General features: G+C 35.9%; 1 protein-coding gene and 1 non-coding gene across 2 annotated transcripts; both read right to left on the minus strand.

Annotated features, from left to right (window-relative positions):
- Positions 1-27801: 27801 nt before the first annotated feature.
- LOC113000807 (small nucleolar RNA R71) lies at positions 27802-27908 on the minus strand. The gene has a single exon (XR_003266128.1). It is a non-coding gene; the product is annotated as a small nucleolar RNA R71 (small nucleolar RNA).
- Positions 27909-38285: 10377 nt separating this feature from the next.
- LOC100805792 (probable leucine-rich repeat receptor-like protein kinase At2g33170) lies at positions 38286-43680 on the minus strand. Its single transcript, XM_006605672.4, has 3 exons — positions 42972-43680; positions 39601-42552; positions 38286-38987 (listed from the first exon to the last, which is right to left on the minus strand). Exons 1-3 carry the CDS (start codon positions 42976-42978, stop codon positions 38602-38604), a joined length of 3345 nt encoding a protein of 1114 aa, XP_006605735.1. The 5' UTR covers positions 42979-43680; the 3' UTR covers positions 38286-38601.
- Positions 43681-72089: the final 28409 nt, after the last annotated feature.

Here is a 72089-nt window from a genome sequence, read left to right on the forward strand (position 1 = left end):
TTGCTCTTCTCTGTGCGAAACAAGCAGGGAATGTCGTTGCAAGGCAGCTCCGTATCCTTTGTATTTTGCAGCTTCCTTTTACTATTTGTTTGTTTTAAAAAAAAAAAAGTGCAGGTTAGCTCGCCTGGGCGAGCTGGGCTCGCCTGGGCGAGCCACCTCTGCACCAAAATATAAGAATAACGAAAGGGGGGACGTTTTTGCATTCAAAAACTTCCCTTCCCCCCTTTCAAAAGCCATACCCACGGGATTGACGAGTTTGCAGCCCTAGGGTCATCCTTTTTCGCATTTTTTGATTCCATTTTGCGTTTTTGTTCATCACCAACAAGTAAGTATTCCATCCCTAAGCTTTCTAGCTTTTCATTGGTGTATTTTGATCTCCTTTTGGTGCTCTAAATTGTGGGAATGTGCTCAAATATATGGGGCAATTTTGGTTTGTTTTCTTGCTTGATTAAGTTGAGTTAGAGGTTTGTATGAGATGGCCCTAGGCCTATAATGCATTTTGAAGCAATGGGACATGCCACATTGTCCCCGTTCTCTTGCTTTTGATGCCTAAACGCGCGCCCACCAAGTGTTCGGTGAAATGCCTCAATGGCATTAGCGCGTGATTTTTGTAAGGAAACAACCCATGGGGCATTTTGGTTTGCACATATTTTCTATTTTTTTGGGATATGCATTCAGTTTCGAAAGAGCTAGAGTAATTGCCCCATATATCCTAGGCCTAGAAACTAAAATTTTATGCAAAAAGAATACAAAAGGAGGTGCATATTGGGTAAGGTTGCCCTTTTTTGGCCAGCAATCAGCTATGGGCCACACTATAATTTTTTCCCTACGCCTAGTTGTTTAGGAATTGTGCTCGTCATGAATGTGTAGGTTTAGAATAGGTAGCAAGATACCTTTGGCAATTTGCACTTTGGGTATGAATAGCAAAATACTTGAATGTATGTATATATAATTTTTGGTAGTCAAAAATGTCTCACAAAAAACATATATAAGTATGTTGCATGTTATGTGAAGAAAACATATTACAAAAATATACCTTTTAAATTTGAATGCAATTTTAGTCAGCAAAGGAAAATATGCTTGAATTTGCATGCGGCTTTAGGTAGCAAAAACTTGAAAAGAGCATGAAATGTAGCACCTTATTGTGTAGATAGTCAAGATTCATCATGAAGTTTGCGTATGTAGGTATTAGAAATGCCAAGATGTGCACATGTGCAATTTTTGGTGCCCCAAAATGCTTGAGTATGCATGTATGTGAGTTTAGCCAAGGAGATGTGTGTGATGTAAGTAACAAATACACCTTGGAGGTACGTGTAAATAATCTAGGTAACGAAGCTGCCTTGATTGTATATGGGTGCATTTTTCGGTTAATAGAATGTCTTGTGCAAGAGAACATTTGTAAGGAAGTATGCGCATAAGCTTACTCTAAATTTACATTGATGTTTGTATTTATGGGAGGAGGTTATATGCCATTTTTGCTTTAAAGAGTAACGTCCCACTGGTAAAACTAACTTTCCAAATGTTTGCCTTCGCAGGAATGGCCCCGAGGAAGCTTGCCTCAAAGAGGTCCAGGAAGGACAAGGCGGCCGAAGGAACTAGTTCCGCCCCGGAGTACGACAGTCACCGCTTTAGGAGCGTTGTACACCAGCAGCGCTTCGAAGCCATCAAGGGATGGTCGTTTCTCCGGGAGCGACGCGTCCAGCTCAGGGACGACGAGTATACTGATTTTCAGGAGGAAATAGGGCGCCGGCGGTGGGCACCACTGGTTACTCCTATGGCCAAGTTTGATCCAGAAATAGTCTTTGAATTTTATGCCAATGCTTGGCCAACAGAGGAGGGCGTGCGTGATATGAGATCCTGGGTTAGGGGTCAGTGGATCCCGTTCGATGCCGACGCTATCAGCCAGCTCCTGGGATATCCGATGGTGTTGGAAGAGGGCCAGGAATGCGAGTATGGCCAGAGGAGGAACCGGTCTGATGGGTTCGATGAGGAGTCCATCGCCCAGCTGCTATGTATACCGGGGCAGGATTTTGCCCGGACTGCTGCAGGGAGGCGAGTGCGAATCATGCGCACCAATATGACCACCTTGACCCAGATATGGATGACGTTGCTCCTCAGCAACATCCTGCCCACCGATCATAATTCCGACCTCCCCATGCCTAAGTGCCAGCTGGTGTACGCCATCCTGACACGGATGAGCATCCATGTGGCTCAGTTGATCGCTGATGCCATCTATATTTTTGCAGGTATGGCGCCCACTAGGCACCCTTTGGACCCAGATAAGTCCAACAGGGCCCTGGGATTCCCCGCACTGATCACGGGACTCTGCCAGTCGTTCGGAGTCCCCGTTGCACCTACCAAGGTGATTCGGCCGCCCATCACCCGGGCTTTTATTGAGAAGTACTGTACCCAGAGACAGGCTCAGGGTGATGCTCCACAGGCCGCAGGCGCGTCACCACCACCTCATCAGGCTGGCCAGGCTGGGGCATTTGACATGGAGCAGTATTTACGGCATTTGGTTCGCCAGCAGGCGGCCAACCACCGAGCACATGTACGGACCCATGATTGTCTGTACCAGATGAGCCTTAGCATGCAGAGTCAGGGCTTCGCTCCTTTTTCATGCCCTACTCCAGACCAGTTCAGGACAGAGGTTGCATGGCCCGGAGATTGGCCCGAGGCCCAAGCAGGAGAGGCACCCCCAGAAGCTCCCGGCGATGGAGAAGAAGCCCACGAGGATGAGGAGATGGCCGATTTGCTTGACTTCTTGGGAGGGAGTGGAGATACGTGACTAGGAGATCCCCAGATTCATGTTTTCTTTCATATTTCTTTTGTCATTTTTATTCTATGTTATTATTTTGACTTGAGAGACTAACGTTTGTTTTTGCTGTTTCGATTGTCATTTGTACAGCGCATACATTTTTGTTTAGATTGTTGCGTTAGTATTTATATATCATTACTATCAATGATGTTTGAAATTCTGGAACTGTGTAGAGTTTTTCGTTTAGGAACATCGTTCGAAAGCATATATGTAAAATAAACAAAAAATCATCATAAAAATAAAAATAGAAAAGAAAAGAAAATGAAATGGAAAAGAGAACAAAAGAAAAGAAAATGAAATGAAAAAGAGAGCAAATAAGAAAAAAGGAAGAAGGCAAGTAAGGAAAAAGGTGGAAAAAGAGAAAATAAGTTGTCTAGCTAAAAATGACATGCTTTTGAAAAGAGACGATTTCCAACTTTTCTTTGAAAAAATTCATTGATCATAACCAATTTTTGGAAAATGTGTATACACCTGAAGGGTGAACGCTGTGAAGATTTTCCCAGACGCCCGAAATGGACTCGGATGAATGCACAAATTGATAGAAGAACATATTTTGGAAACATTGGGTTGATTTAAAATAGAGGAAATGAATCCTGAGCCCTAGCATCACATGACCATAAAAATTTGACACTTGAGTGTCCACATAGGTGCATGCATGACCAGTTTTGCATAAAATTTCCAAATCATCATTTTTGCATTTGTGTCATGGAAATAATGTGGGGCATCCCTTTTTATCCTTGAACCAAACCAAACCCCGACATGTATCATGTCTAGCCATTCTACAAACCTTGAGCCAAGATCCTGACTCACCATGAACCTTGACCTAGGGTGAGAATGTCAATCCTTACCCTCGGGAGAAAAAAAGAAAGGAAGGAAAATTCCCCAATCAAAGAGTGGGAGAAAGCAAAAAAAGAAAAGAAGGAAAATTTCCAATCAAAGAGAAAGTCAAAAAGAAAAGAAAGAAAATTCCTAACCAAAGAATAGGAGAAAGTAAAAAAAGGAAGGAAAGAAAGTTCTTGATCAAAGAACTAGAAGAAATGTGCAGAAAGGTCTTTTGACCAGACAATATCTGAACAATACAGAATTGTCACCAAATGAACGAAAAAAGAAGGAAAGAGAACCACAACCTAAAATAGTCTTCTCCCTTTGATTACCAACCAGAATCCCGTGCGCTAGCGACTTTTTTTTTCTCTCGCCCCGCACTAAACAAAAACAGAAAAAGAAAAAGCCAGAAAAATCAAAAGCCAAAAACACACAAAAGCCGAAAGAAGAAACCACCAAAAGAACCCATTCCCAAGGGAAGCCCTATTGATCCATGATCACGCGTGTAATTTTTGATTTGATAGGAAATAATTTGCAAAGTCAAGTCATGACATATCTATGGTTCGGAATTAGGATGAAACACTTACCTGTGCGAGATTGATACACTTTGAGTAGATTTCTTCTATTTTTGTCGAACCCAGTGTTTCCTCGAAATGATCATTTAGAAACGAAATGCTAACATCCAAAATCTCATTTATGGTTATGGGAGATTTCAGCAGCAGACTCTCCTTCCCCGGTAGACGCATTGTTTTTCACTCAAAAAAGCATATGCTGCTCTAAATCAGTTGGAATATTTGTCTCTTTGCTAAAGCATGTTTGCATTTTAGTGGAGAAAACAACGAGACTTTTTCAAGTCTCGCAAGTTATCCAGAACTACGTAGGTCTGAATTCCTCATGGGAGGATACCTAGGAGCAAGAGCCTCGCTTTTGTCGACCACACCGCCTTTTGTTGCCATGACTCAAGAGCTGGTAGCCCGCGGAGATACCTTATGGTTATCCGCACCCTTTTGTCATCCAGAGGCGGCGGGCCCGATGACAAGCAGAGACCAAGTTTGGTCATTCTGCACCCATGATACGCGGAGATACCTTATGGTTATTCGCACCCTTTTGTCATCCAGAGGCGGCGGGCCCGATGACAAGCAGAGACCAAGTTTGGTCATTCTGCACCCATGATACGCGGAGATGCCTTATGGTTATTCGCACCCTTTTGTCATCCAGAGGCGGCGGGCCCGATGACAAGCAGAGACCAAGTTTGGTCATTCTGCACCCATGATACGCGGAGATGCCTTACGATTATCCGCACCTTTTTGTCATCCAGAGGCGGCGGGCCCGATGACAAGCAGAGACCAAGTTTGGTCATTCTGCACCCATGATACGCGGAGATGCCTTATGGTTATTCGCACCCTTTTGTCATCCAGAGGCGGCGGGCCCGATGACAAGCAGAGACCAAGTTTGGTCATTCTGCACCCATGATACGCGGAGATACCTTATGGTTATTCGCACCCTTTTGTCATCCAGAGGCGGCGGGCCCGATGACAAGCAGAGACCAAGTTTGGTCATTCTGCACCCATGATACGCGGAGATACCTTATGGTTATTCGCACCCTTTTGTCATCCAGAGGCGGCGGGCCCGATGACAAGCAGAGACCAAGTTTGGTCATTCTGCACCCTTGTATCATCCAGAGGCGGCGGGCCCGATGATACGCGGAAATACCCGAGTGGTTATCCGTATAAACATTCTTTTGCTATCTGTAAGACAGAACGCTTGATAGCATGCAGAGACTGACATAGTCTTCTGCACCTTTTGTTCCTCCGGGAACAACAAGTCATTTACATGCGGAAGTTTCATGGTCGCCCGCGACTCTCGTCAACCGAGAGGAACGAAATTAGTGTCATACACTGATTTTCGGGGACCTTTGCTTGATGACAAGCGACCATTCTTTGGTCCTTGTGAGGTGCTTGGCACCCATCATTAGGCAATTTGTGAAATTTTGAGAACAACAAGTCATTTGCATGTGGAAATTTTATGGTCACGAGAGGAGCCAAATTAGTGTCATACACTAATTTTCGGGGACCTTTGCTTGATGACATGCGACCATTCTTTGGTCCTTGTAAAGAGGGGCAACTGTCATACCCTAATTTCGTCCGGGGACCTTTGCTCGATGACGTGCGACCATTCTTTGGTCCTCGTGAGGTGCTTGGCACCCATCATTAGGCAATTTGTGAAATTCCAGGACATGCCGGAAAACCAAAAAAATATTGATGCACAATCTGTAAGTTTCCGTGACACACCGGAAACCAAATGGAAGCATCGTTGCATAATTAAGTGAGGTTCCGTAACATTCCGTAAGTCAAAAAGGGGATGATTATGTAATCCGCAAGGTTCCGTAACATTACGGAAAGAAAACAAGTATCGTTACGAAATTCGTAAGTTTCCGTAACTTTACGAAAAAAGAATCACCAAAAAACAGCAGAGGGGGGTGTACTTAGTAAAAATGGGGGTGCAAATAGCACCCAGGCCCACTTGGGCCCTCTGGAATATTCCTCCAGAAGGCGGTTGCTTCTGGAGGAAGCAACCCTGCTCGCCTGGGCGAGCTGAGCTCGCCTGGGCGAGCTGGGCGGCAACCACCTCCCCTATTTTGCTATAAATAGGGGAGGAATGCAAGAAGAAAGGGGTCCAGCCCCTTAGGCACTTCTCTCTCTTTCGAATTTGCTTGGAAAAATTGTTTCCGTAAAGAAAATCTAAGCCGAGGCGCTTCCGAAACGTTTCCGTAACGTTTTCCGTGAAGAATCTCGCAAAGCTTTCAACCGTTCTTCGACGTTCTTCATTCGTTCTTCATCGTTCTTCGATCTTCAACGGGTAAGTACCTCGAACCAAGCTTTTCGATTCATTCTATGTACCCGTAGTGGTCCACATTGTGTTTCGTGCATTTTTATTCTCGTTTTGTTTACTTTTTATACCCCCTGTTGACGTGCTTAAGCCATTTTACTTAAGTCATTTCTCGCTTAACTTAAAAATAAAATAAATTTCCACCGAACGTTTGAATTGTATTATCCGTTAACTTCGGTTAAAATAAATTCCGACCGTTCGGTCGTGTCGTAACCACGTTGGAAACCAAAAAGAGGTAAAAAAAAAAAAAAAAATAATATAATAATCAAAAAGACATCTTTTAGTAAAATAAAGCGGAAAATCAATCGGACGTTTTCTCTTTGGGATTTCTCATTCTTAAACCGAATTGATTAATAACTAAAGTGAAACTAAGGCTAAAATCAACTCGCCTAGTCAAGCTCGTCCACAAAAATAGGCTTTTGAAGTTCGTCATTTCAATTCCTCACTAAGTAAAATGGATCATTTTTAAGGTCCAACGCCTTAAAATGATCACCACTTAAGTAAAGAATCACTTTGTTCCGAAAGAACTACGTAGGTCTGAGTTCCTCATTAAGGATACGTAGGAGCAAAAGCCCCGCTTTTGTCGACCACCCCAAGAGATCGTTAATGGTCCAATGCCTTAACGTTTCTCTTCTTTAAAAAAAAAAACAAGAAATCGTTAATGGTCCAAATGCCTTAACGTTTCTCTCCTTTCAAAAACAAGAGATCGTTAATGGTCCAACGCCTTAACGTTTCTCCTCTTTCAAAATCAAAAGACCGTTTAATGGTTCAACACCTTAAATGACCTTTTGTTCAATAAAAACATATTTTGCAAAAAAAGACAAAAACAACTTAACAAAACACTTTGTTCCGAAAGAACCACGTAGGTCTGATTTTCTCATCCCAAATTGAGGAATACGTAGGAGCAAAGGGAAACACCCTTGTCAACCACAAAAAAAAAAAGGAAAAATATAAAAAGGGTATAAAGGATATAAGAACATAAAAGGGAACATAAAAATCAAAGTCATGTTTGCACATTCGATTAAAGGCTGCCGTCCCGTGGGACGGACGTGTGGGGTGCTAATACCTTCCCCGTGCGTAAATACAACTCCCGAACCTTTCACTAAAAAGTTCGTAGATCGGGTCTTTTCCGGTTTTTCCGACGTTTTCCTCAAATAAACGTTGGTGGCGACTCCGCGCGTATTCCTTTCGTGGAACACGCATCCCGCGAGTCACGCGTCGCCCTCCCACCGAAGGGTAGGTTGCGACACACGTGGTCATCCAAAAACAACCCGCATACACATTGAGATGGATATGAGAGATAGGGGTCATCCAAAAAGATTGAGTATATGTTGAACCATCGACAATTCCAAAAACAAGTGTCTTAACAGACCAGGAGGAGGTTAAAGCTAACCACAATAAATTCTCTTGTGATGTTGCATTTTATGCTTTTATTTTTGTATTGTATGTTTTTTCCTCTCTTTTATTTTATGGATTATCATTTAAGTTCAATGACAATGTATTTCTATTAATAGTAGCAATTTTGGTTTACATTAAGTTTTATTATTTAATATGATATATTAACTCATAATTAACTAATTATATTATAAAAGGAGTTTACTAAATCTAAAAACTAATTTTTACAATTTTTCGGACACGGTTTTAAAGCCTTTCTAAATCGATTCAAGTCCAAACCATTGCATTCATCAACATGAAAACAATGCAAATGATGCATTATTCATACCAAATAACCTCATATTGACATGTAAAAGTATGCAACAAAATATCATCATAAAACTATTAAAGTGCAAAACATGATTTTGTGTTTCAGGCACCTTTTTCAAGGCTCTTTAAACCAAGTCGATATGTGAAACTTATACCATTAGATTCATTTACATGACAACTATTGAATTTAACTTTTTTTCAAACCAAAAAACATTATCAACATTTAAAAAAAAAAGGCACGAAAGTCATCCCCATGAATCAAATTTAAACTAAAATTTTAAAATTAATTTACTAAGTCAAATTTCACAATTAAAAAACCAAAATGAATGTTTTCAAATATATAAAAAAATCATTACAAAAAAATATTATCCTAATTAATTTTTTAAATATTTTTAAAAAAAAATTAAGAATTCGGTTTTCAGCAAACCGAATTCTTAATTGTTTTTTATTGCAATTTTAAAAAAGCATAGTAAACATTTGTATGCTTTCTTAAATGATATATTGTTTATCGGGATATCAAATGAAATAGTATGCAGAAATTTCCCCAAATACATTGAGGAGAGAAACTACTAGCTTGTTTTGGTCTCTTTTCCAAAATTCAGTATACAGTTGGGGCAATCATACTCAAGCTGAATAGAACCACTATGGATGGTAAAGTTTTCCATATAAATATTTAACACAATTGCATTTCAAGGACTCAAACATAAGATATCTAATTAAGTTAAAATATCTTGTATCATTGATCCACGCGTTCAATGGTTGTTATAGCAAAATTTTCAAACAAAAGTCAAACAAACTACACTCTAGAGACCAAATTAAAAGACAAATACAAGATCTAAATAGCCAAGGGACCTACAACAAAATTTAACACCAAAATATCAAAGGAACAAACTCTTAGCTAGTTATGATCTCTTCTCTAGGGGTTAGTATGCATGAGAGAATCTTGTTTCTCAATTTCTTTATTTGATTGATAGAGTAAAGTTTCTCAAAAATAAAATTTCTTTTATTTCAGAGTTAAAATTTATCACCTATTCTGAAGGAATTTTGTTTTTTTTTTCTTTTTCTATGCATTGATTAATTATACCACCTAAATTAACTTTTGATTGAAAATATTTAGACTCTAATTAGTTTCTTTTTTCTTTTTATTGATTCAATAATGATATCACATCAATTAGATACTAGGTAAGGTTTGAGTGTTATTCGCCTTACATGGATGCTAAATTATTTTTTGGTCTTAAATCTCCCATTCATCAGGAAAAAAATCTTGATTAATCTGGAGTTTAATAGGAAGGTAAGTAAAGTTTGAATAAGAATTATTTTTGTTAAAGATCAAACTTAGATATTACCGGAATGATTCATCACATTATCTACTTGTGTCCACATGCGAATGCTATATGATATCATTGTTAGGAATTTTATAATTCCTAATTAATTAATATGGGCTACATATTATATTATAACATTTATATTAGTTATTTACATTTAAATGGGTTCAATATAAAGTGATCTATTTAAGTGAGCCCATTAGACTGCCAATAGAAAATTGATATGGGCTTAATGAGCGGAAACCATTTTGGCCCATTAGGGGATAATGGGAACCCTAATAGGTTTAAAACATAAGGCATGGTTATGGTTCCCAACACATAAAATCAATAAACAGTTTCTCCTCTCCCCATCTGAACAGAAAACGAAGGTCCCATAAGGAAGAAGGTGATTTGGTGGAGGAAAGTCATTAAACCAATTGTTTGTGACCATTGTCAGATTCCACTACGTGTTGATCAAGCTCTCTATGGATCTAGGTATTCCTCAAAACCTCTTGATAATCTGATGTAATGTGTTTTGGTGCTCATTTGGTATTTTATAAGGCTTATTGAAAATTTCCAACAAGTGGTATCAGAGCCACCATTATTGTTAGATTATTGGTATTTAAAGCTCTATTTGATATGTATTATATCTGGATCCTTTTAGTTATATGAACCTTAATTTTATTTTGGGGAGAAACTATTTTGATCAATAAAATTGTAAAACCCCTAAATTTATGTGTTATGGCCATAAAGTTTTTCTCCCCTTTAGAATTAATAAAAGGCCTCTGCATTTGATTTACGGGGTTGTACAATTTTTTTTTGTATTGCATTTGCTGACATATTATTCTATTTGGGATAAAGGTTCTTCCTATTTGGTGTTGGCATTTAGTATGTGGCACAATTTCATAAATATATATATTTTTGTTTATATGAATCAGTAATAAGGCAATTCTTATATGAATAATTTATTGTTTATTTGCCAACTGTTTTTTTATGAAATGACGATAAACTGATAATTTATGATATTCATGTGGTTAGTGTAAATTTGTGATGGTGTCGTGATATGTTTGTTTCAGGTGCATAATTAGTTTACCATGATGTTGTTTTTCAAACATTTATTGCTATCACAATTAGGTGCAAATTTAACCATTATAGATCCTTTCCATTTAATTGTGTGTCCAGTAATTTTAATTAAATTGGTTGAACCATTATGTTGCCAAAGTAACCTCTTTTGTGTAAATTGATTTAATTAAATTGCATAGATGTTAGTATGGAATTATTTATGCGAATTGTACTCGGCCCAAAGGAAGACACAATTTGGCCAAATAATAACATACCTGCGATGATAAATATGTGACAATTATTAAGTATTTTTTCATGAGAATAATAGTGGGTCCAAAGAAAAGGCTATTATTTGTCAGAACTAATTATCAATACTTGATCATTGCATTGAGAGTACCAATTACAAATTAATTTCTCTGTCCAAAGACTAGAATTAATGTTATGCTAGGTATCTTGTGATGGATCTGTTACGAGAAATATTTGCATGTCTTGTTATATATACTTTATATGACTTGCTTGATTATTTGTGAACATGTTATTTTTGTTCTTTGTTTAGTTAATATTACCAGTGTTGCAAATGTTACTGCCCAAGTGAATTCTATCCCAATGCTGAGTGAGACAAATTTTAAGGTCTGGAAGGAAGCCGTAGAAATTGTTCTTGGCTGTATGGATTTGGACTTGGCACTGAGGACGGAACGACCCATTTCCACTCCAGAAACCTCTAATGAGGTAAAAAAAATTGAGAAGTGGGATCGGTCCAACCGAATGTGCCTTATGATCATGAAGCGCTCTTTTCCAGAGGCGTTTCGGGGCTCTATTTCTGAGGGTCAAAGTGCAAAGAAATTCCTTGAGGAAATTGAGTAATACTTTGCCAAAAATGGAAAGGCGGAGACAAGTAACCTTTTGACTAAACTCATCTCCATGAAGTATAAAGGCAAAGGGAACATAAGGGAGTACATTATGGAGATGTCCAATCTCGCATCAAAACTCAAGTCACTTAAGTTAGAGCTTGGTGAAGACCTACTCGTGCACTTGGTTTTGATCTCGCTTCCTACACACTTTAGGCAATTCAAAGTGAGCTATAACACTCAAAAGGACAAATGGTCCCTCAATGAGCTTATATCTCACTATGTGCAAAAGGAGAAGAGACTGCAGAGAGATAGGACTGAAAGTGCTCACTTTACTTCGACCTCTCAGAATAAGAAAAGGAAGAAGACTAAGGGTGTTGCAGAAAGGACTTCTCAACAAAAGAAGCAAAATAAGGATGAGGAATTTACCTGTTACTTCTGCAAGAAGTCGGGACACATGAAGAAAGAGTGTCCCAAGTATGCTGCATGGCGTGTGAAGAAAGGTAAATTTCTTACTCTAGTTTGTTTAGAACTTAATTTGGCTTTTGTACCTAAAGATACTTGGTGGGTAGATTCTAATGCTACTACTCACATAAGTATGACTATGCAGGGTTACCTGTGGGGCTGATTGCAAAGTGATGATGAAAGATTCATCTTTGTGGGTGATGGCAAGAAGGTTGCAGTGGAAGCTATAGGAACTTTTAGATTACAGTTAAAAAACTAGATTTTATTTGGATTTATTTGAGACTTTTGTTGTACCGTCTTTTAGACGAAATTTGATTACTATTTCTAGTTTGGACAAATTTGGATTTTCTTGTTCATTTGGAAATAATAAAGTTAGTCTCTACCAAAATTCAAATATGGTTGGTTCTGGTTCTTTAATTGATAATCTTTACATGTTGGATGTTGTTAGTCCCTATAATGAAATACTGCAAATAAGTTCACATGGTACAAAATGAAAATTGAATGAGAATTCAGCCATCTTATGGCATAAGCGTTTAGGCCATATCTCTAAACAAAGAATTCATAGACTTGTTTTGGATGAAATTCTTGACCCTTTGGATTTATCAGACTTTAAGGTTTGTATTGAATGCATAAAGGGAAAACGAACAAACATAATAAAATTAGGTGTCGAAAGAGCTAAAGACGTCTTAGAACTAGTGCATACAGACATTTGTGGTCCTTTTCCTACAACTTCTTGGAATGGATAACAATATTTCATTACGTTCATAGATGACTACTCTAGATACAGTTACCTGTATTTGATACATGAGAAATCCCAATCCCTAGACGTTTTTAAGACTTTCAAGGCTGAGGTTGAACTTCAACTTGGAAAGAAGATTAAGGCTATCAAATCTGACCGTGGTGGTGAGTACTATCGCAGATATGATGGATCGGGAGAACAACGTCCAGGACCTTTTGTGCTTTTCCTCAAAAAGTATGGAACTTTTCCACAATACACTATGCCGGGCAAACCTAGCATGAATGATGTAGCAGAACGAAGAAACCAAACTCTTAAGGATATGGTGAGAAGTATGATTAGTCATTCCTCTTTGCCAGAGTCACTTTAGGGAGAAGCCTTAAAGACCACAGTTTACATCCTTAATAGGGTGCCAAGTAAAGCAGTTAATAAAACCCCTTATGAACTTTGAACTGGTAAAAGGCCAAGCATTAAACATTTGCATATTTGGGGTTGTCCAGCTGAGGCACGACCCTATAGGCCATATGAAAGAAAACTTGACTCAAGAACAATTAGTTGCTATTTTGTAGGCTATACTGAACGTCTCGGGGCTATAAATTTTACAATCCCACCTTAAGATCCCTTTTCGAGACGGGAAATGCGAGATTTCTTGAGGAAGTTGAGTTTGGGAAGGAAGAGAACGTAAGGAATGTTGTCTTTGAGGAAGAACCTGCTATTTACAGTGATCAAGTCCTCGTACCTATTGTAGAAGCAAGCTTCATGATGATGAACCAAGCAATTTTGATGATGCCAAAAGCCCAAGTGATTGATTCAAGATTGATTCAAGACTTCAAGATCAAGCATCAAGAATCCAATCCAAGATTCAAGATTCAAGGGAAGAAATCAAGAAGCAACAAGTCAAGATTTCATATAGGATAAGTATTAAAAGATTTTTTTCAAAAACCAAATAGCACATTTTTGTTTTTCAAAAGAATTTTCTCAAATTTTCTAAATTTACCAGAGTGATTACACTCTGGTAATCGATTACTAGTTGGCAGTAATCGATTACCAGTGACCAGATTGGTTTTCAAAATTTTTTCAAATGATTTGAAACATTCCAAAATGATTTTCAAATAGTTTAATCGATTACACTATATTAGTAATCGATTACAAGTGAATCTAAACGTTGGAATTCAAATCCAATTGTGAAGAGTCACAACTTTTCATAAAATACATTGTGTAATCGATTACACCATTGTGGTAATCGATTACCAGTGAATGGTTTTGAAGAAAAAGTTAAGAGTTATAACTCTTAACATGATTTTCTCAAAAGTCATAACTCTTCCAATGGTTTTTTGACCAGACATGAAGAGTCTATAAAAGTAAGACCTTGGCACGCATTTTACAAGCATCCAAAAAAACACATATCTCTTTCAAATCTTTTCTGACCATTGCCCATTGTTTTTCTTTGCAAAAAATCTTTCCATAAAGCTTTCAAATTTCGGTTTCAAAACTTTGTTTTTCTACAAGTGGAAATTCTGCAGAAAACAAAAGTGTGCTATCTTTTCTTCCTTCTCTCTCTTGCCAAAAGAATTCAAAGGACTAACCACCTAAGAATTCTTTTGATTCTTCCTTCTCCCTCTTGCCAAAAGAATTCAAAGGACTAACCGCCTGAGAATTCTTTTGATTCTTCCTCCACCCTCTGAACAAAAGAACTCAAAGGATTAATCGCCTGAGATATCTTTTTTTCCCCTTACAAAGATTCAAGGGACTAACCGCCTAAGAATTCTTTGTCTTAACACATTGGAGCGTACATCCTTTGTGGTACAAGTAGAGCGTACATCTACTTAGGTTGTAATACTGAGAACAAGAGAGGGTACATCTCTTGTGGATCAGTTCAAATGGAGCATACATCCACTTGGTGTTTCAAAGAGAACAACGGAGGGTACATCCTTTGTGGCTCTTTGCTTGTAAAGGATTTTACAAGGTTAAAGGAAATCTTAAGAATCGATGGTTGCTTGGGGACTGGATGTAGGCACGGGTTGTTGCCGAACCACTATAAAAACTTGTGTTTGTTTCCTTCTTCCCTACACTCTTTAATTTTCGTTGTGCGCTTTTTATTTCTGCTTTACTTTTGTCTAAAGTTATTGTTTCTATTCTTTACTTTCTCATAACTTAGTAGTAAAGCATAATTGAATCTAGTAACATTAAGAAGGATAATTTTTAATTAGTCAAAACACGTTCTTAATTAATTCAACCCCCCTTCTTAATTAATCCGAGGCCACTTGATCCAACAAGTGGTATCAGAGCAGGTATCTTGAGAAAAGTTTAACAACTTCAAGATTCATGGTCTCCTCAAATTCTCTGTTTCCCGAACAAAACTCCATCCATAGGCCACCTATCTTTAATGGTGAACCACTACTGGAAAACCCGAATGCAAATCTTTATTGAAGCCATAGACTACAATATTTGGGAAGCCATAGAAATAGGACCTTATGTTCCCTCTATAGTAGATGGAAGCACATCAACAGGCACAACTGTTAGTGTTTAGCTCTACTGAGCTTTAAAAGATTGGCTAAGATTTTGTTAAAACATGAACACTTAGACAATGAAGGAAAGCTGGAGTTGCTGCACATGATGTCCAACGTTATGTCAAGGAATAAGATCGGGCTGCACAATGCACAAGGCAAGATAAAGTGTCAAGTGATGAATTGAAGTTGAAGGATCCACGATGTCGGATACAATGTCCTGACATCCTGCTCGAGAATACTGGAATTGCTGTACAATGCAAGATAAAAGTCAAGTGAAGCATTGAAGCTGCAGGATCCAAGATGTCGGATACGATGTCCCGACATCTGGCCCGAAAATACTGGACATATAAATCTGTTATATCTTTAACAGATTATTGTGCAGTTAGCAAGAGATAAGAAGATCTATCTTTAGGAACGAATTAAAAGATCATTATAGTTCGAATTTCAAAGTAGAAGAGTTCGTTCAGGGATTAAAGATTAAAGATTAAAGATTCAAACTAAAAGATCAAAAGTTATCTTTTAGTTCTTTAACTGCAGATTTTCAGGAAGAAGATAGATCTCCTCCAGCATCAAGAACTTGCAGCCCAGAATCGTACACGGCTATATAATCATGGAGGCTGCACGAGTTCTGTACCAAGTCCGGGGATTGAAAGAGTTATTTTGTGAGTTTTGGGACTTGAGTGTTTTTGTGAGCCACCTTGATGGTATACTAACATCAAGTGTTGGACCTGACTTGTGTCTAGAGTTGATCTCTATTGTGTAGGGTTGATCCCTTTTGTACAGAGTTGATCTCTGATGTGTCTTTGAATTAATTGTAAACACGCGAGTGTGAGTGAGAGGGAGTGAGCAGAGGTTCTCATATCTAAGATTGGGTCTTAGGTAGAGATCGCACGGGTAGTGGTTAGGTGAGAAGGTTGTAAACAGGGGTTGTTAGACCTTGAACTAACACTATTGAGAGTGGATTTCCTCCCTGGCTTGGTAGCCCCCAGATGTAGGTGAGGTGCACCGAACTGGGTTAACAATTCTCTTGTGTTATTTACTTGTTTAATCTGTTCATACGGACACATACAATCTGCATGTTCTGAAGCGTGATGTCGTGACATCCTGTACGACATCTGTCCCCTGGTATCAGAATTTCAATTGGTATCAGAGCCAACACTCGAAATCACAGAGTGAGATCTAGGGAGATAAATTCTGATGAACATGGAGAAAGAAGGCGGACCAGTGAACAGACCACCAATTCTCGATGGAAGCAACTATGAATATTGGAAAGCAAGAATGGTGGCCTTCCTCAAATCACTGGATAGCAGAACCTGGAAAGCTGTCATCAAAGGCTGGGAACATCCCAAGATGCTGGACACAGAAGGAAAGCCCACTGAAGAATTGAAGCCAGAAGAAGACTGGACTAAAGAAGAAGACGAATTGGCACTTGGAAACTCCAAAGCTTTGAATGCTCTATTCAATGGAGTTGACAAGAATATCTTCAGACTGATCAACACTTGCACAGTGGCCAAAGATGCATGGGAGATCCTGAAAATCACTCATGAAGGAACCTCCAAAGTGAAGATGTCCAGATTGCAACTGTTGGCTACAAAATTCGAAAATCTGAAGATGAAGGAGGAAGAATGTATTCATGACTTCCACATGAACATTCTTGAAATTGCCAATGCTTGCACTGCCTTGGGAGAGAAGATGACAGATGAAAAGCTGGTGAGAAAGATCCTCAGATCCTTGCCTAAGAGATTTGACATGAAAGTCACTGCAATAGAGGAGGCCCAAGACATTTGCAACATGAGAGTAGATGAACTCATTGGTTCCCTTCAAACCTTTGAGCTAGGACTCTCGGATAGGGCTGAAAAGAAGAGTAAAAATCTGGCTTTCATGTCCAATGATGAAGGAGAAGAAGGTGAGTATGACCTGGATACTGATGAAGGTCTGACTAATGCAGTTGTGCTCCTTGGTAAGCAGTTCAACAAAGTGCAGAACAGAATGGACAGAAGGCAGAAGCCACATGTCCAGAACATCCCTTTCGACATCAGGAAAGGCAGTAAATACCAGAAAGAGTCAGATGTAAAGCCCAGTCACAGCAAAGGAATTCAATGCCATGGGTGTGAAGGCTATGGACACATCATAGCTGAATGTCCCACTCATCTCAAGAAGCAGAGGAAAGGACTTTCTGTATGTCGATCTGATACAGAGAGTGAACAGGAAAGTGACTCTGACAGAGATGAGAATGCACTCACTGGGAGATTTGAAACTGCTGAAGATTCAAGTGATACTGACAGTGAAATCACTTTTGATGAGCTTGCTACATCCTATAGAGAACTATGCATCAGAAGTGAGAAGATTCTTCAGCAGGAAGCACAACTGAAGAAGATCATTGCAGATCTGGAGGCTGAGAAGGAGGCACATAAAGAGGAGATCTCTGAGCTTAAAGGAGAAGTCGGTTTTCTGAACTCTAAATTGGAAAACATGACCAAATCAATAAAGATGCTGAATAAAGGCTCAGATACGCTTGATGAGGTGCTGCTGCTTGGAAAAAATGCTGGAAACCAGAGAGGACTTGGATTTAATCCTAAGTCTGCTGGCAGAACGACCATGACAGAAATTGTTCCTGCCAAAAACAGAACTGGAGCCACGATGTCACAACATCGGTCTCGACATCATGGAACGCAGCAGAAAAAGAGCAAAAGAAAGAAGTGGAGGTGTCACTACTGTGGCAAGTATGGTCACATAAAGCCCTTTTGCTATCATCTACATGGCCATCCACATCATGGAACTCAAAGTAGCAACAGCAGAAAGAAGATGATGTGGGTTCCAAAACACAAGGCTGTCAGTCTTGTTGTTCATACTTCACTTAGAGCATCAGCTAAGGAAGATTGGTACCTAGATAGCGGCTGTTCCCGACACATGACAGGAGTCAAAGAATTCCTGCTGAACATTGAGCCCTGCTCCACTAGTTATGTGACATTTGGAGATGGCTCTAAAGGAAAGATCATTGGAATGGGAAAGCTAGTTCATGATGGACTTCCTAGTCTGAACAAAGTACTGCTGGTGAAGGGACTGACTGCAAACTTGATTAGCATCAGTCAGCTGTGTGATGAAGGATTCAATGTAAACTTCACAAAGTCAGAATGCTTGGTGACAAATGAGAAGAGTGAAGTTCTAATGAAGGGCAGCAGATCAAAGGACAATTGTTACCTATGGACACCCCAAGAAACCAGCTACTCCTCCACATGTCTATCCTCCAAAGAAGATGAAGTCAGAATATGGCATCAAAGATTTGGACATCTGCACTTAAGAGGCATGAAGAAAATCCTTGACAAAAGTGTTGTTAGAGGCATTCCCAATCTGAAAATAGAAGAAGGCAGAATCTGTGGTGAATGTCAGATTGGAAAGCAAGTCAAGATGTCCCACCAGAAGCTTCAACATCAGACCACTTCCAGGGTGCTGGAACTACTTCACATGGATTTGATGGGGCCTATGCAAGTTGAAAGCCTTGGAGGAAAGAGGTATGCCTATGTTGTTGTGGATGATTTCTCCAGATTTACCTGGGTAAACTTTATCAGAGAGAAATCAGAAACCTTTGAAGTATTCAAAGAGTTGAGTCTAAGACTTCAAAGAGAGAAAGACTGTGTCATCAAGAGAATCAGGAGTGACCATAGCAGAGAATTTGAAAACAGCAGGTTCACTGAATTCTGCACATCTGAAGGCATCACTCATGAGTTCTCTGCAGCCATTACACCACAACAGAATGGGATAGTTGAGAGGAAAAACAGGACCTTGCAAGAGGCGGCTCGGGTCATGCTTCATGCCAAAGAACTTCCCTATAATCTCTGGGCTGAAGCCATGAACACAGCATGCTACATCCACAACAGAGTCACACTGAGAAGAGGGACTCCAACCACCCTGTATGAAATCTGGAAAGGGAGGAAGCCATCTGTCAAGCACTTCCACATCTTTGGAAGTCCATGTTACATCTTGGCAGATAGAGAGCAAAGGAGAAAGATGGATCCCAAGAGTGATGCAGGAATATTCCTGGGATACTCTACAAACAGCAGAGCATATAGAGTATTCAATTCCAGAACCAGAACAGTGATGGAATCCATCAATGTGGTTGTTGATGATCTGTCTCCAGCAAGAAAGAAGGATGTCGAAGAAGATGTCAGAACATCGGGAGACAATGTAGCAGATGCAGCTAAAAGTGGAGAAAATGCAGAAAACTCTGATTCTGCTACAGATGAATCAAACATCAACCAACCTGACAAGAGATCCTCCACTAGAATCCAGAAGATGCACCCCAAGGAGCTGATTATAGGAGATCCAAACAGAAGGGTCACTACAAGATCAAGGGAGGTTGAGATCGTCTCAAACTCATGTTTTGTCTCCAAAATTGAGCCCAAGAACGTGAAAGAGGCACTGACAGATGAGTTCTGGATCAATGCTATGCAAGAAGAATTGGAGCAATTCAAAAGGAATGAAGTCTGGGAGCTAGTTCCTAGGCCTGAGGGAACTAATGTGATTGGCACCAAGTGGATCTTCAAGAACAAAACCAATGAAGAAGGTGTCATAACCAGAAACAAGGCCAGACTGGTTGCTCAAGGCTACACTCAGATTGAAGGTGTAGACTTTGATGAGACTTTTGCCCCAGTTGCTAGACTTGAGTCCATCAGATTATTACTTGGTGTAGCTTGCATCCTCAAATTCAAGCTGTACCAGATGGATGTGAAAAGCGCATTTCTGAATGGATATCTGAATGAAGAAGTCTATGTGGAGCAGCCAAAGGGATTTGCAGACCCGACTCATCCAGATCATGTATACAGGCTCAAGAAGGCTCTCTATGGATTGAAGCAAGCTCCAAGAGCTTGGTATGAAAGGCTAACAGAGTTCCTTACTCAGCAAGGGTATAGGAAGGGAGGAATTGACAAGACTCTCTTTGTCAAGCAAGATGCTGAAAACTTGATGATTGCACAGATATATGTTGATGACATTGTGTTTGGAGGGATGTCGAATGAGATGCTTCGACATTTTGTTCAACAGATGCAATCTGAATTTGAGATGAGTCTTGTTGGAGAGCTGACTTATTTTCTGGGACTTCAAGTGAAGCAGATGGAGGACTCCATATTCCTCTCACAAAGCAGGTATGCAAAGAACATTGTCAAGAAGTTTGGGATGGAGAATGCCAGCCATAAAAGAACACCTGCACCTACTCACTTGAAGCTGTCAAAGGATGAAGCTGGCACCAGTGTTGATCAAAGTCTGTACAGAAGCATGATAGGGAGCTTACTATATTTAACAGCTAGCAGACCCGACATCACCTATGCAGTAGGTGTTTGTGCAAGATATCAAGCCAATCCGAAGATAAGTCACTTGACTCAAGTAAAGAGAATTCTGAAATATGTAAATGGCACTAGTGACTATGGGATTATGTACTGTCATTGTTCAAATCCAATGCTGGTTGGGTATTGTGATGCTGATTGGGCTGGAAGTGCAGATGACAGAAAAAGCACTTCTGGTGGATGCTTCTATTTGGGAAACAACCTTATTTCATGGTTCAGCAAGAAGCAGAACTGTGTGTCCCTATCTACAGCAGAAGCCGAGTATATTGCAGCAGGAAGCAGCTGTTCACAGCTAGTGTGGATGAAGCAGATGCTGAAGGAGTACAATGTCGAACAAGATGTCATGACATTGTACTGTGACAACATGAGTGCTATTAATATTTCTAAAAATCCTGTTCAACACAGCAGAACCAAGCACATTGACATTAGACATCACTATATCAGAGATCTTGTTGATGATAAAGTGATCACACTGAAGCATGTTGACACTGAGGAACAAATAGCAGATATTTTCACAAAGGCTTTGGATGCAAATCAGTTTGAAAAACTGAGGGGCAAGCTGGGCATTTGTTTGCTAGAAGAATTATAGCAACTACAGCAATCTGAACGTGCCCAAACGAATCACTTAACATTAATAGCACGTTCACCACAAAGCAAATTCGACCGTTGCCTCACACGCCCCTCTACATTCTTCATTCAAATTTATATCTGCTTGGCATTCGTGTTTTCACCAGCATTTTCCAATAATTCTCTGAGATTTACGAAATCATTCCAAACGCTCTGTTTTTCCATGGCTACCTCACCAAAAGAAACTGCAGCTTCTGGTTCACCATCTGTCCCGTCATCTCCACACCAGGAACAACCTGAATTCAACATCCAACCCATCCAAATTATTCCTGGTCAAGCCTCTGTCCCTGAGAAACTGGTTCCCAGAAGACCACAGGGAGTGAAGATTGCTGAAAACCCTAGCCCTGCAACGAGTCCTAGGGAAGTAGACACGGAGATGGACAAGAAAATACGCAGCATTGTGAGTAGCATTTTGAAAGACGCCTCTGTGCCTGAAGCTGATGAAGATGTCCCAACATCGTCCAACCCAAATGTTTCTGTGCCTGATGTCAAGAAAGATGTTCCAACATCTTCCGCTCCAAATGCTGAAGCACTCCCTTCACCCGGTGAAGAGGGATCAACTGAGGAAGATGATCAAGCCGCAGAGGAGACTCCTGCACCACGGGCACCAGAACCTGCTCCAGGTGATCTCATTGACTTAGAAGAAGTCGAATCTGATGAAGAACCCATTGCCAACCGGTTGGCACCTGGCATTGCAAAAAGGTTACAAAGCAGAAAAGGGAAGACCCCCATTAAGAGGTCTGGACGAATCAAAACAATGGCCCAGAAGAAGAGTACTCCAATCACTCCTGCCACATCCAGAAGAAGCAAGGTTGCTATCCCCTCCAAGAAGAGGAAAGAAATTTCGTCATCCGATTCTGATAAGGATGTCGAACTAGATGTCTCGACATCTAAGAAGGCCAAGACTTCAGGGAAAAAGGTGCCTGGAAATGTCCCTGATGCACCATTGGACAACATCTCTTTCCACTCCATTGGCAATGTTGAAAAGTGGAAATATGTGTATCAACGCAGACTTGCGGTTGAGAGAGAACTGGGAAGAGATGCCTTGGATTGCAAGGAGATCATGGACCTCATCAAGGCTGCTGGACTGCTGAAGACTGTCAGCAAGTTGGGAGATTGCTATGAAGGCTTAGTCAGGGAATTCATTGTCAACATTCCCTCTGACATATCTAACAGAAAAAGTGATGAGTATCAAAAGGTGTTTGTCAGAGGAAAGTGTGTTAAATTCTCCCCTGCTGTGATTAACAAATATCTGGGCAGACCTACTGATGGAGTGATAGATATTGATGTTTCTGAGCATCAAATTGCCAAGGAAATCACTGCCAAACGAGTCCAGCATTGGCCAAGGAAAGGGAAGCTTTCAGCAGGGAAGCTAAGTGTGAAGTATGCAATTCTGCACAGGATTGGAGCTGCAAACTGGGTTCCCACCAATCATACTTCCACTGTTGCCACAGGTTTGGGTAAATTTCTGTATGCTGTTGGAACCAAATCCAAATTTAATTTTGGAAACTATATCTTTGATCAAACTGTTAAGCATTCAGAATCTTTTGCTATCAAATTACCCATTGCCTTCCCTACTGTATTGTGTGGCATTATGTTGAGTCAGCATCCCAATATGTTAAACTACACTGACTCTGTGATGAAGAGAGAATCTCCTCTATCCCTGCATTACAAACTGTTTGAAGGGACACATGTCCCAGACATTGTCTCGACATCTGTCTCGACATCAGGGAAAGCTGCTGCTTCAGGTGCTGTGTCCAAGGATGCTCTGATTGCTGAACTCAAGGACACATGCAAGGTGCTGGAAGCAACCATCAAAGCCACCACAGAGAAGAAGATGGAGCTAGAACTGCTGATCAAAAGGCTCTCAGAGAGTGGCATTGATGATGAAGAAGCAGCTGAGGAAGAAGGAGAAGCAGCTGAAGAAGAAGAAGAAGCTGCTGAGGAAGAGGAAGATGCAGCAGAAGAGACAGAATCCGATGATGATTCTGAAGCCACCCCATGATCATCAGACCTTTAATTTTGTTTTTACTTTTATTAGATATAGGGGCATGTTCCTTTGAACAATTCATTGTTATTGGTCTGTACTATTTGCACATTAATTTCATGCATCCTACTTTTGCCAAATTTATGTCTAAAAAGGGGGAGTAATAGTATTATGCTTGCTATTATGCATGATTCTGAGTAGTAGGATACTATGTATGATGTATGGCAGTAGGAAACGATGTATGTATGACGTTGAGGGGGAGACTGCTGCTGCTGATGATGACTGATGTAAGCTACTAGAAGATGCTGCAGTAGGAGCATGAAGCTACTAGAAGACGCTGCAGTAGGAGCATGAAGACAGGGGGAGCAGATAGCGGATGTCACATGAGATGTCTTGACATCCTGGAAAAGACTAGTAGCTGATAGAAGATGAAGCAGTAAGCATGGAGACAGGGGGAGCAGAAGCAGAAAGCTGATGTCACGCGAGATGTCTTGACATCCTGGAGAAGACTTGTAGATTAGCAACTTGAAGAATTTCCGCTGTGCTTGATTACTCTGAAAATGGAAGTTGCTGATTCCACATGCATAACTGCTCGTACCTGCTCAGGAAGTGTCTAAGTATGTTTTAGACAAAATTTGCCAAAGGGGGAGATTGTTAGTGCTTAGCACTACTGAGTTTAAAAAGGTTGGCTAAGATTTTGTTAAAACATAAGCACTTAGACAATGAAGGAAAGCTGGAGTTGCTGCACATGATGTCCAACGTTATGTCAAGGAATAAGATCGGGCTGCACAATGCACAAGGCAAGATAAAATGTCAAATGAAGAATTGAAGTTGCAGGATCCACGATGTCGGATACAATGTCCTGACATCCTGCTCGAGAATACTGGAATTGCTGTACAATGCAAGATAAAAGTCAAGTGAAGCATTGAAGCTGCAGGATCCAAGATGTCGGATACGATGTCCCGACATCTGGCCCGAAAATACTGGACATATAAATCTGTTATATCTTTAACAGATTATTGTGCAGTTAGCAAGAGATAAGAAGATCTATCTTTAGGAACGAATTAAAAGATAATTAAAGTTCGAAATTCAAAGAAGAAGAGTTCGTTCAGGGATTAAAGATTAAAGATTAAAGATTCAAACTAAAAGATCAAAAGTTATCTTTTAGTTCTTTAACTGCAGATTTTCAGGAAGAAGATAGATCTCCTCCAGCATCAAGAACTTGCAGCCCAGAATCGTACACGGCTATATAATCATGGAGGCTGCACGAGTTCTGCACCGAGTCCGGGATTAAAGAGTTATTTTGTGAGTTTTGGGACTTGAGTGTTTTGTGAGCCACCTTGGTGTTATCCTAACATCAAGTGTTGGACCTTGTGTCTAGAGTTGATCTCTATTGTGTAGGGTTGATCCCTTTTGTACAGAGTTGATCTCTGGAGTGTCTTTGAATTAATTGTAAACACGGGAGTGTGAGTGAGAGGGAGTGAGCAGAGGTTCTCATATCTAAGATTGGGTCTTAGGTAGAGATCGCACGGGTAGTGGTTAGGTGAGAAGGTTGTAAACAGGGGTTGTTAGACCTTGAACTAACACTATTGAGAGTGGATTTCCTCCCTGGCTTGGTAGCCCCCAGATGTAGGTGAGGTGCACCGAACTGGGTTAACAATTCTCTTGTGTTATTTACTTGTTTAATCTGTTCATACGGACACATACAATCTGCATGTTCTGAAGCGTGATGTCGTGACATCCTGTACGACATCTGTCCCCTGGTATCAGAATTTCAACAACAATAGAAACACCTAGAGATAAATGGTCTGAAGAAGATAGAAGACGAGTTCAATACAATCTTAAAGCCAAAAATATTATTACCTCTGCCCTAGGAATAGATGAATATTTTAGAATCTCAAACTGCACAAGTGCCAAGGAGATGTGGGACACTCTTCAACTCACACATGAAGGCACAACTGATGTTAAGAGATCTAGGATTAATACACTGGCCCATGAATATGAACTTTTTAGGATGAACACAAATGAGAACATCCAAAGCATGCAGAAAAAATTCACACATATAGTTAATCACCTTGCCTCCTTAGGAAAAACCTTTCCTAATGAAGATTTAATTAATAAAGTTTTGAGATGTTTAAGTAGGGAATGGCAGCCCAAGGTAACTGCCATTTTTGAACAGGACCTCTCACTCTTTGTGAAGAAGTTTCATAAATTCATCAAAAATAGAAGAATGGAGAGACGCCATAACTTCAACAATGGGAAGATATCTCAAGAAGGTTCCCTAACACTTAAATTCTATAAGTGTAATCGACCCGGTCACATAAAGGCACACTGCCCCACAAATGAATCATGGCCAGAGAAGAATGAGAAGAAAAGTCATGAAGAAAAAAGATCCAACAAGGCGTATATTGCATGGGATGACAATGACTCATCCGATGGTTCAGAGAAGGAGATCAACCTTCTATCCAAGGACTATGAGAGCGATGAGAACATCTCTCGAGAAGATTAAGCAAAAAGCAAAAGTTTGACTTTCATCTTTGAAGATCTAGGCACTTAAATCATGAAAAAGGTAACATCAAAACCATTCTCTTTTAAATTAAGTTGGTTGAAACTTTCCTTTCAATTAACTTGTTTATATGATGACTAACAAAATTTTATTTGTTTGTCTTGGTTGATTGCTATTGTGAGTTTGGGCTTATATGTTTGATTGAGTTATTTTTCTTTCTCAAAGCATGAAGTTTATTTTTAAAACAAATATTTGATGATGTCTATGATTCTTGCATGTTTTTTGACCAGACATGCTATTTGTTGCTATTAATTCAGGCATGCTTAGTGCTTGATTAATTGTCTCTGCGCTTAATTTACGTTCATGCTTAATGATCGTTTATGAGTAATTGGTGTGTGTGATGCTTAATCACATAATAAATGCTTTGTGTTAAATTTCGCTTAGTAATTTAATTTAGGGTTGGATTAAGTGGTTGAATTGATAAAGGATAAATTCTCGCAACCTAGGACAAAAGACTTGCTTGTGAATCAAAGGGAAGCAACGTATTTTAATTTTGATAATTTCTAATTCAATTTCACTCGTTGTTTAATTTACAAAAGCATACAACCCCCCCCCCCCCCCCCCCGCCCCCCAATTTGTTACTATTTCCTACTATCTGTTATGAACATTTGGTGTATCATTGTTCGTTGGAAACGACCTAGGATCACTTCCTAGTTACTACATTTTAATATTTATTTGATTCGGGTACGACCTCGATCAAATTTGGCGCCGTTGCCGGGGAGCAGTGTCCAAAGGTTCATAATTGCTAGTGTCGTGTTAGTATTTAATTCTTGTGTTATTGTTTAATTCTTTCGTGTTGTGTTAGTATTGTGTTAGTATTGTTTAGTACCTTGTTATTTTGTTTATTGTGTGTTTTGTTTTAGTTTTTTTCTGTTCAATGCTTCCCCTATTTCAGTTTTGGTGTTTTGCTGTGAATAGTGTTTTGCGACGGATTTAGCAACCACTTTTGCTGAATAGAACACTTGCCAGAAAACAGGGTAGTAGTGGAAATCCCTTAGCGACGGATTTTAGAGACCACCCTTGCTGAATTAATTGAGATTTTTTTTGTTTTGGTAGCTATAGTTGTTATTTTTGGTTGAATTTTTTTGTGGTCACTTCTTATGATCCATATTTTGTGGGAAAAATAGGTGGAGCCCTTAGTTTGGTCAGATTTGGAAGTTCCAAAAAAGTAGCAAATTTGATTTTTGTCAAAACTTCAAACAGCCATAACTTTTGCTCCGGTTATCAGAATCGCAACTATTATATATGTATTTGGGGTAGAAAAAAACTTCCCATGCCGTGGCAGCCTGCCATAGGCTGGCTGAGGTCTCCTTCTTCCAAAAATTGCGATTCTGTCAAAAGTTTTTTATTTTCCAAGTATTATTCTCTTATTTTTCTTAACTTGTCATTTTTAGCTTCTATAGTTAGACTTTGAATTTCTATTTGAAATTTTTTTTTGTGCTATCTTCTCATCATTTTATAAGGTTGCTCACAAAATTTCAAGTCCTTTGGATATCATTTGAGGGTAGCTGTAGTTCAAACCTACACTGTTACTTGCATAAGAAGGCAACTAGTTGTGCATGCTGAATATAGTGTATGACTAGAGGCAATCCATCTGACTTACAACCCTTTGATCCTTAGATAGATAGGACATTTCATAGATTAGTTAGACATCATTTAGTACCTTTTGAGCATCCTGAGCATTCTGTTATTGGTGATTTTGAGCATTATTGTTTTGAATATTCTGATTTTGAACATTCTGAGAACATGGCACAACCTCCACCCCGGGAGAGGACTCTAAGGGAAATGGCTGCACCTGATTTCACCTACGAAAGCTTGTGCATCCAATACCCTGATGAGGATGTCCCATATGTTCTTAAAACTGGACTGATCGATTTGCTTCCAAAGTTTCATGGTCTTGCAGGTGAAGATCCTTATAAGCATCTTAAGGAGTTCTATATTGTTCGTTCCACCATGAAGCCCCCGGATGTCCAAGAAGATCATATCTTTCTAAAGGCTTTTCCTCATTCTCTAGAGAGAGTGGCAAAAGATTGGCTATACTACCTTGCTCCCAGATCTATTTTCAGCTAGGATGACCTTAAGAGGGTGTTCTTGGAGAAATTCTTCCCTGCATCTAGGACCACTGCCATCAGAAAGGACATTTCAGGCATCAGGCAACTTAGTGGAGAAAGCTTGTATGAGTACTGGGAAAGATTCAAGAAATTGTGTGCAAGTTGCCCTCACCACCAGATTTCAGAGCAGCTTCTTCTCCAATATTTTTATGAAGGACTCAGTAACATGGAGAGAAGTATGATAGATGCTGCCAGTGGTGGAGCCCTTGGAGACATGACCCCTGTTGAAGCCAGAAGTTTAATTGAGACGATGGCTTCCAACTCCCAGCAATTTAGTGCCAGAAATGATGTTATTGTCATTAGAGAAGTGCATGAAGTAGCCATAAATTCATCTTCATCAGGTGAGACTTAGAAGCTTGAAGGTAAACTAGATGCCTTGGTTAACCTGGTAACCCAACTGGCCATGAATTAAAAATATGCACCTGTCGCCAGACTCTGTGGTTTATGCTCCTCTGCCAACCACCACATAGACCTTTGCCCTTCTGTACAACAATCTGAAGCAATTGAACAGCCTGAAGCTTATGCTGCAAACATCTACAATAGACCTCCTCAACCTCAGCAGCAAAATCAGCCACAACAGAACAATTATGACCTCTCCAACAATAGGTACAATCCTGGGTGGAGGAATCATCCCAACCTTAGATGGTCGAATCCTTCACAACAGCAGCAACAACAACAACAACCTTATTTTCAAAATGTTGCTGGCCCAAGCAGACCATGCGTTCCTCCACCAATCCAGCAGCAACAACAGCAACAGCCCCAAAAATAGCAAACAGTTGAGAGCCCTCTGCAACCTTCCCTTGAAGAACTTGTGAGGCAAATGACTATGAAAAACATGCAGTTTCAACAAGAGACCATAGCCTCCATTCAGAGCTTAACTAATCAGATAGGACAGTTGGCTACACAGTTAAATCAACAACAGTCCCAGAATTTTGATAGATTACCTTCTCAATCTGTCCAGAATCCCAAAAATCTGAGTGTCATTACATTGAGGTCAGGAAAGCAATGTCAAAGACCTCAACCAACAACATCTTCCTCATCCGCAAATGAACCTGCCCAACTTCACTCTACTCCAAAAAAAGATGATGACAAAAATTTAAAGAGTAAGTTACCTAACAATTTTTATGCAAGTGAATCTAAAGAGAAGCAGCATATCCCTCTTTCCATTCCCTCCCAGAGCAATTTCCAACAAAAAAATGGAAGAGGCAGAGAAAGAGATCTTGGAAACATTTAGGAAAGTAGAGGTAAACATACCTCTGTTGGATGCAATAAAGCAAATTCCAAGATATGCTAAATTCTTGAAGGAGATGTGCACTAATAAGCGGAAGCTTAAAGGAAGTGAAAGAATTAGTATGGGCAGAAATGTCACCGCATTGATTGGTAAATCTGTTCCCCAAATCCCTGAAAAATGTAAAGATCCAGGTACATTCAGCATACCTTGTATTATAGGGAACAATAAGTTTGACAATGCCATGCTAGATTTAGGAGCTTCTGTTAGTGTTATGCCTCTGTCTATTTTTAATTCTCTATCTCTAGGTCCTTTGTAATCAACTGATGTGGTAATTCATTTAGCTAATAGAAGTGTTGCCTATCCTGCTGGTTTCATAGAGGATGTCTTAGTTAGAGTTGGTGAGCTGATTTTCCCTGTTGATTTTTATATTTTAAATATGGAGGAGGGATTTTCTAAAGGATCAGTTCCCATCATTCTAGGCAGACCTTTTATGAAAACTTCTAGAACTAAGATAGATGTATATGCAGGCACACTATCTATGGAGTTTGGTGATATAACTATTCATTTTAATATTCTTGATGCTATGAAACACCCGTCTAAAGATCTTTCTGTATTTCGTGTTGAAATAATTGACCATGTTGTTGATGAATACATGACTGGTCTTCATTCTAATCCGCATGCCTGTCACTCTTCATGCATTGAATCTGAATTTGTACTTGATTATATGTCTGAATTTGATGTTGAGAGTGAATCTAAATTTGATATTGATTACATGTCTGCTGATGTTTTACCTCTTGAGATTGATTTTATAGAGTCAGGTAGAACTAACCATGTTTCAGGAAGTACACATACCTCTGACTTTCTTTATGAGGTACAGGCTAAGAAACCATCTCTTTCTACCACTATCCAGCCATCCACACCAGAATTGAAGCCTCTGCCATCAAATTTAAATATATGCTTACTTGGATGATAGAAAAAGTTTTCCAATAATTATATTTGCCTCCCTTGTTGATGAGTAAGAAGAGAAGTTGTTATCAGTTCTCAAGAAGCATAAGAAGGCTATAGGCTGGACCCTGGCGGACATTCCTGGTATTAGCCCATCCACATGTATGCATCGAATAAATTTAGAAGATGGGGCTAAACCAGTAAGACAACCACATAGAAGACTCAACCCGGTGATTCTTGATGTAGTGAAGAAGGAGGTAACCAAGCTTTTGTAAGCTGGAATCATTTATCATATCTCCGACAGTCAATGGGTGAGTTCCGTCCAGGTAGTTCCAAAGAAAACCGGCCTCACCGTGATAAAAAATGAGAAAGAGGTGTTGATTCCTACTCGGGTGCAGAACAGTTGAAGAGTATGCATCGACTATAGGAGGCTGAACCAGGTTACCAAAAAGGACCATTTTCCACTGCCATTCATTGACCATATGCTTGAACGCCTGGCAGGTAAATCTCACTACTGTTTCCTTGATGGTTTTTCTGGTTATATGCAAATCATTATTGCTCCTGAGGATCAGGAAAAGACCACATTCACCTGCCCCTTTGGCACTTTTGCCTATAGGAGGATGCCTTTTGGCCTATGCAATGCCCCTAGTACCTTCCAGCGGTGCATGATTATTATTTTTAGTGATTTTTTAGAAAATTGCATAGAGGTGTTTATGGATGATTTCACTATATATGGATCCTCTTTTGATGTTTGTTTGGATAGTCTGGAAAAGGTTTTGAATAGATGCACTGAAACTAACCTTGTTCTAAATTTTGAAAAATGTCATTTTATGGTTGAGCAAGGTATAGTTTTAGGCCACATTATTTCCAATAAGGGCATTGAAATAGATCCTGCAAAAATTTCTGTTATTTCATAATTGCCTTACCCCTCTTGTGTGCGAGAGGTGCGATCTTTTCTTGGTCATGCAAGATTCTATAGGCGCTTTATAAGAGATTTTAGCAAGGTAGCCCTTCCACTATCCAACTTGTTGCAAAAGGAAGCACCTGATTGGACAACCCTATTTGAGCTAATGTGCGATGCATCCAATTACACATTGGGGGTTGTCCTTGCTCAAAAGATCTCCTTACTTCAACTTACTTCTTTTCCACCATGACTTAGGGAGTTTTTCTTTTCCTATCTCCTCCTTTACTTTTATTACATTTGTCCGACTCTATTTGATGGTTTAATTGCTTTTAATCTTTTAATTGTGCTACATTGAGGACAATGTGTTGTTTAAGTATGGGGGGAGTGTGTTCTTTGGTTTTGGTTTTGTTAGTTGTGTTAAATTAGTTTAATTTTTTTAGTTTTGTTGGGTTCTAGTTTAATTTTGTTAGTTTTGTTGTGTTAAATTTGCATGTTTGTCTTTGAATTATAAGATATGTTCAAGTAATGGGTAATTGTTCTGAAAATAAAAGTCTCTTGACATTTTGTGACTTGAAATCCTTGTTTTTCCTTTACATGTCATGATAGTTTTGAAAGTGATAAGTTTACCTTTGTGAGAATTCGAGCCATCCATCATCATAATCTTTTGGTGTGTTTAGCCCCATTGATTGCTTGCACAATGGCCTTGGCTTGATTCTTGTTGATGCTTCCTAATTCACATGCATATTTGGAAATGATTTAGGCAATTTCGTTCTTATAAGCTTCTAGCCAAATGGACTTACCTTGAATTAATTCCTTTGATAGCCCCTTTGAGCCTATGTTCCCCTTTCTTTCTTTAGAAGCTCATTACAAGCCTTAAGTGAAAAACCATGATATCACCTTACCCTTAAGGAATTTTGGAGCTTTGGAATTGTTTTGGAAATAAGCTAGGAATAAGTGTGGGGGGGGGGGGGGGGGGGATTGTTCTTTGGGAAAAAAGATTTTTGGTCATGCTTAATGTTTTATTTTGGCCATGCTTGATGTATATATATATTTCCTAGTTCTTTCTTTAATCTTCAATTTCGTACTGTTCAATAAAAAAAATGAAAAATGAAAAAAAAAATTCAGTTGCTGCAATTTCGTACTATTCAAAAAAAAAAAAAGAAGTGAAGTTGAATAAATAAGGTCTTGATATGAGAACTTGATTTGGGAGCCTTGGTTGATTTTGTTGATATTAGAGGGTTTAGGTTTACTACTTGTGCTTAATTTCCGCTTATTCCCCATTGCTCCTCTATTCCTTTGGGATTTAGCTACTTATTCCATATTTTTCTTCCCAACCTTGTCCTTGGCCCCATTACAACCTTTAAAGACCTTTTGATCCTCATGTGCATGTGTTTGTCAAGTTGTTGTCAATTTTAGAATTTTGCCAAGTCTATGTGGTGTTTGTTTTCATGGGTGCTTCGAGAGTAAACAGTAGCCTAGACACTTGAGAGATAGAGTGTATATCTTATGAGGCTTTATCAATTGTCATTATTGATCTGATTAATTATTTTGCCATGATTGGGTTGTTTGGATGATTTTCACGAATGTCTTGACTCTTTGGATCTCTTCATGTTAGATGTTACCCATTCCTTTCATTCCTTGATGTTCATTGAGAAATATGTAAATGTTTTGTCTATCTCTCTTTGATATCCTTGGATTTTGTTCTTTATTTCATTTTTCCCAGGAGTGCAAAAGGCTAAGTATGGGTGGTTTTGATGTGCCATTATTTTCTCCTATTTCTTAACCCTTTTTGCACCATTTTAAATACTGATTAGTCTTAATTGTCAAATTTATGAGGCAGTTTTATTATTTGGGCCCATTCAGCTAATTTGATATTTTTAATCTAATTTCGGGAATTAATGAAGCATTGGGCTTGAATCTAGAATTGGGCTTGGGCTTGAATCTAGAATTGGGCTTGGGCTTGAATCCATAATTGGGCTTGGACTTGAAGAGGGAAGACTAATTTATTCTACAAAATTAGATCTTATCTTATCTTATCTTATCTAGATATTATTTAGATTTGATCTCATCTAGATATTATTTCATCTAGATCTTATCTTATCCTATCTTATCTAGATTTGATTTGATTTTACTTATGGGCTTGTATTTAAAACAGATTTGTAAGCTTTGGGGCTGAAAAACTATATAACAGCACCAAGGTTCTAGTTTAGCTCTCTCTTTCCTCTCTCTCTTCTATTTTTCGTTTTTAGTTTTGGTCTCTCTTCTCTTTCTCTTTTATTTTCGTTTTTACAATTCCAGTTCAGACTTTTAGTTTTAACAATAAAATTTTGTTCTCTATTTGATTAATGGAAGGCTAAGTCCGCAGCGTTGTTTTCTCTTGAGGATCAAGCACAGTTCTCTTTGAGGTTCTATTATTACTGTTAAATTTTGTTCAGTTTTTCCTCTTCACTAATTACTCTGAATTTGTTGCTATTAATTGAGGCATGCTTAGTGCTTGATTAATTGTCTCTGCGCTTAATGATCGTTTATGAGTAATTGGTGTGTGTGATGCTTAATCACATAATGAATGCTTTATGTTAAATTTCGCTTAGTAATTTAATTTAGGGTTGGATTAAGTGGTTGAACTGATAAAGGATAAATTCTCGCAACCTAGGATAAGAGACTTGCTTTTGAATCAAGGGGAAGCAACGTATTTTAATTCTGATAATTTCTAATTCAATTTTACTCGTTGTTTAATTTACAAAAGAAAACAACCCCCCCCCCTCCCCCAATTTTTACTATTTCCTACTATCTGTTATGAACATTTGGTGTATCATTGCTCGTTGGGAAATGACCTAGGATCACTTCCTAGTTACTACATTTTAATATTTATTTGATTCGGGTACGGCCTCGATCAACTGGCTTGCCTGTTGTCGCCAACATTAAGTAGCCATCAGGTGTTTATTGAGACAATATCTTAGCAGTCTTGTTAAGGATTCAACTAAGTAAAAGTATTTTTTTTTTGTTGACATAAAGTATTTGGTTATTGAATAAAGAATTTAGAAAATACATATTTGTATAGAACATATAAGAACTCATTCCATGCTAGCTGACCCACTTACTAAAGGTATGACACTAAAGTTTTTTTCACGAGTACATTGCTCATATGGATATAATTCCTGACAGTACCTTAGTTTAGTGAGAGTCTTACTCATGTTCTATATCTTACGGTTTACAAACATTTTGTTATTTGGATTTTCTACAGAAATAAAGTTGATGTTTATCATTTTATTTTGAGTTTGTTTTGTATGCAATGTTTGTATTGCATTTTGGATTGATCTCTATAAAGAATAAAGCTTGGACTAGTTGGAAATAGACATGATTAAGATCACATTGTATATAATTTCCATGCCGCTTATCCATATTTGATCTATGTCATCGAGTATGAGTAACAGTGGTGATCATTGTGGCTTAGTCAAGCTAAATTGTGATGAAAACTGCAGTGATTTCCTGTTGCCATATGAGATGGACCAGATTGTATAAAAGTAGTCTAAAAGTAAATAACATACGATTGTGCGCCTAAAGAAGTTTGTGATATAAATGTCTAAGGTTAATATGAAGCCCAAGTGGAAGATTGTTAAGAATTTTATAATTCCTAATTAATTAATATGGGCTATATATTATATTATATCATTTATATTAGTTATTTACATTTAAATGGGCTCAATATAAAGTGATCTATTTAAGTGAGCCCATTAGACTACCAACAGAAAATTGATATGGGCTTAATGAGCGGAAACCATTTTGGCCCATTAGGGAATAATGAGAACCGTAATAGGTTTAAAACATAAGGCATGGTTATGGTCCCCAACACACAAAATCAATAAACAGTTTCTTCTTTCCCCATCTGAATAGAAAACGAAGGTCTCATAAGGAAGAAGGTGATTTGATGGAGGAAAGTTACTAAACCAATTGTTCGTGACCACTGTCAGATTCCACTGCGTGTTGATCAAACTTTCTATAAATTCAGGTATTCCACTCTGTGTTTTGGTGCTCATTTGATATTTTATAAGGTTTATTGAAAATTCTCAACAATCACAACTATAAAAAAAAAATATTTTTTATTTTTCCTGTATTATTGCTTAAAATTCAAATAAGAATATTTTCTAGTTAGCCTCCCACACATGATATATCTTGTGTATGTATTTGGCCCGTGTCGGAAATATGCTATTGCTAAATCTGCCCATGTGTCATTCTAATTTTTTATTATACGTTGAATTAATTTATTCCATTTAACTTATTTATTTTCTATACATCATAAATATAAAACAGTATATCTAGATAATGTTAATGTCACCGTCAGTCATAGATAATTTTTTTCCCCCAAACGTATAGTCGTGAAGAAATTGTGTAATAAATTAATTAAATTTGATTCCATAGAAGTGATAAAATAAAGATATTCAACAATAAAGAATTAATGAATTTTTTTTAATACATATGGAATAAGATATTTTTTTAATTCATTATTACAACCTGTATAGTCCACGAGAATAAGCCCTTGTTTTTCTCTTTATTTTTTAATCCAAACAAGCGACCAACTTAAGTTTTGGGTCAAAGCAAGAAATTATTTTTATTCAGTCAAGAAAGCAAAGAGTGGAAGAGATCTATATGCCAACAATATTTTGTAGGTGAATCGGACAAAACAAACTAAAAGGATTTATACGATTATTTCGTTGAGTGGTTAACATAATTACGCTATAAATTATAAAATATGAATAAATTTTGGTTTGAACTATTCTAGTGAAAGTGGTCCACGAAGTTTTCGTCAAGATAAGTTGATTTTGCTTTAATCGATAGTGTATTGACTAAAGCATATTAAAGAAAATAGACACCGAAAATTAAGTAGTATTGAATAAAGGACACCCACATGCAGAAAACTTAAAACTGTCACTGATAGATAGATGCATGGAATTCTATAATGCCCAACCCAAGTGCATACATATCAATGCAAATAAAGAACTCAGTAGTTTTTTTTTTCCATTATTCAGAAGCCACTTTAATTTTACTTATATAATACTCCAAAATGGATATTCTTTGCTACATTAAGAGATTTTTCGAAAATCAATAAGCAATGTTTTGCAAAATGCTTCCATAAATCTTTTTCAGATCATGTCCATCCCTCTTGAGTTTGAAGTCGCTAAGTAATATAAAAAAAATGAAAACACACCAAAAAAATATATATAAATAAAAATGAAAGATACACAGTTTTGTTTTGAATTTTTGCTAGATTAATTTAAAATAACATTATTATTAAACTCTTGGATTAACAAATGTTTATATATAATAAAATGAAAGATACTACTTAGACGGTCTTGTTTTTAATTTTTGCCAGATTAATTTAAAATGGCATTATCATTAACTCTTGGATAAATAAATGTTTCTGCCACTTTGATTTATCTAATGAACACTCTTAAATCTTTACAAATTCTGACCGAATTTGTGAAACATTTTTTTATTGTGTAACATTATCACAACAGAATCAGCTTCGATTCTAAAATAGAGGTTAAATATAAAACTTAAGATAGTAATTTAGTTGCACTTCTTTTTAAATAGACCCCGTGTGCATCTGGTTGTAGATAGTTGCACCTTATCCCGTATAATTTCAGACTTTTTTATTTTCAAAATTTCAGATTTTTTCAAAAATATCTCATTGTACTTTTTGTGCTACTTAACTTCTTATATATAGCGGGGATTTCCCCTTAATTTTAGCAGCAGTTTTAGACATTTTAGCAAAGCTTTAGCCATGGTTCTAGGCTTCTAGCCCTTAAGAAGGTTAAGTGACAACAAAAAAGTACCAGAAGCACTTTGAAAAGGTAAGAAACCGCAATAATATAAAAGCGCATAAAATAATAAATATGACTGCACAACCATTTCGTTCACCGCTTGTTATGTTTCTTAATTTTGTTAACTCATGGAGAAATGAATGTTCTTATCACTTTGATTTATCAAAAATTCAATCTTAAAATTTTACAATAGAATTAACTTCTAAAGAAAGTTTAATTAAATTGAAGATACAAAGTGAAATGAATGGTTGAGAGAAAAGAAAAAAGGAAAAAAGCTTTAAATTCTCTTTTCTTAACAAAACTAACATTTTAACAACTAACCTTATAAAAAAATATTCCTTTCACTTACACTTAACCTTGTTTATAATCTAAAAAAAACCTCGTATATGCTATAGGGGTGGTTTCTCTTTAATTTTAGCAACAGATTTTGACTTCTTAGAAAGGATTTTAACCATGATTTATAACCTTTAATTTAAAGATGTTTAATTATACAAACGTATAAAGATTTTAAGTGACACAAAAGAGGTATAAAAGATACATTTTGAAAAGATATGATATTACACTAAATATTATGTCAAAATAAAATATTATTAGCATCAATCATAAAACAATTCAAAAGTTGGGCATATGGTAGAGAGCAGTAAAATTATAGAAGCTCATAAAATAAATGATAAATAAGACTACACAACTATTCCTTTCACTTTCGCAACTTATAGGGTTACATCCACAATTTGATATTATATTAAATATGATTTTAGTTCCTCAAATTTAAAGTTTGTCTTTTTGTATCTCAAATTAAAATTTATATTTTTTAATATTTTTTGACGAATTTTTGAAAAAGATTTAAATTTGAATTTGAGGGACTAAAAAGATTATCCTTAAATTTGAGGTACTTCCTCTAGACTATAGAAAAAAAAGTAATTTTGTATATTAAACTTAAATATAAGTCAATTTAACTAATTTTATAATGTTATCATTCTTAAAATATCATTTATTTCTAATTATATTTTCAATGATTTATTTTTATTTAAGTTAACAAGTTTCAATAAAGAATATTTTAAAAATAAACTTATTTTTTATTTGAGATTAGAAAAATTAAATGATGTCAATTAACTTTCTTAATTAATGTGAAATTAATTATTTTTGTTTATATATGAGTTTAGAGGGATTACTAAAAATATATTTAAGTTTTTTATATTATAATTGTTTCAATCTAATTCTAAAGTCAAAACTCATATATGCAATACAGCGGTAATAATTAACACACATCAGTGTGCATAGTTTATGAGGGTGAAATCCATTAATTACATTAAAATAGATGTTTTTTAGGAATTGAATTTGTGTCCTGGTAGATAACAGCTTGTATTCATCAAATGTATTTCATGATAAAATTATAGCAATTTGATGATGGCAATACATTTTTAAAATTCAAATGCATAGAAGATCCATCAGTATAATTAATATCCAACAGTAGCTTTCAACAAAATATCTCAAAAGTGGTCCCAAATCGATCAAATAAAATGAACTAAAATATGTTAAAATGCAAATTAATTTAATTGTTCACTAATCAGTTCCATGAAACTTGCAGCATGTTATATGAACAACTCAAATATTTAATATCCCTTCCCTTTACCATATAACCTCCATGATACACATCTCATGGCAATTCTCAACTGTACAATAAAGCTACTGTAATATATATACTGAATTCAAAAAGAAAATACAGAGACGTGAAATTAATAATAAAGAATGCTATAAGGTAAAACAGTTAAGTCTAGTGACATAATGGAGTGAAAGAATGTACAAGAATCATCTCCTATTTTCTCCTGTGGAAAGGAAAAATGAGCAGAAAAAAAAAAATTCATATTCTGTTAACAAAATGTCAAGAGATGCTGCTGCATACTTTCTTCTTCACATGCCATCTTTGGAAGGAAGATCATGGTATGTTTGAGTAAGTGTTAAGTTCCCTTCTCGCTCGTTTGACTCGATAAGCATCAACACAACTTCCCGCATCGATGGCCTCTTGGTAGGAGACACACTTGTGCACAGTAAAGCAAGCTTCAAAACAGTGAGCATGTGATTCACAGTGGTTTGGTCTTCAAGATCTACGCGGCTGTCGAGCATCTCTGGTGTCAATGTGTTGTTGTGGTCCCGGATATGGTTCCTCACCCATGTGACAAGGTCACCACCTTGCTCTAGTGGCTGAACTGGTGTTCTTCCAGTTAGCAATTCCAATAGCACAACACCAAAGCTATAAGTGTCACACTTCTCTGTCACCTTCATTGTATATGCATATTCTGCCATTCAGGATAAAATGATTCACCAAACAGTATTTGATAACTAATCAAATTTGGCCTAAAATATTGAATAATATGCATATTCATACAGGATGAAATGGTTCATCAAACCGTAATTGATAACTAATCAAATTTAGTACGGTATTGAATAAATTGAAAAACAAAAATAGAAAGCGAGACAGTAAGAAGCACTGGAGGTAATATGCCAAATGACATGAATAAAATCCATGTGGTATAAGATTCTTTTGAATAACACTTAACCATGAGGATTAATTTGGTGTCATCTTAGAAAAGAGGATGAGAAAAATTCAAGAATGAGATTAATTTAGCAATAAGCTGATGAGGTCAATACTCAATACCAGTAAATCGATTGTAACAATATAAGATAGTCTCTCTTAAAATCATCAAAATCTATAGACAGAAAAAGCAATTTGAAAACTGCTTAATGTACAAAACTCACTTTCTTCAACAAGGAAAAAAAAGTAAACATTGTTTATGAGCATGAAGTGAAACCACAAATTATAATATGCTACAAGACACTACTCACGAACAATAATATGATCTACCTTGATAGACTTGGCTATCTAAGTCAAAACAAGATATAGGAGCCTACCAGGTGCAATATAGCCATAAGATCCAGCGACCGCAGACATAGACTTTGACTGGGGCATGTCAATCACTTTTGCCAAACCAAAATCACCAACATGGGCCTCAAAATTTTCATCCAGCAGAATGTTGTTAGATTTTATATCGCGGTGAATAATCTTTGGTTTGCAGTCATGATGCAAGTAGGCAAGACCCTCAGCAGCTCCAAGAGCAATCATGAACCGAATTGGCCACTCCAAATTACTTGCATTACCATGTAATAGTTCACCTAAGCTACCTCTTTCCATGTACTCATAAAGCAGGAGATTGGAACCCTGTTGATAGCAAAAGCCATACAATTTCACTATATTCCGATGCCTTATTCTTCCCAGAGTAGTTATTTCAGCCCTGAAACTATTCTCAATGTTGTTCCCTTCCCTGTTAGATGCTAACTTCTTAACAGCAATGGTCTTACCAGATTTCATCACTGCCTTATAAACGGTTCCACATGCTCCCTTACCAATAACATAGCTTTCATGAAATCTTTTTGTGGCTTCAACTAGATCATGGAAAGTGAAACCTTCCTTTGGAGGGAAATAGATATCTGAATCAGGGGAGGGAGGCTCAGTGCCTACAAAGGAATCAGTTGACTCCCGAGGACGCCTCATAAAATGTAAAATAACTAAAATGAAAACGAGTGAAACACCTCCAACAGAAGCTGCAATGATCATGACTATTTTAGCGCGAGAAGAATCAAAACTTTTCCCTCGAGTATCAGAGTGAGAAGCTGGATCGCTGCAGTCACCGAGAGGTGCACCACAGAGGCCGTTGTTACCACCAATAAAGCTGCTTATAGCCATACTTTGGAAAATTTTAGTGGAAGGAATAGGACCAGAGAGGTTGTTGAATGAGAAATTGCACCCCAATAAGCTAGAAAGCTCTTCAAATGTGCTGGGAATTTCACCATCCAAATGGTTGTTATTGAGATAGAGAAATTCAAGCATGTTGAGATTGCCAAGCTGAACCGGTATTCTTCCAGAAAGGTTATTGTAACTGAGATCCATTGCAATTTGCAAAGTTGCAAGAGAACCCAAATGGGGAGGTATTTCACCAAAGAAATAATTGCCATCCATCAACAACCAGTTCAAATGAGACAGATTGCCTAATGCTGCAGGAATATATCCAGACAGCTTATTGTCTGAGAGCTTGAGAATCTCCAAGTGCTGAAGTGTTCCAACCTCATCTGGAAAGGAACCAGAAAAGTTATTCTGGCTGAGATCAAGCCGCTGTAGCCTTTGACATGAAAAAATTTCACGTGGGATTCTTCCAGTGAAAAGATTTGATGAAACATTAAAGGTCACCAATTGAGAGAGATTTCCTATTTCCTTAGGCAACTCCAATGTGAAGTAATTGTCCGCAATGTGAAACCTTTGCAATTTGTTGCAGTTCCCTATATCAGAAGGGAGTGTACCACTGAACCTGTTCTCATTCAAATCAATGGCAGTCAAGTTCTCCAGCTTACACAATTCAGAAGGGAAGCTGCCAGTAAGCCTGTTTTCAAGTAACAACAACTGTGCCAATGATTTACAGTTTAGTATCCCTGTTGGTATATTTCCATAGAGCTGATTAGCTGCCAGATTCAACAACATCAAGCTTGAATTTCGGCATAGATGAGGCGGTATTCTTCCTGTCAATTTGTTATCAGAAAAATCAACCACCCAAAGAGGACTACGAAGTCCGAGTCCTTGAGGAATAACACCACTTAGGGAGTTGTCAAAAAGTTGCAGCTGATACATTTTAGGCAAATATTGGAAACCAAATGGAATTGAACCTGTGAGATTATTTATTGACAGGTCCAGCTGTGACAGGTTCTTCAAGCTACTAAACTCATTTGGTATACCACCAGTTAGGTGGTTCTCAAAGAGAAAGAGCAAACTTAGACCACTTATTTTTCCAAACTCTGAAGGGATATGACCTACTAAAGAGTTCTCTGAGAAATCAATGCTTAAACATTTCGAAAGATTTCCAATTTCCCTTGGAATGGTTCCATTTAACTTGTTTCTGTAAAGATACAGCCACCTCAATGATTTGAGGTTCCCAATTTCCTTAGGTATAGGTCCAACAAGATTATTCCCATAGATAGCAATGTTCTCAAGATTGGTACAATTCCCAATCTCTTTAGGAATAGGTCCTGACAACTGGTTTCCCCATAAAACCAGTTCATTCAAGTTGGCAAGCATCCCAATCTCCCTTGGTATCTCCCCTCCTATCTGATTTTGAGCAAGACCAAGAAGTATTAAGCTCGTACATCCACCGATTTCCTTCGGCAAGTTACCGGTAATGTTATTTGCCCCAGCTCTGAAATTTACAAGATTCTTAAGATTTCCAATGGATTTGGGCAGGGGTCCAACAAGAAAGTTGCTAAAGGCCACTAACTCAACCAATGAAGACAAGTTCCCAAACTCATCTGGAAGCACACCAGAGAGTTTGTTGTTGAAAATATTCAAACTTTTCAAAACAGACAGCTTACCCAATTCAGCAGGAATAGGCCCCTCAAACTGATTATTGTTCAAATAAAGATATTCCAAATTCAAACACTCACCAATCTCCTTGGGAATATTTCCAGTCAGCTTATTGTAAGCAAGATTGAGATAAGTTAGATTGGTCAGACCCCCAATGCCAGCAGCATTTAGACTTCCAGAAAGATTCAATGAACTCAAATTAAGAGACACAACCAAAAAGTTGTTATTATCATCATGAGTGCAGTTTACACCTACCCAGCCACACGGGGTTTCATCAGTAAACCTCCAATTTTCCAGAACATTAGATTTATCGTGAAGTCCTTTCTTAAGGTCTAGGAGGATTTGCCCCTCAGTGTTTAAACCCTCAGTGCTACAAAGAAGTAAAGTCAATAGCAGAAAAATAACAGAACACCCTGCTCTCCCCTCCTTGATATCCCCAGCCATCTTAATATCAAAACCTGCACAAGCAAACCATCAATCAGTCAAATTCACAACTCAGACAAATCTTTTTTTGTCAATAACCTCATACCAATCAATCAAATATTGATTAGTATGTAGTAGATCGAACACTACTTGAAAATGGTTATTCTGCTCAGAAATGAAACAATCCAAATGTTCCTGGAAATTCTTGCTCCCATCTGGCCATTGTATAAACCAGAAAAATTTGGTCGCCTTTATATTTAACAAAACCTCAAAGTTCAAAGTTGGAGTAGGCTCAATGAACTTAAAGTCATATTCCACAATTCCCAACACCATTCCCAGAATCTTAATGAATCAGCTCAAAGACAAAAACAAAGACACACATGTATATTACACAGAAAGCCACAATTCAAAATGGTTAAAAACAATAGCACAGGAAGAAGAAAAAAAACAACACCTTTCATTCAAAGACCACCATCACTCATCAAAAAGTAGATGATAACAAAAGCAGCAGGTCCACCACTTGGGATCAGCAACTCCTTGTGAAGGAAAATTGAGAAGAAACATGAAGAAGCTAACAAAACTTTAGCCAAAAATAGAATACACCCACGTCACCTTTTGGCATGAAAAGTGGGGATCTTCGATTTGAAAGAGAAAAAGCCAAGATTTTGAGGAGAAAAATCCGAACTCCTTTTTTTTTTCTCTGCAGGGGCTGAGAGAAAGAAGCAAGACTGAAGGTTCAATGAATCAGAAAATGAATATCCATATCATCCTGGGGTGGCACTACTGTTTGTGGCTTAATTCTTTTCTCTATTTGTGGGGTTTGGCACAAGAGAATGAAAGAAGGAATATGAGTGTGAAGGATCAACCTTTTTTGGGGTGAAGTTTTAATGGCCGACAAAGCATGCTTTCACCTTTCACTTATAGGATCATTTTCATTGTGTCTCTCTAACACCCAAAAGGGTCTTCCTTTCTTTGTTGTTGTTTCTTTGTTGTTGATTTTGTTAATGTTTGATGACACCCTTTTGTAGTGTGATACAGAAAGGAGGAAGAGAAAGAAAGAAAGTGTTTGTGGAATTTTTCTTTGGGAAAATTTTGGCAGTTTTGTTTTGTTTGTTTTTTTGCTTGTGATTGTGATAGGTAGAGAAGTTGAAGTTGCCTTTCGTGGTTTTAGTAGGTAGGCGCTGAAATCCTTGAGGTATAGTTGTATTGTACTCAATACTCCCCGTGCTTTTTTCTACGCGTTACGCTCTAGATCAATCCTGTCGTGACACGTGTACACTCAGTAAATCCTCTGACTCCCTGTACATATCCATTTAAGGTTGTTCTATCTATCGTCTTCAGTCTAGATTGAGTATAAGAAAAACAAAAAATAAAATTTGGACAAATGTTACTCACTGTTAAGGATGGATCTAGAAATTTTATAAATGGTGTTAAAAAAATTTCTTCTTTTATAATTATTTAAATGTTTAACTTTTAATAACTAATAATTTTAAGAATGTTGATTATTTTTATACAAAATTTAAATTAATTTTTATATTAAATTATGATAATTTTAATTGTTATGATAATAATAACAAATAAATAATTAATTTTACATCATTTTATACTAATTATCATTTTAATCGTTACAATAAAATAAAAAATATAATTAATTTTATAAAATTTTGTACTAATTAACACTAATCATTATTATAATAATAACATACAAAATTAATTTTATATAATTTTATACTAATTATGTTAAAAATATATATTTATATAGATGAAAAGTTTGAAAGGAGGACTTTAGCACGTGCTCATCCCCTCCAAATCTATTCTTGTCAACATTAGTTAAGTAACTAACAAAAGAAAAAATATATTAGAATATGTAAAATTGTATTGTTTATATTTTACACTTTCTTATAATTTTTACAATAAATATTGTTTCATTTTAATTGTCTAACTAATATTTTAAGGATACTTGACAATAAACTTTTTTTTTAGGCTGGAAGAAGAACGTTATGATAATGAGTTAAAATTGAGTGAAACAAAATAAGACTGTCATCTGTCATCTTATTGTATGAATATTTTGAAGATGGAAAGAAAATAGAAAACAATATAGAAAAAATAAACCGAGTATAACGGATTTCTAAAATCTAATTTAAGAAAAAAAATTGCTTAAATTTTGTAAAAAAAATAACTTAAATATATTTTTATCCCTAATAAATATCTGATTTTACATTTGCTTTTTAATAAATTTTTGTTTTGTGATGAGTCTCTCATAAAACAATAATTTTATTTTTAGTTCTTTACACTTATTGTTAACCTCTAATAAGTTAGAAAATTTTGTTTTTGTTCTATGATAAATATTTGTCATTTATTATTAACACAGATTAAGATAAAATTTGTTAATTTATTAGGAAGTAAACACAAAATTTTTATTTATTAGGAATAAAAAATATATTTAAGTAAAAAAAAATTAATGAATTTCTAATCATCATGTGACAGGTTTAATTAATTAATTAACATATACTTAAAGGGTACAATAAGATATTCTTTTTGTCCGTTCCTAATTATAAAACCAACTAATTCTCGTTCCTTCAGAAAAATTCATAGTAAATTTAGTCAATTACATTATATATGTCAATTATTTGTACTATTATTTTATAATTATTTGTTTTTTTATTTTTCTATTTATTTAATTCTTTCTCATTAATGTTTGGAGAGAGAATAATCAAATAAAGATATGTAAGAAAAAAATAATTAATACATCTAAAAATTAGAAAATAATGTTATAAAAAAGAGACAAACAAATTTCTAAAAAAAATCTTATAATTAAAGTTCAAGAGACTATATAATTTTGGATTTGCCGAGGATTCATTTAATCTATAGAATAGGTAGGTTGAGAGTTGTAAATGTTGCTTCGTTTGTGATTATAATAATGACATGATTATATGAATTTTGCATTTGAATTTGAGGGGCTGACGAATAGCACAATTTTTTTCCGATGAAGAAGAATACTTGGCATTCCGAAAATACAAAATCCAACATTAATAATTAATAAATTAGAATAATTTACAGGAGAGAAATAGGATAGGAGAGAGAATGAGTGGGACAGGAGTGAGAAATGAGTTTTAAGATTTTTCTTTTTTAAAAAATAAATGTTCAATTACAACATTATCCTTAAAAAGAATGTGAGTGCATTAGCATTCCTCCCCCCCCCACACACACACACACACATATATATATATATATATATATATATATATATATATATATATATATATATATATATAAAAGTTAAAAATATTCATCAACATGCAAGGACCAAAATATTCATCAACATGCAAGGACCAAACTATAAAACGGGCAAATTTTTAATGTATGATAAAAAAATTAAAGATGTCTAACTTTTAGTATTTAAAATGTCTAAAGTTTGTGGTGAAATTTTCATCATAGGAGTAGGATTAGGTAGATCAAAACTATTGACTTCTTTTTTCTTAGAGAGTGAAGAATGATTTTTTTAGTACTCACATATTTTAATTACAGTATAAAATTAATTTATTATAATCAAAATTAATTTATTTACCAATTTTTAAATATTGTAAATCCTTAGTAAACAAAAATAATAAATAAATTATTTGCAAAAAAAACTAAAAGCAATATAAATTAAAATAGTTACCTAAGAGCATCTCCAACATGGGGTTTCTGTTAGTTGCTTAAAGTCAAGCAATGTTATTTAATTTTTTTCCATTGGAATATATGATTTTGCATTGTGTTGCTTGAGTCAATTTCTTAAATAAACAATTTTGTTTAACCAATCTAATTTACATCCTTCTATTTTTTCCAAATTTATAATTACAGTCTCCCAATGCGAAGAAGATAGGAGTATACCGTAAAAGATATTATCATTAATTTTTGTCTTCGCATTGGAATGCATTGCCATTGGTGCTAGGAATAATAAGAAATTGTGTAATGAGAAAAAATGATACGATGATAGAGATTATGTTAGAATTAATGTCTCATGTGACATGTGACTTATGTGGGGACTAATAAATAAATAATTAATAATTAAGGACTAAATTGTAATTGGGCTTAATAGGAGAAGTTTCTAGAGTTAACTGTTACTTGATGGGAGTAGTAGTTATAAAATGGGGCTAATATCCACTAACGTGGAATAAGGTCTCCTTCCTGGCATAAAAGTGTTTTCTCTCATTCATAGTCATCACGAACGTAGAGAAAGGCAATAAAAAAGGTCTAAGGAAGTGAAATTTTATTTCTCCCCTCTTCCAAGGAAATCAAAGTATATTGGAGAGAAGATCGAAAGATACGCTATGTGTCTATTCATTGTTTGTGAGAATAATAAGTTTCAAGATCCTGTTGGTTTCCTATCATTGATAATCTAGGAAATCCCTTTAAGAAATTTACATGTGGTATCAAAGCTTGTGTTATCAAATTTAGGATTCTCCAAGAATGATTTAATTTCTCCCAATTATGCATGAACCCTAATTATGAAATTTATGGATGATTTAATTTCTTCCATTACACATGAACCCTAATTATGAAATTTAAGGATTTTTTTTCTGCTGCAAGTATGAAATCTTACATTAAAAAGGGTATCAAGTAAGTTAGCTTTCAAATCACAAGTATGAATGCGTAAAATTATATTATTTTGATTGTGTTCAATGAAAAAAAAATTTATGATGTTTATATGTAATGGATACTTTGAATTGTATGTATTAAATTTGGATAAAGATTTCAAATTTATATTTTTTTGTACAATTTAATTTGATGATAATGAATGGTGTTGGCTTTTCCTTAAACATATATTGAATGGAGAAAGAAAGCCATGAAACGCTGCCAGTTTTTATTTGTAACGGAGAAAACATTCACAGCCCCGCACGTACGTTACGTTCCTGAGAAGGGAGAAGGAATTTTGAAATTGCTATTTGCAATCCATTTTTTTGCTATTTTTAATCCCACTTGTTGTTTTTTTATCCAAAATATTATTGTTGAATGTCATTAAAGGATTGAAAGTTTCTCTTAGAATTAAATTAGCGTGGATGCTTTGAAATTGTCAGTAGCAATAAATATGTATGTTCTACATATTTGCTTGAACGTATTTGAATGCAAAACACAAATAAATGTGAATATTATTTTACGGCCTGAAATGAAATTAATAGAATGACTATGAATTGTTAATAGTAATAAGTATGCGCAAGCTATATATATTTGGTTGGAATTAAATGTATGTTGAATTTGTTAGTCATCAAAGTGGCTAAATTTGTAAGGTTATTTAATTCCAAATTAATGATTATTTCAATTACTCATAGAATAATGGATGCTAAATTATATGATTATTGGTTTATGGGTAATTGAAATTCATTGTTATAAGGCATTTATGGATCTCCCAAAGATTGATTAGTTGTTCTTATAATTAATGAATATAATTGTAGGCGATTTGTGTGTATCATTAGTTTTATTTATATACCCAAAGGAAATAGATACTACTAATGGGTGCATATTTAATTTCCAAATAATGTTAAGAATTTATATTAGCGTCATCATGTTTGTATGTTGTGTGTTGGTGTATCACCCAAAGGAGAACATCAATACACATTGACCGTTATCTGAATGAAACATATGTATGACATGTACTTTATGTCTCAAAACACTTATGTGAATTTTATTATGTAATACATGTTTTCAATTCAGTGAATTCTTATGTATCATCTGTGTCAATTTTAATGGGCTTAACTTCTTTGACTGAAATGAGCAAGTCCAATTTCACCTCGGCGTTTTGGATCATGATATTGCTATGTTGGAAGAGAAGTTTGTTACTATTATTGATGCTAGTAGCAATGAAGAGAAAACTCATTATAAAGCTTGGGAAAGATCTAAGAGACTCAGCCTAATGTTCATGAGAATGACTGTTGCAGACAATATTAAGACAGATCTCCCTAAGACCAATAATGCTAAAGAGTTTATGGTGTGGCGTCCCTAAATTAATGACTGGTTTAATAGTAATAATTTAAATAACAAAAACCATGGTAAATTTTTTTTCTTCTTTTTCTTTTTCATTTCTTTCTCTTTTTGTTAGACAAGTGGCCTCAGATATCTTAAGAAGGGGGGGTTGAATTAAGATATTCCAAACTGTTTTCCCTAATTAAAATTCTATTTCACTTTTTACTCAAGTTATGAATTCCCTTAATGACAATCTTCTTAGATATTAATTTAAATAAAACAATTTGAATATGAATGTAAAGCAATAATAAATAAAGGAGATTAAGGGAAGAGAAAATGCAAACTCAGTTTTATACTGGTTCGGCCACACCCTTGTGCCTACGTCCAGTCCCCAAGCAACCCGCTTGAGAGTTCCACTATCTTGTAAATTCCTTTTACAAGTTCTAAACACACAAGGACAATCCTTCCTTTGTGTTTAGAGATCCTTTACAACAAGAGACTCACAATCTCTTAATCCCTTAAAGAATGAGAAGAAGAAGAAGAACAAATCTCTCTAGAAAGAGATGGATTTTACAGATTGAGCACTCAAATAATTCCTTAATGAATTGTAATTGAATTGGCCAAGGAATTCTTAAGAGGATTAAAATGAATTTGCTCTTTGAGAGGATAAACACTTTGTTGTTCTGAAAATCTCTTAGCAATTTCGTGTTTAAGTCACATATATATAGACCATTGGTGGTCATGAGTAAAGCCTTTGAAAAGTTGTGACTCTTTAAATTATTTTTCTGAAAATCCTGTCTGGTAATCGATTACAGTAATTGTGTAATCGATTACAGCTTTTAAAATTTGAATTAAAACGTTTACTAACTGCTGGTAATCGATTACCAAAATTGTGTAATCGATTACACAGTCTAAAATTTCGAATTCAAATTTTTGTAGCTGTTATAAAACGTATTTGGCCACTGGTAATCGATTACATCCTCTGGTAATCGATTACCAGAGAGTAAAACCTTTGAGAAACACTTTTTAATATAAATCTCTTGGCCAAACCTTTGCTAATTCAATTAGGAATTCCCTTCCTAATATTCTAGTGATCATCTTGATGTTGTGACTTGTAATCTTGAAGCATTGTCTTGAATTTAATCTTGAAAAGCTCATTTGCATCAATTGCAACACATCATCATGTTCATCATCAAAACATCAAAGGCAATTGCATCTACAATCTCCCCCTTTTTGATGATGACAATACAATACCTGAAATCAAGATTCAAGCAAGCAACAAACAATTGTATATATAGATAAAGCGTTTACTCCCCCTATATTTCGGAATTCATGATCACTTGATTTCTAAGTTTGTTAAACTTTTTCTTAAGCTTTTTCTACAACCTTTTCTCCCCCTTTGGCAACATCAAAAAGCCAAAGAACTCGGGAATCAACACAAATATAACAATGGAGTAGAACGATATAAATATCAGAGTATTAAAACACAATAATCCAAACTCACAAACAAGAAATAATCAAACTAGAATTCAAATAACATAAAATGTCAACAACACAAAATATCCAAGACTGAAATTTAAAAAAAAACCAACAGATAAATAAGCAAAGTACTTAGCATAATAATGTAAATTCTAAGAAACTAAAAGCCAAAATACACGGCTTATAAAAAGACATATAGTCAGAAACTAAAATCTAAGAAGATGGAGGTGGTGGAGGAAGATCAAAACTCTGACGAATGTATCCGACATCCTCTTCAAGCTGTGTAAGGCGAATGTCCATACCGGCAAAGCGTGAATCTAACGAGTCGAAGCGGTCACCAACATAAGAACGAAGACCCCGTAATTCGGAGAGGACTTCATTCATGAGTGCAGAATCTTCACGTTGAGGGGGAGGTGAAGGAGTACGTTCATCTTGAGGAGGGAGTGCATCCTTCTTCAGCCATTGTCCATTCCGATCTTTACGATACCCAAAGGAGGTCACTGCACCAGCACCAATTGCAAAAGAACGCTTGACTTGAACAAAGGGTTCATCATCAAGCGGAATTTGAAAATGACGCAAAAACAGAGTAATCAATTGTGGATAAGGAAGAGGTGCATTGGCCCGTAATGACTTATGCATTCGGTACCGAACCAAATGGGCCCAGTCGATCTGACGACCGGTAAGAAAAGCCCACATAAGAATCAAATCCTCCTCAGAGGCTTGTGCTAAATTTGAAGACCGAGGAAGCAAAATTCTAACAATGATATAATGCATGATGCGATTATCAAAAGTTAATGACCCGGCCAGCAATCTACCGATCATTTCAGCTTGATCATTGCAGACCATGCGACGAGCATCATGACTTGAATAATCGAATTTCCAGTCATCAACAATGGTGCCCTCAAAAGGTGCACCTTGACTGGGTAAATGAGTCAAAGAAAAGAAAAGTGACTGATCAATGACCATAGAAGTACCATGCACATCAGACATAATAATACCATCCTGAATTTTTAAATTGCAGTAGAAGACCTTAACAAGTTCAGGATAATACGTCAATTTTAATGACATGAAATCAACAAGACCAGAGTTTTGAAACACTTGATAGCAATCAAACGTTTCATCATTAAAGAACTCTACGTCTAGGTACTTAGGATCTAAGATTATTCTAGAAGAAAACTGAGAAAGGTACCGTAGACGTTGATCATCGGATGAAAACAGTGTTGATGATCTTGGAGATGACAAAGAAGGAGGAATAGGTGCTGTGGGTGCTCCGGATGGGCCATGACGGCGATGGGCAGCAGCGGTAGCGGTGGAGGATGATCCCTTTCTCTTCTTTGATGGCTCTGCCATTTGATGAAGTTTTTCTGGATTTTGATCGGTGGAAGTGAAAGAGGAGTGAAAAAGAGGAAGATTGGGCTTTACGGGACGTGATTTGGTGAAGAATTGAGTGAGAATCGAAGGTTTGAAGTTCTAGGTATGGAGGAAAACGTGAAGGATGCTTTGGCTGCGCAGCAGCTCTAATTTCGTGAGTATTTATAGAAGATGACGCATGGTAATCGATTACAGGTATTGGTAATCGATTACAAGACCAATAAGCCTACTGGTAATCGATTATAGGATGTTGTAATCGATTACAGGCTGCCTGTTCATGTGTAATCGATTACACCGGATGGTAATCGATTACCAGAGCCTATCCTAGGCTAGTTTCTAAGAAAATATCTATATTTATGCTCAAATACATCCTATATGACTAATTTTCACTACTAATACACTAAATTCAATCATTCAATTACTATATACACAAGAAATCATAAATTCTATCATAAAAACAAGAATTCAAACAAGATCAAACAAAATAATCTACAATCAAAAGGTAAAAGTAAATCAACCAATCAATCAACCAATCAATTCCTATTTTTCTAAATCTCTTACATCTAAGAGACCTAATTCTCTTCTAATAGAGAAGAACACTTCCTTGGGGAGAGGTTTAGTGAAAATATCAGCAAGTTGATTCTTAGTATCAACAAATTCTAATACACAATCTCCCTTTAAGACATGATCTCTAAGAAAGTGGTGTCTAATCTCTATATGTTTAGTTCTTGAATGTTGAACTGGGTTTTTGGATAAATTTATGGCACTAGTATTATCACACTTAATAGGTATGCGATCAAGAATGATGCCATAGTCAGATAATTGTTGCTTCATCCATAAAATTTGTGCACAACAACTACCGGCAGAGATATACTCCGCTTCAGCAGTAGATAAAGCAACACTGTTTTGTTTCTTACTATGCCATGAGACAAGAGCCGATCCAATAAATTGACAAGTTCCACTTGTACTTTTTCTATCAGTTTTAGATCCGGCAAAATCAGAATCAGAATATCCTATTAAGTTACATGTTGAATTCTTAGGATACCATAATCCTAAATTGATTGTTCCTAATAGATATCTCATGATTCTCTTTACTGCACTTAAATGTGATTGTTTAGGGTTGGATTGAAACCTAGCACACATGCATACACTAAACATAATATCAGGTCTACTAGCAGATAAATAAAGAAGAGATCCGATCATACCTCGATATTGTTTTATGTCTATAGACTGACCAGATTCATCTTTATCTAAGTAACAATTAGTGCTCATCGGTGTAGACATGTGTTTTGCACTATCCATCCCAAATCTTTTGATCAATTCCTTGCAGTATTTGGATTGATTGATGAATATACCTTCTTGAGTTTGCTTGATTTGTAATCCCAGAAAGTACTTTAGTTCTCCCATCATTGACATTTCAAATTCACTTTGCATATCAAGGGAAAACTCCTTGCACAATGAATCATTAGTGGATCCAAAAATTATATCATCAACATATATTTGAACCAACAAAATATCATTATGCTTTCTCTTTATGAACAATGTGGTATCCACTTTACCTCTGGAGAAATCTTTTTCTAGAAGAAAATTGCTTAATCGTTCATACCATGCCCTAGGGGCTTGTTTCAAACCATAAAGAGTCTTTTGTAATTTATAAACATGGTTTGGTTTATCAGGAATTTCAAAACCAGGGGGTTGTTCAACATATACCTCTTCTTGAATTAAGCCATTTAGAAAGGCACTCTTAACATCCATTTGATAAAGTTTAAAATTCATTATGGATGCATATGCCAATAGCATTCTAATAGCTTCTAATCTTGCAACAGGAGCATATGTTTCTTCATAGTCTATTCCTTCTTCTTGATTATACCCTTTTGCTACTAACCTGGCTTTATTTCTAATAATTATACCATGTTCATCTAATTTATTTCTAAAAACCCATTTTGTTCCTATGATAGGATAATTTTCAGGTTTTTCTACTAATTTCCACACATTATTTCTTTCAAATTGGTTTAATTCTTCTTGCATGGCAATGATCCAATTATCATCTATTATGGCTTCTTTTATATTTTTAGGTTCAATCATGGATACAAAAGCCATATTATTGCATAAATCTTTCAGAGAGTGTCTAGTTGTTACCCCTTTTGAGATATCACCAATAATGTTGTCGAGGGGATGATCTCTTGAAGTTTTCCATTCTCTTGGGAGTGCATCATTGGATTTGCCTTCTTCTGGAGGATCTTCATTGTTTCCTTTGTCATTTCCTTTGGAATCTTGTTCATGAATGTTCATATGTTCTAAAGAATCTGCAATGTCATCTAGCATATTCTTTGTTGACAATATAGCATTAGATTCATCAAAGGTAACATGAATGGATTCCTCTATATTCATAGTTCTCTTATTATATATTCTATATGCTTTGCTTTGTAATGAATATCCAAGAAAAATGCCTTCATCAGATTTTGCATTGATTTTTCCTAGATTATCTTTACCATTATTAAGTACAAAGCACTTGCAACCAAAAACATGTAGATGAGAAATATTAGGTTTTCTACCATTAAATAACTCATATGGGGTTTTCTTTAAAATAGGTCTTATCAAGGCTCTATTCATGATGTAACATGCAGTATTGACTGCTTCAGCCCAAAAATACTTTGGAAGAGAAGTATCATTTAATAAAGTTCTTGCAATTTCTTCCAATGACCTATTTTTCCTCTCAACAACTCCATTTTGTTGAGGGGTTCTTGGTGCAGAAAAATTATGTTCAATACCATGTTCATCACAAAATAATTCAAAATCTTTATTTTCAAATTCACCCCCATGATCACTTCTAATGGATGCAATCTTGAGATTTTTCTTGTTTTGTATGACTTTAGCAAGTTTCCTAAATGCTTGGAATGAATCACTTTTATGTGTAATAAATAATGTCCAAGTATATCTAGAGAAATCATCAACTATAACTAAAGCATAGTAATTTCCTCCAAAACTCATGGTTCTAGATGGACCAAATAGATCCATATGCAATAACTGTAATGGTCGAGTGGTTGAAACAACATTTTTAGATTTGAATGAGACTCTTGTTTGTTTGCCCTTTTGACATGCATCGCATAGTTTATCTTTTTCAAATTTCAATTTAGGCAAACCAACTACTAAATCTTTTGAAATTAATTTATTTAAGTGATCCATGTTTATGTGAGCAATTCTTTTATGCCATAACCATGGATCATCATCTTTACTAAGAAAGCAATGATTGTTTTCTTGTTTTATGCCTAAGTCTATCATATAAACATTATTGACTCTATGTCCTACATGCTTTATATTAATGTCATGCTTATGTTCTATAAGACATTTCTGAGAATCAAATGATACTAGATAGCCTTTGTCACATAGTTGACTAACGCTAAGCAGGCTGTGCTTAAGGCCTTCAACAAGTAGAATATTTTCAATGGAGTTTGAAGAATTTGTACCTATTGTACCCACTCCAAGAATTCTACCTTTATTGTTGTCACCATATGTTACATGCCCGCTTTTCTTTGGAGATATATGTGTAAAATTTGATGCATCTCCAGTCATATGTTTTGAGCATCCGCTATCTATGTACCACTTCTTTCTCAAAGATACCTGCATAATCAAGTTTTTGACTTAGGTACCCAAATTTTATTGGGTCCTTGCATGTTAGTATAAACTGAGGATCCTTTTGGGACCCATATCATTTTAATGTTACTGTAATTTTTCTTGAAATAGCAAGTTGATATGCCATGTCCTCTTCTTCCACAGTAAAAACAAGTGATAAAATTAGAATTACATTTTTGTGTGGAAGTGGAAAAGTTTTTATGAACCTTTTGTAGTTTTTCAGATTTATACCCTAGTCCATTTTTATTAGACACATATCTTTGTTTACTTAATATAACATCTAAATTATTTCTACTATATGAAAATTTTGCAAGTGAATTTTTTAACTCTTTAATTTCTTTTACATATTTATCACAACAACTACAAGAATCTGTTATTTTCTTGTCATTAATAGTGGAGATATTAACTTTTTCATTTGTTTTAGAGATTGAGACTTCATTTCTAAGAAGATCTAATTCTTTGTTTAATTTTGAAATTTCATTTTCTAAATTTGAAATTGTTTTCTTTGATGATGAAACTAATTTTGCAAGTTTAATTGATTCTTTATGCAAATCAGCAAATGCATCTTGCAATTCATCAAAAGAAATAGATAAGTTGTTTGAAGATGTTACCTCTTCATCACTTTCGTAACTTTTTGCCATAAGGCAAAGATTTATCTCTTCATTTTCAGAATCTTCAGAGGATTCCAAATCATTTTCATCCCATGTGATGTATGCTTTCTTTAGTTTCTTCTCACTAAGATTTTTCTTTTCAGATTTTTCCATCTTTTTCTTGAAGATGGGACAATCAACCCTCAGATGTCCAGGTTGATTGCATTCAAAGCATTTTAGAGTAGAGGATGAATTTTCTGTCCTTCTCTTTGATTTAAAATTTGGTCGCCTCTGATTTCCTCTTACTTTAAGAAATTTGTTGAATCTTTTTACAAAGAGACTTAGATCATCATCATCATCTGCATCATTATCCTGATCACTTTCTTCTTGAATTGAGGATGATGCTTTAAGAGCAATTCCTTTCTTTTTCTTGTCATTTTCTTCATTTTGGTGCAATCTCAATAGTTCCATCTCGTGTTCCTGCAACTTACCAAATAAAGTGGCAAGAGACATGTTAGACAAATCTCTTGATTCAGAAATAGCCGTTACTTTGGGTTGCCATTCTCTACTTAAACATCTTAACACCTTGTTTATAAGATCTTCATTTTGAAATTCTTTGCCTAAGGCTGCTAGATGATTTACTATATGTGTAAATCTCTTTTGCATACTCTGAATATTTTCATTTGCATTCATTCTAAATAATTCATACTCATGAGTTAGTGCATTTATCCTAGATCTTTTAACATCTGTAGTTCCTTCATGTGTTAATCGAAGAGTGTCCCACATTTCCTTAGCACTCTTACAATTTGAAATCCTGAAGTATTCATCCATTCCTAGGGCAGATGTTATTATGTTTTTGGCTTTTAGGTTGTATTGTACTCGTTTTCTATCCTCTTCAGACCATCTATCTCTAGGTTTTTCTATGGTTATGCTTTCACTTGATGAACTACCATCTATTGAAACTCTTTCTACTGTGGTGGGTATATAAGGCCTTATTTCTATGGCTTCCCAGATATTTAGATCTATTGCCTCGATAAAAATTTCCATTCGGGTTTTCCAGTAGTGGTAACCCTCTCCATTAAAGATTGGAGGTCTATTGATAGAATTCCCTTCTGGAAATAAGGAATTTGCTGAGGCCATCTTTTTCTTGAAGCTTCTAAACTTTGTACAAGAATGAAGCTCTGATACCACTTGTGGCGTCCCTAAATTAATGACTGGTTTAATAGTAATAATTTAAATAACAAAAACCATGGTAAAATTTTTTTCTTCTTTTTCTTTTTCATTTCTTTCTCTTTTTGTTAGACAAGTGGCCTCAGATATCTTAAGAAGGGGGGGTTGAATTAAGATATTCCAAACTGTTTTCCCTAATTAAAATTCTATTTCACTTTTTACTCAAGTTATGAATTCCCTTAATGACAATCTTCTTAGATATTAATTTAAATAAAACAATTTGAATATGAATGTAAAGCAATAATAAATAAAGGAGATTAAGGGAAGAGAAAATGCAAACTCAGTTTTATACTGGTTCGGCCACACCCTTGTGCCTACGTCCAGTCCCCAAGCAACCCGCTTGAGAGTTCCACTATCTTGTAAATTCCTTTTACAAGTTCTAAACACACAAGGACAATCCTTCCTTTGTGTTTAGAGATCCTTTACAACAAGAGACTCACAATCTCTTAATCCCTTAAAGAATGAGAAGAAGAAGAAGAACAAATCTCTCTAGAAAGAGATGGATTTTACAGATTGAGCACTCAAATAATTCCTTAATGAATTGTAATTGAATTGGCCAAGGAATTCTTAAGAGGATTAAAATGAATTTGCTCTTTGAGAGGATAAACACTTTGTTGTTCTGAAAATCTCTTAGCAATTTCGTGTTTAAGTCACATATATATAGACCATTGGTGGTCATGAGTAAAGCCTTTGAAAAGTTGTGACTCTTTAAATTATTTTTCTGAAAATCCTGTCTGGTAATCGATTACAGTAATTGTGTAATCGATTACAGCTTTTAAAATTTGAATTAAAACGTTTACTAACTGCTGGTAATCGATTACCAAAATTGTGTAATCGATTACACAGTCTAAAATTTCGAATTCAAATTTTTGTAGCTGTTATAAAACGTATTTGGCCACTGGTAATCGATTACATCCTCTGGTAATCGATTACCAGAGAGTAAAACCTTTGAGAAACACTTTTTAATATAAATCTCTTGGCCAAACCTTTGCTAATTCAATTAGGAATTCCCTTCCTAATATTCTAGTGATCATCTTGATGTTGTGACTTGTAATCTTGAAGCATTGTCTTGAATTTAATCTTGAAAAGCTCATTTGCATCAATTGCAACACATCATCATGTTCATCATCAAAACATCAAAGGCAATTGCATCTACACTTTTCACCATAACTAGGTTTAGAAGGAAAATCCTCACTACAGAGTCCTGAATGGCCAGTTCACAACTCTATTCGGAGTCATTTCTTTCTTACCGCTCATAATCTCTAAATTATTTTGTTGTTTCAAAAGGAAGAATGTACCAACCATTACTTTAGGTCATCACATGAAAATAAAAGAATAAAATACGGTCGATAAACTTTTTTACAAATAAAGTTGCTAATGCTTTCTTTTCAAATAACAAGATCGATTATAAATGCATTCATCATTTAAAGCTGTCCAAAATATGGGAGTTTTACAAAATATATAGTGTCATCCAGAGCAAAGGTGTCCACAGTGTTGGCTTCAGCCACATGTATACAATCATCAAATTCCTATACATCAGGTCTACCCATACAAAAACAAAAGAGTAAACCTAACAGTCAGTCCTAGATACACCCACCCTCAAAAGTATATAAAACTGGTCCGAAGAGCTGTCCACTATGATGAAGAGCCTCCGCTGATCGCCATCTCCCCCGGGCCACTATCCTCCGTAGAGTCTGCCTCAGATGCCGACATGACTTCCTCGGGAGAATCCACCTCAAGAAGTGGATCCTCATCACCCTCTAGAAAGTCAAGGGCATCCACAACAGGCTCAGGAGGTAGCTCCTCCGGGTCCTCCTCAGGGTCTTCCTCGGATGACGTTACCTCGATCACTTGGATGGGCTCCAATAGACGATATGGTGTAGGCGTGGGTAGTATCCACTCCACCGTGCGCTAAAGCGTCCGTGCAGGTTCATCTGGATGCACCAAAGAAGTAGCCGTGAATCGAATGGTGCCCCGAAATTGGCACCTCGTGTTGCCTTCGAGGGTCTCCCAAGCTCCCTCTAGGCACTCCATCTCTACTCGATCACAGATTAGCTGCGCCGCCATCACGATCTACAAGGAAGAAAAGAAAGGGGTAGACTCTTTCACAAGAATCTAACTGCGCTGCACACAATTTGTCTCATAACCACTACATGCAAGTAAAAGGGGTATTTTAAGGCTTTCCATCTCTGGTAATCGATTACACAGCCCTGGGTAATCGATTACCAGAGGCTAAACTTGAATTACACAGCCTCAGGACATGAAATATGCAAAAATGCACTGTGTAATCGATTACACATACCTGGTTATCGATTACCAGTGACCCATTCCTCGGTGTAATCAATTACACAGGCTGGTAATCAATTACCAGAGGCCTCCACAATGTTCCAGTCCCCTTTCTAAGCCTGGTAATCGATTACACCCATTGGTAATCGATTACCAGAAGCCCTCATGGCTTCCTGACCTCATTTTCAAGCCTGGTAATCGATTACACCCCGTGGTAATCGATTACCAGAGACCATCTTAGCCTCCTGTCTTCATTTTTAAGCCTTGTAATCGATTACCCACCCTTGGTAATCGATTACCAGAGACCATATCTCACATATCAATCAAGTTCACAGCTGGCCAGCCACCACAAGCCTCCTTGCTTTGTGGTCTTTGTTCCTTTTATCTGTTGACTGCCAGGAGCTCGCCTGTTTAGGTACATCACAGGTTCTCACTGACCGACTATGCCCGGGTTGGGTCGGGATTGGTCAAGCTTGGTTTTGGGCAATAGCACCCCACCTGACGGCCCCAAGGTCTCCTGACCCCCGCGACATATCTCCAGGTACCACTCTGTGGTCAACAATAAAAGCAGGAAGTTTCACCCTTCAACACTTCCTCATCTCAAGCTTGTAGGATTATGGGGTACCCATCACATGTGGTACTAGGTGGCGGTCGGGCGATGGTGCACAACAAGTTTTCTACATCCACAAAGCGCGCATAAACCCACCATCCCCTGTTGCCCACCTCCATCTGAGCTCACGTACTCCCACGTAGCCCATATCCTCGTTTCTCTCAACACCGGGTCCCCATCAATCCTCCCAAGCTTCCACAACATCCAAGAAAAACAACATTCAAACAGCACAAGCTATCACAGCCAAGCAAAACAGGGCAAAGGCAGAAAACTCTGCCCAAAACACCAACCAAATCACAGCTTTTCTCACTTAAAGACCCCAGTAACAATTCCTTCGATCCAATTCGTTAACCGTTGGATCGACTCCAAAATTTTACTGGAAGTCTATAGTACGTAAGCCTACATTGTGACCATTGGGATCTATTAGCAAACGTCCAGAACTCATTCTGTACTACTCTTTCCACAACCAGCAAATACATAGCATTTTTCTGCACTTGTGCAAAATCCAGCTGCACAATTTCACAGCAAAAATCTGCACAAAGTGCAGATTTCGAAAATCACACTTCCTCTCATCCAATCTTGCCCAAATCAATTCCTACAAGTCCCAAATCATGTATCAATCATGTCTAACCCAAAATCAAGCTTTACAGCACAGCAACACAGAATCTAGGTGTCCAACACCCCTCAATTCAATGGGTTTTCTAGGTTTGAAAAGTGAAGTTTAGAATGAGGTAAATTTGAAGCAAACTCTCACCTCACACCAGTCCATAACATCTATTTAGACTTGTTCAAACTGGATTTACACCTAAAATCTCACCGAATCAAAATTTGACTCTTCAACACCCAAATTTGCCGTAGAAATGACTCTTTGTTCACTTTGGTCATTTGTTTTTCTCTCTAGCACAGTCCAAGCTTTCTCCCAAGTCCTAAATGACATTTCAAGCTAGTATTAACTCACTTTAACCTCCATTTACCACAGAATTCAGACTTAACCTTCCAACCCTCAAAGCCTCACTCTTTTTCCACTCATAACATCACATTCTCACTTTCTAACCCTAGGTTAGTTCTACCCTTCATCTCTAATAGTTTTCCATCAGCAATTTCAGCATATAAACATCACAAACATCATCACAAAAACCATAAAACAGAATGGGTATGTTTAACTCATCCAAACATGGCAATTTCAACAAGCTTTCAACAAGAGTCTTCACAAATAACCATCATGAAGCAGAAAACTAACAAAACTACCCATCATATCTCCCAAAACCCCATACCCACGAAAATCAAAGGAGAAAGAAGTCCACCCAAACCTAAATTTTCGAAGTCCCACTCGTAGCCACGCACTTCACGACCCCGAAAATGCTCTCCTTTCACGATTTGGAGCAGAAATGATGGCCAAAGGTTGAAGCTTTGTGTGGAGCTTCAATGGTGGAGGAAGAAGAGAGAAAGCTACGTGAGAGAGGGAGAGAAAAGGCTTCTAAATTTTCTGCTTTGGCTGAGTGAGGAGAGAGAAAAGCTTTTTGGTTTTAAAATAAAAGGGTTTTCTCTTTTTCTATTATTTTATTATAAACTACGCCACATGTCTCCATTTGAGTGGAGCAAAAGGGCCCACTTTCCCTTTTTACTGTGACCCACACTCAGCCACAAAAGTGAGAAAAATCTGACCTTTGAAACGCTAAAATCCTGCCTCGGTTTGCGTGTCGTTTCTCTTGTTCCAGTTCCTCGCGTTTCTCTGCGTCCGTCGGGGCCAGTTTTCAAAAGCAAGCAATATATATATCAAAACGCTCAGAATAAAACCCCGAGCGTGGTTCAGAGGTTGGTTTCGTTAAATTTTAAGTCGCACGCAAAACGATGATTTTTAAACTAATTAATTAAGAATTAACCCATAACCTCCCAGTTATGGATTTCTCTTCCTTAATTAGCCTAACCCGCATATCTTGCCCCCACTACTCCTATTTCTACCAAGAACATATATATGCATATACACTGAATAATACTTATATATATATAATCATTCAAAATACATTGTTTTCGAAAACTCCGGTTAGAAATTTCTAGGATGTTACATATGGGATTAGTGGGAGAACGCTCTCAAATAGCTGATAAGTCTCTTGCTGGGACATTAATGAGTATACTGACCACCATGAAGTTTGATGGTTCGCGTACTATGCATGAACATGTCATTGAGATGACAAACATTGCAACAAGACTCAAGACCTCGGGAATGGCTATGAATGAGAACTTCCTTGTTCAGTTTATTCTAAATTCATTATCGTCTGATTATGGCCCGTTCCAAATGAGTTATAATACCATAAAAGATAAATGGAATGTGCATGAATTGCAAAGTATGTTAGTTCAGGAAGAAATGAGGCTTAAGAATTAAGGAAGTCACTTAGTCCATTATGTAAGCCATCAAGGGAATCACGGAGTTGGAAAAAAGAAGCATGATAAAGGCAAAGGGTAATTAAAGATCAATACTCTTTGCAAATTCAGAGGAAGGTATCAAAGGGAAATAATTGTCAATTTTGTAGGAAATAAGGACATTTCCAAAAGGATTGCCTAAAGTGAAACTCTTGATTTGAAAAGAAATGTGAGCTTAATGCTTATGTATGTTTTGAATCAAACTTAACTGAAGTTCCCCATAATACATGGTGGATTAATTATGGATGTACGACTCATGTTTCTAACATTATGCAGAGATTCATTACAATCAAAACCATAAGCTCATATGAGGAGTTCATTTTCATGGGGAATAGAGTGAAAGCTCTAGTGGAAGCAGTTGAGACTTATTGTTTAAAAATCGATACTGGACATCGTTTAAATTTACTGGAAACTCTTTATGTACCTAGTTTATCTAGGAATTTAGTTTCATTATCTAAACTTGATGTTACTGGATACTCTTCTGATTTTGGTAATGGATGTTTCAATTTATTTAAGCATAATCATCTCATTGTTACTAGTATTCTTTGTGATGGTTTATATAAATTGAAATTAGACAATTTGTATGTTGAAACTGTTTTAACTCTGCATCATAATGTTTGCACTAAACGTAGTTTAGTGAATGAACGATGGTTTTCTTGTGGCATAAACGTTTAGGTCACATTTCTAGAGAAAGGATGAAAAGATTAATAAAGAATGAAATTCTTCTTGATCTAGATTTTACGGATCTAAATATTTTTGTGGATTATATCAAGGAAAAACAAACAAAACATACAAAGAAACGAGCTACAAGAAGCACTTAGCTTCTTGAGATTGTGCATACTGATATTTCTGGACCTTTTAATGTTAGTTCTTTCGGAAGGGAAAGATACTTTATCACCATTATTGATGATTATTCAAATTATGGTTATGTCTACTTACTGCCTAAGATTTCTCAGGCAATGGATGCCTTAGAAATTTATTAGAATGAAGTAAAAAGGCAATTAGACATAAATGTGAAAATAATTATATATGATAGAAGTGGTGAGTATTACGGAAGATATGATGAAACTGGGCAACACCCAGGTCCATTTGCTAAGCTTCTTCAGAAACGTGACATTTGTGCGCAATATATAATGCCCGGTACACCACAACAAAATGGTGTATCAGAAAGGCATAATAGAACTTTAATGGATATGGTTTGGAGTATGTTAATCAATCAACTTTACTCGTATCTTTGTGGATGTATGCTTTGAAAACTGCCATGTATTTGTTGAATAGGGTTCCTAGTAAGGCAGTTCTAAAGACACCTTTTGAACTGTAGACAAATATAACCCCTAGTATAAGTCATCTGCATGTTTGGGGTTGCTAGGTAGAAATAAGGATTTATAATCCGCAAGAAAAAATTGGATGCAAGAACAATCAGTGAATATTTCATTGGTTATCCAGAAAAGTCAAAGGGGTATATGTTTTATTGTCCTAATCATAATATGAGAATTGTTGAAACTGGAAATGCAAGGTTCATTGAAAATGGTGAAATCAGTGGGAGTGCAATTCCACGAGAAGTGGAAATTAAAGAATTTAGAGTGCAAGTCCTTTTAGCTTGTGCCTCTAGCAGTAAGGTGATTGCTCTTTTTAGTTGTTGTTACAAAATTAATGAAAAGGAGCAACACAATAATGAACCCATGATGCATAATGAACCTATTATGGAAGAACCACAAGAAGTAGCATTAAGGAGGTCTCAAAGAGAAAGGAGACCAGCTATTTCGAATGATTATGTGGTATACCTACATGAAATAGAAACAAACTTAAGCATTAATGATAATGATCCAATTTTGTTTTCACAAGCTGTAAGTTGTGATAATTCTGAGAAGTGGTTAAATGTCATGAAAGAAGAGATAAATTTCATGGAACATAATGGTGTTTGGGACGTTGTAGAATTACCAAAGGGTTGTAAGAAAGTTGGTTGTAAGTGGGTCTTCAAGATTAAACGTGACTCTCATGGCAACCTTGAACATTACAAGGCTAGACTTATTGCTAAGGTATTTACTTAGAAAGATGGCATTGATTATAAAGAGACATTTTCAAAGGTCTGACGAAAGGATGGATGTGAAAACTGCCTTTCTTAATGGAGATTTAGAGGAGAATGTTTATATGGCCCAACCAATGGGGTTCTCAGTTGAAGGAATGGAACACATAGTGTGCAAATTAAAGAAATTAATATACATTCTTAAGCAAGCTTCCCGCCAATGGTATTTGAAGTTTAATGATACCATTGTTTCCTTTGGATTTAAGGAAAATACTGTAGATTAATGTATATATCTGAAGGTCAGTGGGAGTAAGGTTATTTTTAATTCTGTATATGATATCTTGCTTGTAACTAACAATCTTGGTCCTCTTCATGAGACTAAGAAATTTCTCTCTAGAAACTTTGAAGTGAAAGATATGGGTGAGGTAAGCTATGTGATAGGGATAGAAATATTTCGTAATAGATCACAAGGATTGTTAGGCTTACCTTAGAAAGCATATATCAATAAAGTACTAGAGAGATTCAAGATGGAAAGGTGTTTAACATCACATGTTCTAATTTTGCAAAGAGACAAATTTAGTCTCACACAATATCCTAGAAATAATGTGGAATGAAAACAAATGGATGCAATTCTATATGCATTAATTGTTATTGCATCTGTCATGGAAGCAGAATTTGTAGCATGTTTTGAGATTGCAATTCAATCTAATTGGTTGCAGAACTTTATTTCAGGGCTTGAAATTGTCGACAGTATTGCTAGGCCACTGAAAATGTATTGTGATAACTCCACTGCAATATTTTTGTAAAAACGACAAGTACTCTAAGGGTGCTAAGCATGTGGAATTGAAGTACTTTGTCGTGAAGGAAAAAGTTCAGAAACAAAGAGTGTCAATAGAACATATTAGCACAAACCTTATGATAGTTGACCCTTTGAATAAGGGATTACCACCCAAGACATTATAGAACATGTTGAAAGTAAGGGCATTATTGTTATTAATGATCATTAAGTATAATTTATCTTATGCATTTTAGTGACACTCTGAGCTCAATTATGATATGTTTCTGATTACCTATTCTCTATGTTTGCATGCATGTTTATGTTAGAGTAATGTTAACAGGTTTTGTCTTGAATGAAGATATTATGTTGGACCAATTATGTACTCTTAACTAATGGACATATTAAGGAGAAGACTAATTTGTAGTACATGGAAGGGACTATGTCGATTAGATGATGTACAACCGCCATGACTCGAATTGGTTCCTGTTCTTAATCATGAAATTATGATGTACCCAATGTATAGAACAATTTAGTCATTTTTAATGCCCATTATGTTAGTTAATCTATTTATGTATTTAGTCCATAATGTTTATTAATGTCATATGAGCCAAGTGGGAGAATGTTAGAATTAATGTCTCATGTGAGAGACATGTGACTTATGTAGAGACTAATAAATAAATAATTAATAATTAAGGACTAAATTGTAATTGAGCTTAATAGGAAAAGTTTCTATAGTTAATTGCTACTTGATGGGAGTAGTGGTTATAAAATGGGGTTAACACCCACTAACGTGGAATAAGGTCCCCTTCCTAGCATAAAAGTGTTTTCTCTCACTCAGCCATCACGAACGTAGAGAGAGGCAAAAAGAAAGGTCTAAGGAAGTGAAATCTTAATTCTCTTTTCCTCCAAGGAAATCAAAGTACACCAGAGAAAAGTCTTTCTATGGAGAAAGGTACGCATTATCTATCTATTCATTGTTTGTGAGAATCATAGGTTTCAAGATCCTGTTGGTTTCCTATAATTAATAATCTAGGAAATCCCTTTAAGAAATTTACATGCATTGTCATTGGTGTTAGGATTAATAAGAAATTGTGTAATGAGAAAAAATGATACAATGATAGAGACTATGTTGATCCATGACAATATTTTATTTTTATTTTTTGAAGGAGACCCATGACAACATTAAAATGGCTAAGATAAACACAATAGATATCACGCTTATTTCGAAGACCAAATTTATCAAAATAATAAAATAAAATAAAATAAACTTAAATCTAAAAAAGCCTCGAGAATAAAGATTTCAAATAGTCATAATTTCCATCTAATTTCAAGAGAGAGAAAGGGAAAAAACATTTTGAAAAGAAATATTATTAATTCTTGTCAAGAACAAACAATGGACTTTAGCGCACTAGCGCGAAAGCCTATATCGTTAGGACACACTCTTGTTGGGAGAGGATGAAATGTAGTATGCCTAGTTCACCATGTTCTACCATTGGGAAGTAGTATCCCTTCATCAACTCCTAGCATCACCAAACTCTTCTTATCAATGAAGGAGAAACTAGAAGAAAATAAGAAGAACAACTATGAATAATGGTGCACTTTGAAGCCCATTCACATCACCAACATAGGTCCAAAAGTAAGGATCAATTTGGATGTGTCTTCTGCATTTGAAGGCAGAGCAGAAGACCGAAAGAAAACAAATAAGAAGGGGCCTCTATTGTTTGTTGTCGGTAATAAGTAGAATAAGGTAAATGAAAATGATAATATTATTACACGCAAACAATTGAAGTTTAAAACATTGGATAATAATGCCATAGTTGATCTGCCACTCAGGTTGTTTACAGAAAAATCTATCCAAAAGTGGTTAGAGATTGGAATTTTGGTGCTCATCTACCTAGAATCATCTAACACTTGGTTCCCAAGAAGAAAAAAGAAATGATTTACAACCTACAATTATAAAGTATAGGCCACTCGACTTGCTAAAGATGGATTCTTTCCCAATGTCCAAGAGCATATGTTTGTTGCCAACACCAAAGACATTGTGGACTCGAAGTTTCAAATGTATATCCTTCCATCTTGACATATTAAGTCGTCCATTTCAGTGCCAATTCAACTTCATAGGGTGTGCCAAGGTATCCCATTATTGATTTAAACCAAACGATTAAGATTCTTGAAAAATCATCATCTCTTTCACATCCATCCAAGGTTGAACTTTAGAAGTTTGAAAAGATGATTCAATAGTGATAGATGTGCATATGTCTACAAAGAGCCAGAAGTAAATCGTGAATGTAGTTTTGGCAACAACGTATGTGAGACCGTGAATGTGGAGCCTCTAGTAGTGGAATTTCTAAAGAAGAGAAAAGATTATGTTAACCTTAGAAGGAGAAAAGTGTACACTATGTCCAATGCATGTGTATCACTAAAATGGTTTAGTGGTTGTGTTTGTTCGATTAGATCCACACCCATTCATTTTTATTAAGACATGAATTTTCTATGATAATATTGGCACATTAATTGATACTAGCCAAGTTGAGTACCCTTAGAGGAAAAGATCTTCAAAAGACAATGTCTCCTCACCCAAGAAAGATTGAATTCCCTCTAACCATGTTTTTTTTTTAAAACTCCACCTCTAGCTCCTAAAATACCTCCTTCACCAACTCTACCTCCACCAACCACTTCTAGTTTGCAAGCATTTGGAGGTGCCCAACCTTCAACTTCAGCAAAACCCATCTTTGAGCAACTACAAAGTGTTGCTATGATTGATCTTGCAATGAAAGCCTACTTTGCAAATTTGGATGCTCAACTTGCACCTTTGATGGTTTGGCTTCAACAAATGGATCACAATTTTTTGCCACCACCACAACAACCTCAGCATCCTCCTCTTCAATTTTGAGCTACTATGATGGTATACTTAACCTCTTTGTTTTATGACAAAAGTAGGAGTAATATGGGAAATTTTGAATAGTTGTTTCAAAACATATTTTTGGCATATGAATGACATTACATTTTCAGTGCACATATGTTTGTTTAGCTTTTGTTTAACTCTAATACATATACTCTTATGATCATATATCTAATATAAACATATTTTTCAATGATACTTAATGTTGATAATCATAGTAAATGTTTGATATGATATATTGCGGACTCACAAAATTTAAGATATATCAACACAATCTGTTTTACTCTAATGATTATGCTCAAAATTTAACAAGGTTTAAGACCTTAAACAAATTAACAAGGTTTTTCATCATAAAGAAAAGTGAGAAATTGTTAGAACTAAGGATGTTTGAAGCATTTAACCCCCCCCCCCCCCCCCCCACACACACACACAATTTTGATAACAACAAAGGTTATTATGTTTTGATATCTAAAGAAGTTATTAAGCATGCAAATTGTTTATGTGTCCAAAGCAAAAAGGTATAAATTCCTATCTTTGAAAATTTTAAAAGGCTTTTATAAAAGTGGTGTCCAACATGCCTTTAAGCAAAAACATCCAAAGTCTATAGAAAACCAAACCTCCAACACATGTTTTCTACAAGTCGTCCAACACACGCATAACATATAATCTCTAAGTTCTATGAGCTCATTTTTATATTCATTATGTTATCCTCGTATAGTTTAAAGGCTTAACTATAATATTGGTCCCTTAATTATAATAAAATTTTCAATTGGGTCCCTCAATTATTAAATAGTTCAAATTAGATCCTCCAATTGTTTAAAAATACTTCAATTGACTACCTCAATTATGAAAAATTAAAGTTCAATCACGTTCTCCAATTATTTAAAAACACTATAGTTATATCATTTTCTGTCAACTTCATTAGTTTGGTTGACAAAAATAGACATAAAACAAGAATTTTTTACATGGGTTGCCAATGCAATCAATGTAAAAACAGAGCCCTTGTTAAGATTTGCAACCAATGTAAATAGGCATTTTTGCATTTTTTTTATCAATCCAATTGATGTAAAAAGGTCTATTTACAAAACTTTTTTCGATCAAACTAACAAAGTTAACAAAAAATTGTACGATTGTAGTGTTTTTAAACAATTGGAGGACCTGGTTGAGCTATATAGAGTGAGTTTGTTTAGGCTGAAAATAAGTGTTTTTAAAAGAAGTGATTTATTTATAAGTGATTCTTATAAAAGCATAAACTATTTTGTGTTTGGTTGCACTTATAAAAAGCACTTTTTTAATTAAAAGTGATTTTTATCTTGTTTGGGTAAGACAATTGTATAAGCGCATTTTTATTACAAAATTACATAAAAGACCTTATAAGCACTTATAAAATCACATGTTTATTTAAAAAGAACACTTGTTATAAATGTTGTAAAAAATGCACTGCACCATATATGTCCATTTTTTGATTAAGCTAACAGCTACATATACCTAATAGATAAAAGGAAAACTATATTTTTTTTTTTAGGTTAACAACCTTGTTATTAAAGTTTTACTAATTGATATTTATAGATAGAAAGTGCTAGCAAGATTCATAATGAAGAAGTTGATTCAAATGAACAAGTTAACACACAAACATATGTCAATCCAAATGAACAAGTTAAATTTTAAACTTATCCCATGTGTTATAGGGTACAATGAACATAATTCAATTTTGGGTTGGGTATTTACTACTTTAGTACTTTATTATGGGCAAAACCAACTAACCACAAAAATTTTTTAGATAGAACTTGTATCAACCCCTACACTACACCACTTATATATTCTTGTTTAATTTTTCTAGACTGAACTTGCATAAACTAAAGTATATTTAACAAGCACGTCCACTTGACTGAGGTTGAGACTGAGCACTGTCAGTAGTAGACTTTAAGTTTACATCAACAATGTCTTCTTGTTTTGTAGAAGATAGTGTTTCCGTCACAGGAAAGACTGTAATAATTTTTTGAAATAAGGCCTGCACAGATGTCCAATAATAAAATACATGGTAAGTTAAAAGCAAATAAATTTTTTAGAACCACATAAGGATCACATAAGTTATTTTCATGAAAGGTAGAGGAAGATCATGCAAAAGGTTGAAACAAAATTGACAAATGCAAGCAATTTGATGGTAACTAGGTTAAAGAACACTAGTGGCTTGACAATGATTACCACGGTAACACGAAGCAGATCATGTCAATATTCAAAGGAAGTAGTAGATCATATCAATATTCAGAGTAAGTCCAAATACATGTGTAGAATCCAAGCACATCTCCATAACTATATAGCAATAACATACTAAGCATATAGAACATCTTTAAGATCAAATTAACCCATGCTACTAAAGCCTAAAAAAAATTGAAATCTCTTTTGTACATTCAAAACTAGATAAAGGCTACCACTAATGCTAGAGACTCATCTTCTATGGCAAGTTTAACCAACATGCGGTATATCTCTTAAGACTTTTAAGTTTTAACTAGTAAGCAGCATATTGATTCCTTGGTGTGCTCTCTAAGATAGGCCAACTTAACACAATTGCTTTAAATAACTTATGATATTTGGCAATTGACTTAGCTCCTTAACTAAATTTGTAGGTAACTCACCATGAATATGAAGTTGAGACTTCTAATGGAAGAATAATCACAAAGGAAAAAGAAAAACAAGAAGTATTGTCATGTTTGAGGCATGTATCTATTTTTCTCTAAATTCTATTAACCATATATATGAATATGGTTTCACTCATAAACTACATTAACACACCATATCATACCAAGCATTACAACGTATTTAGTGAAATTAGGTATTAAGAAAAACAAATTATGAAAATTTATAAAATGTTGAAATGTATAGCTTTTGTCCACGTTACCCCCAACCAAGATCATCATCCAATAACTCATCATCAAAACAAAGGTTGCACAATTAAAGTTACTATTTGACCCCATACTACTATGACTAACAAATAACATAACATTACTAACAAATTCCAACTAACAAATAATTGAATCACTAACAAATTTAACTCCCTGCAAAATATGACTAACAAAGAACCTAAACAAAAATGTCCCCTAACTCAAAGCAATTCTTGAGGGTTACCAAAAACTTTTGCCCTAAACAACAATAACAAAAACTTATTTAGGATAATTATTCCAAATTATAGAGTGCTTCACGACAAAAATTAGTGACTCGGGATGGGAGTTTACAGGAAGGGACAAATTCATTTTTAAAGAATTCAACATTTTCCCCAAACAACAAAAATGATGAACCATAAACTCGAAGACAAAGAAGATGGAATCGAAAAGCGAAAGAGGTTGTAGAGAAGAGAAGTCATTGTTGTTAGATTATGTGAGAGAGACCTCTCTTCGTGGATTAAGTCTAGGGGTATTGGGTGTCAATCTAAAACTTAAATAGGGACAATTTTGTCAAAAAATTTCATTAAAACCACATCTTTGTGTTTCTATTTTCGTTTTTGCAGTTGCTTATTTTGAGAAGTAACTTCAAGTAATTTCTCAAAATAAACAGTTTTTTTTTTTTTTTTCTTTTTCTTATTTAAAAAAGTTTACCAAAACATTTAAAAAAATACCATAAGTAATCTTTTCCTTAAAATAAGTGCTTTTTCTTTAAAATAAGTTTAAGCAAACCCACCCTTAATAATCAAGGGACCCAATTGAAGTGATTTTATACAACATTAGGACCTAATTAAAGTTTTTAATAATTGAGGGACCCAATTGAACTTTTACTTATAATTAGGGATCAATTATATAATTAAGCCTAGTTTAAAACCTTTCTTGAAATCCCTCTTAAAATGCTCAAACGTTTAAATATCTTAGCGTTTATTGAAAAGTGGGATTTTCTAATTATAAGTACAACCTATCAAGCCAAAAGACAAAGACAGAGAGCAAAAAAGGGAATGTGTATAAAAGTAACACTAAGCATTAGAGAAGCTAGCACACTTTGGATAATAGACACTACAATATTTTTTATCTACAGCTTCACACAAAAACTGCTATATAATGAAAAAAAATCATTGTCTATTATTTCAGCAACAATTTTCAAATTATGTTATTTATAGGTGTTGACTATTCTTTAGGCAAAAAATTTAGTGAGCTAAGGAAACATTATGAATAAACCATTCTCGTTGATTTATGATAAGAGAAAGGTTTCAAATGTATTCTACAAGAACAGTTTTAGCCCATTGTTACCGTTGACAACACAAAAAAATTGTTGCATATGGATGTCTGATATAACTAATAATATTGAGCTTAGACAATGG

This window comes from Glycine max, chromosome 20 (genome assembly GCF_000004515.6).
Source record: "Glycine max cultivar Williams 82 chromosome 20, Glycine_max_v4.0, whole genome shotgun sequence".
Classification (NCBI taxonomy): domain Eukaryota; kingdom Viridiplantae; phylum Streptophyta; class Magnoliopsida; order Fabales; family Fabaceae; genus Glycine; species Glycine max.

Excerpts from the sequence above, each read along its gene's own strand:
- LOC100805792 (XM_006605672.4), bottom strand. Across the intron at positions 38,988-39,600 it reads TTATGGCTATATTGCACCTG|AATATGCATATACAATGAAG; the intron begins GTAGGCTCCTAT and ends CCTGAATGGCAG.